Here is a 58,032-nt window from a genome sequence, read left to right as displayed (position 1 = left end):
TTATGAAAGGGGGGGGGGCGACCTGCGAGTGAAAATCTGTATTCCGTTGCTATCATGGGGATACCAATATTTACTTGTACATTTTGAAGGATATTATGCGAGGGTGCGTAGCGTCCGAGCGAGAAGATGTGTGCATCTTTATCAACGCTGCACTTCCATGCATGCAGAGCCTAAAAGTGTGTTGCAGTCTTTAGTCAGTATTTGATATGCATAATTATATTGTGTGCACTTTTGCAAATTTACCAAGGGGGAAATATGATACCCCCTAACGACTCTTGAGGGGGGACGTGCCCCCTCACCCCCTCACCCCCCCCCCCCACCCCTGGAGCGGCGCGGCTGGTTGTGTCGCAATTAATTTTATTTATTCGACTTCAAACACAGTTTTGTTTTAAACAAATTTGCCAACAATATGTTTGGGCTCCGAAGTGGCTCCCAACACTTAAGAAGTTAAGAATAACCCAGTCCCCCTGCAAACTAGGGTTGGTGTTTTTTTTTTTTTGCTCAAGAAGGGGGGGGGGGCGTTGATTTAAAAAAAAAAAAAAATTGGTGCTCCATATCCCCCCTTTGAGCAAAAAAATAAAATAAAATATGCTCACTATCCCCCCCCCAGCCCCCCCCCCCCCCAAGCCCTCCCCTCCATCCCCCATCCTCCCCCCCCCCTAGCTCTCACACTTATTCGCTGGTAAATATTTTCTGACGAAAACAAAGTTGGTAAGAACCCCTTGGCGCGGATCCAGGATTTATTAGGGGGGGAGGCCCAAATTTGAAATTATGCGAGCCAAATATTGGTACGTAATGGTGACCAACAGTGACGTAGTGCGGGGGGGGGGCGAGTTTCCCCTCCCAGGCTTTGACGTTTCATTATATTATTAGAGAAAAAAAGACGATTCATTGTACCGTTCTCGAAAATAATTCTCGTCTGAATTTAGTTTTTCCCCTACCGCGCGAAGCGCGGAAAATTTTACGATTTATTAAACTATTAAAGAAAGAAGACGATTCGTTGTACCGTTCTCGACCCTTTATCCTCGTCTGATTTCAGTTCCCCCCCCCTACCGCGCGAAGCGCGGAAGCTTTTACGTTTCATTAAATCATTAGAGAAAGAAAACGATTCGTTGTACAGTTTTCGACTCTTAATCCTTGTCTAAATTCAGTTCTTCACCCTCCCCCTCCTGCGCGAAGCGCGGAAGCTTTACGTTCCATTAAATCATTAGAGGAAGAAAACGATTTGTTGTACAATTCTCGACTCTTAATCCTCGTCTGAATTCAGGTTCCCCCCCCCCCTCCCGCGCAAAGCGCGGAAGCTTTTAATCTTCATTAAATCATTAAAGAAGAAGACGATTCATTGTATCGTTCTCGAAAATAATCCTCATCGGAACTAAGTTCCCCCTCCATCCCGCGCGAAGCGCAGAAGCTTTTTCGTTTCATTAAATCATTAAAGATTCGTATTACCGTTCTCGCCTCTGAATCCTCGTTAGAATCCGTCCCCCCCCCCCCCCCCTCCTGCGCGATGCTTTGACGTTTTATTAGAGAAAGAAAACGATGCGTTGTACCGTTCTCTATACTTGATACCTTGTCCGACCCCGCAAGCTCAGGGGTTTAAGGCAATAAATTACGGTCAGATGAGGATATTTTTGTGTATACCTTATTATGTTGTGACACTGGCATGTCACTTTTTGGCATGGGGTCCAGGGAGCTGAGCTGAGCCCCAAAAAATCACGGGTTTTAGGCATTAATTTACCGTCAGATGATCATCTAAGGGCCCGCCGTAGGGCCCTAGATGGAATCCAGGGGGCAAAACCCCGGAAGCTTAGGGATTTTAGGCATTTAATCACGGTCAGATGAGCATATTTTGATGCCTCATTATTTTGTTTACACTGGCAGTTAATTATTCTTACTTTCTTGCTCTCATTCTATTTTATTCTCTTTAATATACTTTTCAAGAAAAGTGTGTGTGTGTAGGGGGGGGGGGGGGGGGGGAGCTGAGGCTCTCGATCCCCGCCATGGCCTCGGGCCCTGACATGTAGGAATCTCAAGAATCATATTTTTTGCCTGGTTGTAATTCACCGTTGTGGAATTAGAAATAAACCACGTTTGAATTTGATTTCCCCCAAGCCCCCCCCCCCCTATCAGTACGCCAGTATATGTCCTCTTTCCTTTTTTCTTTCCCTTTCCTTCATTCTCTCTTAATTGTTTGTTTTGATTGGGGGGCCCCCCGATCTCCTTCTTCCCCCTTTTCTTTTCTTCTTCCTCTTCTTTCTTTCCTTTTTTCTCCTTTTCCCCTTTCCCTTCTTTTCCTTTTCCTTTTTTTTTTGTGGGGGGGGGGGGGGGGGGGCAAGGCCCCACTCGCCCCCCCCCCCCCCCCCGATCCGCGCCTGCCCCTTGTAACCTATATGGTTCGATAATCCTCGCAATTAATTTTGTCTCGACTTTGCTCAGAACTGATGTTGATGTATTTGTTTTAGTTTTAATTATATTCACCATGGCATACTCTCTCCAGTCTCCTCTCGATACTATCGTGAAAAAGTGTACCGGTACGTATAATTATGTAAGGGTATGTTTTGTCTAGACTAGCCGTATCTACGTAGCTTTCTCGCATTCTTTGTTGTTACTCTGACGATCACATGTACATCACATGGAGTTGGGATGCAGGATGAATGAATGAAAGACTGGTGACCAACCTCACTGCAATAGCAGCTTGTCATAGAAATCCTACGTTGGACCATGGGCCCCTGAGTGAAACTTTGGGACCGATCTAATCTGTCTTCCTCCACATGCATACCGACACAAGGCAATCGACCAATCACCAACCCGCGCCATCCACCTGAACTCTCCCGCGTTTTAGCCGGCGAAGAAGGACGGAAATTAGGATAAACAAGTCCGCAAAACTGTGTCCCTGGATAACCTTTTTTTTAACCTTACAGCAGGTTCACATACTCAACGTTGGCAAGAGGTAAATAAACGATATAATTTTGTAAATGTAATTTATGTATCTTTTAATTTAAGCAAACTAATTTGAAACAAAATATGAGATTCTTTCAATTAACAGCGAACATGCTTGCAGATTATGCAAGTTGCAGTTTCACTGTCTGCGGTGGAGACGTGGTGTACGTGTGTGAGTAGCTCAATCTTCATTGCGCGCGCTGCAAAAGCTGCAACAAATCAATGACAATAGTTTACATTCCGAATTACTCTTGCAATCATCAATTTGTCAATAATCTTATGATGGAATGTAATATTAATGACATGTTTGAAAATTCGAAGTGTGTAAAACAGTAAAAGTAACTGGCTTTCAATGATGATATGTGTTGCTGTGACCAGCAAACAAAAAAAGGCAAATGAAACGATCTTCAGTTCAGTGAAGTTCATCATATCATGAGCTAGATCTGTATGATTATGAGCATCATGAGCATGATGATGATGTTGAGAGTGAGACTTTTTGAACGTTTTTGAGGGACTAGTATTGAGTGACTTGACAATTACAAGCATGAGATTGAGAAGATGAATTTCGGCCACAACTGAACTTCAGAATAATAGAATAATATTAATAGATCTAGATTTAGATCTAGGCCTAGATTCTAGATTCTAAGTCAGTGTTTGTTTTGAAATGATCGCAATTCGCAAGTTAACTTTTAAGTTTTAAACGAAACAAATAATAGACCCTAAAGTCCTTTTTAACATTTAGATTTAGATCTAGAATCTAAAGGAATGTTACTTCACAGCAGGAAAGAAACTCAGAATGTAGGGAGGGAGAGAGAAAGACTTAAAGAAAGTCTGACCTATGAGTATGACTATGACGTATGAATCTGATTTAATAGACTCTAGGCTAGTAGTAGAATACCAATGATTTGGAGAGGTTTTCAGCCATATTGCAGATTACAGACAGTCATCTCTAAGACTCTAGTGACATTGGTCGTGGTCGTGCTTGTGAGTTGTGTCCATTTCAAATTGTTTTTAACTTTGCATGTAGAGCTATTAGGTATATATATTAAAATGCATTTAAACCTCATTAGACATTAGGTAGGCTACAGGGTGCCTGGCCTGGGTCATAGATTATGAGAATATCATTTCTTCACCTGTACTAGTTTTGTCTTTGAGAGAGACATGAGTGGCATGAGCAATCCTGTTTGTGATTGGTGGAATAGATGTCATGTGACCTGTGTCTTCCTGTCTGTCTGTCTGGCCGGCCTGGTTGGGTTTGATATCGCTCTGGTTCTGGTTTGATCATTTGTGCCATTCTGCTGAAGAGAGAGAAAGACGGACAGTAGCGAGTTTTTATCATTCTCTTCTCTAGTTTAGCTTCATTTGTGAGTAAGAATATAAATTACTAAATTGTTTCAAGAAGGCGGCTGCCACAATACAATACTCTTTGAATAGGAGCTCTTTTTGGATTTATACATGATCAGATTGTAAATGAGGAACTCTTGATTTAAGTGACAGTTGTTGCTCATATCAAGCTCTTTTCAATTTCAGAGCTCTCTTCAAGATTATCAGAGCTGTTTTGGGGTTTCTCACACTAGCTCTATTTTTTTAAAAGCTCTTTTTGGGGGTATTCAAATTTTCAGTCAGAACTTTCCTACAGTTTTCAAAGCTCTTTTCAAGATAAACTGTTATTCAGAGCACTTTTTAGTTTACCAGTTCTTCAAGTTTTTCATTGAGTTCTTCTCAAGTATCTTCACAGCTCTTCTAGTTCTTCAATTGCTCACCCACGTCCACCTGCATTTTTGCAACAATTTTGTTGATTCTCTTGACCTCTGTGGTCATCAATAAATAATTCAGGGAAAACTCATTTATTTGAGGAGATCCAGGTAAAGAAAAAGAACATCTTTTATTTTAAAATCATTAGTAAAATGAATCTTGTGAGAAATTAATGAAGGGTCTTTTTTTACAAAAATTTTAGCCAATAAGAACTACCCGGTAAGAATATTGAAATGGTACAGAAATTGAAGTATTTGAGTAGCTGTGAGCAAATTGTAAAGATAAATTTGGTTGTATACAAAGGTTTATTAGACAGGGCTTAATGCTTGCTGTGAGCTCAAGAACCAAGTATTCTTGATGTTTTACTGATGACATGTTGCTTGCCAAGTTATTATTAATACGGTTATTTTTTGATTTATTTTCTCCCTGCAGATCCAAGCAAAGATGGAGACTAGTACCAGTTTCTTTGGGACGGGCATGACGACAGCTGATCCCTCGATGGCGACGGGAGACGTTCTATGGATGTTGATCAGTGGGTTCATCATGTCGTTCATGTTGGCTTGTGGTCTAGGAGCTAATGATGTAGCTAACTCCTTTGCTACATCTGTAGGTGCTAAGGTGCTGACCCTACCATGGGCTTGTGTGTTAGCTTCTATCTTTGAGACGGCTGGGGCGGTGTTGCTTGGTGCCAAGGTGTCGGATACGATCAGGAAAGGTATCTTTGATGTCGGTCTCTATGACGGTCAGGAAGAGGTCTTGATGCTTGGACAAGTGTGTGCCCTTGGAGGTGAGTTCTACATAAAACAAATGTTAATAGAATAAATATTCTGAACCCAGGTTCTGGCCTTTTTGTAAATATTATGTTATTATATAATACTCTCTTTTTATTTAGTGTAAAATACCAAAGCTTTGTATAAATCACAGAAACAATGAGCATTTAATGCTATTTTCTGGTCCGATTTATCCTTTTAATGTGAACAATTCACATTTTATTGTTATATTGATGTACTTTTTGTTTGGATACAAAACTTCAAACATTAATTTGAAAAATGTTTTACCTTTTATACAAAATTGTTTTTTTCTTTGATTGATGTATTAATTTTTTGTTCTGGAAACTGAGGCAGGATTGAACGAAATGAATAGAGGGAGGGGAGAGGGGTCATTGTTAACATTTTGGATTATCCAAGAAACAGTTTTAAATAAAACAACCTTTGGTTATTCTCCATATTCATTAAACCCTCTTTAGATACCTCTTGTTAACATTGTGTCTTGAAACTCAACGTTGATAAAGAGAGAAAGATGAAATGAATGCTATGCACACTGTACACTTTCAAACTTGTTGACAAGCCTGAATGAATATGTTTGAATATATCATAAACATGTACTTATATTTTTGGGGCCCTTTAGCTCATTGCATGAAAAGAAAGACAAGAAGAAGAAAACAGAAAAAAAAAATGTTGAATACCTTTATATTTTTTATTGTTTGCAAAATGGCTTGAGAAAACGAGATATGCCTATTTGCCATGATTCTAATCAAATTTGATCTTTTCTGTAGTGTTTGTTTTCTTTTTATAATATCATGCGGCTCATATTTATATTTGAGTTGCGTTACTTGCGTAGCCCTGAAATATCAAGGTCACCTTCAGGTTACTTTTTTGTCAAGTTGCAAGTCAGTGATATGGGTATACAGTGAAACCTGTCTATAAAGACCACCACCCAAGGGAGACAAGAAAAGTGGTCTCTTTAGGCAGGTGGTCTTTATGTGTAGGACTGGTACCTATAATAATAAATGATTGAATGAGAAACCATTTTCACAGGAAACAGAAAATATTGTCTTTGTAGACAGGTACATGTACTGTAGTCACTGAAGCTGGTTTGACCGTATTATACACTGTATGTACAGTATAAGGCTGCGACGGGTAGTCGAATGCTCGAGTACCCGCACGGTTGACAACTACTCGGGTACAATTTCTCGTACCCGAATATTCGGCCGCAAAAAAAAACCAAAAAAAAATGTCCAGGCCCACGCTCACCCGTGCCAGGGAGAGCGGCAGCCGCTGGCATGGTACCGTCGGTAAAAATGTTTCCCAACTCGAGCACTGTCAAACTCACCTTTTAGAAACTGGGACCAAATGTCCAGATTTCTGTTTGGACTTGGGAGGAAAATGGATTATTCTGCCATCTTTGGTTTTTAAAACAGCATTGTTTACTGTTATTATTCTTATTAAATCAGCGCCTTCAACTGCAACTCAAAGTAAAATTGCATGCGTTTTTGGCGAGGGACCTGGGAAACTGCCGAGTGGTATGGTAGTGGCAAAAAAAATCAAAAAATCAAAAAAGAAAAAAAAAATTAAAAAATTAAAAAAAATTATAAAAAAGTATGGCGTCCAAATATTTGAGTATTCGCTTGTGAGCCTGGGAGTGTACTCGGGTACCTCATTACACTGTTGTGCACAGCCTTAGTACAGTATATGAACAGGAGCATTAGACAGTCCATCTCTCACTGAAACAAATACAAACAGCAATGAGATAAACAACAACAACAACAAAAGGAGAACCCTGGTAAAAGGACAATAACAAATCTGAAATTTGTTTTTAACTTTGGACGTAAAAGAGCACCCACAGACCTGCCAACCAATTTAGTCGTATTTAGTACGATTTTTAGAAGCAAATACGACAGTACGATTTTCCTTAATAAAATACGATTTTCAAAAAAAAAAAAAAATGATTTTCTTTTTTTTAATTTTTTAAAAAAAAATTAATATTTTGTGTGCGTCCGCCATTTTCAATGGCAAAATGTCCATTCTGTCCTGTAAAGTATCCTACAAGCATCTCACATCGGCAATTTGGGGATGTTTATTGGTTCATCAAACACACCAGTCGTGACGAAATAATGCATATTCAACCAATGATCAATAAAAAAATTCTTCCTGTAGGTAGAAACTGTAAGAGGCATTGATCCGCGTAAAAATCCATGTTTATTTTCAAGAATACAACTTTTGTCAGTAAAATACAACTTTTGACACTAAAGAATACAGTTTTTGAACTCCAGAGGTTGGCAGGTCTGCACCCATGAATGAAAAGTAATTTTTATTTTTGGCTTGCAGGTGCTTGTATTTGGTTGCTGCTAGCTACATGGCTGAAGATGCCAGTCTCTGGAACACACAGCATTGTGGGAGCTATGCTGGGATTTCATCTTGTTGTCTTTCAGTTGGAAGGCATTGCTTGGAAACAATTTGGATTCATTGGTAAGTATAATTGTATTCTTTATCTCCCATCTTAGCCAAGCTACATTAAACAAAGATTGAAATAAAGAGATGGAGAGGGAGAGGGAGAGGGGGAGGGGGAGTTAGAAAGAGGGGGTGGGGTGACATAGATGAAGAGATGAAGAGGAAGATTGAGAAATGAAAATGACAAAAAAAAGAGAGAGATAGATTTCATTTTGAGTATTTACTCGAGTTGAAGTAGTAGAAAGATAAAATACCGGTAGACATATATAATAAATAACATAAATAAGTAAAATATTAACAGCAATTAGAATTAGGATGTTGGTTTAATTTCATTGAAACTCATTTAACTTTCAATTTTGAGATTTGTATTCCCTTGACATGATTTCTATTTTGTAATTTATTTTCCTTTCTAGAACTGTCTTTTAACTAAATGGAATTGGATTGTGCTAGATGTAATTTAACAAGAAATGAAATTATATTTAGATTGTTTTGTGAAAGGAAGTCTTGTAGATCGAAAAAAGTGTATTTTTGAGGTCCAATGGTGTTTGGCATGCATTAATATTGTGATATGTTTGTATTATTTATAGTTGGATCTTGGTTCTTATCACCGGTCATGTCTGGTTTCGTATCCAGTATCATCTTTGTCATCTACAGGAAGATTGTTATTGACAAGGTACGTATCATTAGTAATACGATTCGTTATTTGGAAGTATTTGTTTTCTTCTTCAAATCCTACATACAGTGTAATAACCCTGAAGTACTGAGCCTTGCTATAAATCCATCCTATTAAAAGAACCAAAACAAACATAAAAACAAAACAGTAACAAAATGAAACACCACAAAAAACAGACAAGAAATCAACAAAACAAACAAACACAGAAAAAAGAGAGAGAAAAAAAGGTAAGAAAAGAATAGAATACAGGAGGTGCATGAGAGACACTTGAAGAGGTTGAAAGCTTTTGGCAAGCTGAGTGAAAAGGAAAATTGATGCAGGTTTGAAGAATTAGCCTCTGTATAATTAACTTGATTGGGATCTGAAACAAACATTTGATCATTAATTCCATGAGGAATTTGTTTTTCCAAAAAGATTTCATAAGCTGCAGCTCTTAGAATCTTAGAACAGCTTAACATTTTGTCACATTGCAGGACATGTACAGTATACCAGTACTTGAAATTGTCATGGCTATTGTTGTTTTTGCCATTTTCGTCATCACTACCTAACGTTTTGTTGAGCATTTCAAGAAAATAATAAACTTTTAATTAGCTTTACATAATTTCTTTTCTTTTCATAACATCCCTCTGTGAAGAAACAAATGAAACAATTTCCCAAATAGGTGCAAAGCATGAATAGTTTGAGATTATCTTGTCTTGAATCTGTTGAAGCATGGTTACGTTGTGTAATCTACAAGATGAAAAAGTTATTGTCGTGATTACAAGATGCTGTATTGGCGTGTGTGCAGGTTGATTGTATCACATGGCTGTCACATGCTGTAAGAGAGCTGGCGAATATACCAGCTCCTTTTGCTTTCAGTCTGTTCAACTGTGTCCGCGTATGTCTTGGTGAGCTGACTTCAAATCTGCTGTAACAAAGTGACAAAAGCCTGTTACACTGCGCATCTCTGAATCTTACAATGCACAGACAGATAATCATCTCATGGGTCCAGATCTCCTACCCTATTATTTGGTTGTCATTTTGGGAGATTTCTACTTTTTTCTTTTCTTCCTTTCTTTTTTCTGTTACTTTTATTTGTTTCATACTTTCTAAATTGAACCCCCTATCCCTGTTTAATACAATACCCTGAATCCCTTTACACCTGTAAAGTGTAGTGACTTTGTATGACTTGAGCAAGTTAGGGAGGGTTCATGTTATGGTGAAGCATATCAAATTAGGAATGCTATGACCTTTAAAACAAGATGCGTCTTTGTTTACCATTGGAAAGGCCAATCATTTAGTTTACTGCTCCAACCCATGGATCATTAAAGGTACAATGTAATGTCTCCGAACCTTTATGTTTTATAAGCAGTTCAAATATGATGGGAAACAAGTCTGTATGGGGTGACAGTGTTGTTGTGGCCTGTTTTCATCAGACAGAAGTTGTAAAATAACCCGCTATTTTTAAATAGCCCGATCTCAAATTAACCATCAATGTAATTGGCATCTTCATCAGCCTGCAGTTGCAATTAGCGGGCTATTTGGTCGAGAAAATATTCCAAGAAATATCGGTCTTGTTTTCAAAATAGCCCCCTAGTTTGTGATGAGCGTATTGGTCTGGTGAGGACGCAATTTCCCTAATTCCAAGCTCTGGGAAAATATCCTGGGTCTGAATATAGCGGGTTTAATATTTTGCACCTTTGGTCTGATGAGGACAGGCCTCTAGTTACAATGTACATGATGGCTATTGTATTGCAGATAAAAGCCTTGTTCAGATATGCTGATGCAGCAAAACCGCTGCATTTTGTTCTGTTGTGACGTAAAGTGCAATACTCATCACAATCCTGTATTCTATAACACAGAGCCCGGTATGAACCTTTGTTGCCATTCAATTACATGTAAACAAAGTGTAGCAGGTTGGGAGTGGGAGGGGGGGGGGGGGGGGTAACTGCACCATATCTAAAGCAGCCAAATTTGTAATGTTCAGCCCTGATTGTTGTACAGACAGAATACTTGTTATTCTCATTGTAAAGCAATTTGTCAGTGTTTCCTTACCCATCGTGGATCATATTTTTGTAAGACATTTTAGTTAGATTTTTCTAACACTCTTCAGAAAAATCAACAATGCAACTACTTCTGTGACCATTTTAAATGTGTTTACCTTAAACATACATGTCGCTCATACACAATGAAAGCTTGATGTGAGACTAGGCTATCAACGATACATGTGATGTAATACCTTAGTCACAAGGTCATACAGACGCTAACCAACCAGTAAAACGTACAAACTCTTTGCTAATGTCTGAATCATGATAATGCAATTTTTTTTTATTGGTTTATTATCAGTCTGTTATTACTGAGATTGGTATTACAGGCAGCATTACGCCAATGAGAACCATACATGTGTGCATTGAGAAGGGAATTTATATAATGGGTTTGTGACGTTTTGTGTAGAGGCCGGGGCTCATATTCATATGCCTTGCTTTACTAAGCCTGGCTGTCGAATAAGCTTGTACATGTATAAGCTTTGTAATTTGTTGACAACTAAATGTAGCTCAGCAAAGTTCTAAGTATATGGGTCATGGTGGAAAAGTTGAAAGATAAATCCTTAGGCAAGTCTGAATAAACAACTTTTCAAAATTTATCAGGGCTCGGTACTACTTGACTGTTACTTTCTTTTTTAACAGGGGGTCTGAAAAAAAGTAGGGTTTGTGAGCTTGTGCTCCCTTCTAAAATGTCAACTAAACGAGTTGATAGTTGAACTTCTGAAGCATATTAGGGGTCTGAATTCCACATTATTGGGTCATGGGTTACAGACCCATGTACATGTAATTGTTGAGCTTCTGCTTCAAACTTGATAACAGATTCAAACTATCTTGACCTTATATACCGGGCATGGTGGCTCAGTGGTTAGAGTGCCCGCCTCATGAACGGGAAGTCATGGGTTCAAACCCTGGCCGAGTCAAACCAAAGACTTATAACAATGGGACCTTCTGCCTTCTAGCTAGGCGCTCAGCATATTAGATTGAAGAAGGGTAGTAATAACATATTATGTTGGGCAGGGTCCGCTGGAAGTGGCTACCCATGGTAAATAAAACATTATTATTATATTATTTGTCACAAAATGGAATTCAATCACTCTCAAAGTAAGCTTTAAAGGGATCCGGTAACTTTGTCTCAGATTCTGAAACAAAATTCTGGATTTAGCTCATGATGCAATGATAGTTATAAACCTTTAGGTCAGTCAGGAACCCCATGACTTTTACAAGCAGATCGCCTGTCTGATTATCAAGATATTTATGATTGGAATTACAAATTTTGAAAACCGTTCGCCTGACGGTTTTCATAACACTAAGGTCTATTGGGGAAAACGAGTATGGTAAAACCGGTCACTCAAAGATTTTTACTTTTTTGAGGCACTTCTTGATTATTTTGAAGCGCAATTTTTTTAGGGCTTCAATATTACACCATATCACAGACACTGATAATACGTAGGGCCGTGTATCTCAGTTTTAACACTGTTAAACGATCCCTTTAAGCCTGAATACAAAACTTTAGAACTACTTTAATATGATTTTGTGTTTAAATGATTGTTTAAATTGATTTGATTACAGGAGAATCCCCTTGAGCCTGGTCTGAGAGTTCTTCCGTTCTTCTATGCTCTTGTTCTGATCCTCAACTGTATATCAATCTTCATTGATGGACCTGAAAGTAAGTTGGTCTTGGTCTTGCTCATGCTGCAATGATAATTATAAACCTTTAGGTCAGTCAGGCACCCCACAACTTTTACAAGCCGATCGCCTGTCTGATTATCAAGATATTTCTGATTGAAAAACCGAAATCAAAGTTTGCGTTTGCCAAACAGTTTTGATAACACTACAGTCTATTGGGGAAAACGAGTATGGTAAAACAGGTCACTCAAAGATTTTTTACTTTTTTGAGGCACTTCTTGATCATTTTGAAGCACAATTTTCTTTGGGCTTCAATATTCAACCATATTACAGACACTGATAACACGTAGGGCCGCGTATCTCAGATTTATCGTTGTTAAACGATTCCTTTAAAGGTCCTTTAAATGTCCCATTTGCAGGTCAAACAAAATAAAAAGGTTAAATTCCAACAGCAATTGAAAGACAATAGTTATTTAGAACTTACCTCAAAACGAAAGCATTTGAAAATGGCTTTTAGTCGGAAAATAACGACCATTAGTTGTCGAATCTACTAAAGTGATTGCGATCACCTAAGTAATAGTCTGAATTTCAGACCATTGTACCGCATGGTCGTACGTTATGTGCTGCACAAAGATTCAGTCAGTTTAATTTTGGCCATCACAAGAAGTGGGTTATTGATGTAGACAAATGCTCATGTACCCTTTACAACTCATTTTATGTACATGTATGTTATTACTAAAGGAAAACAAATGTCAGTCAGTCACTCAATAGTGTCTGACAGCAAAGTCTAGAATGTAAACGGGTTTCCTTGCATAATTTGAATACTAGGACACTGCTAATGTTAAAATTTCACAGATAGGATTACAGTTAATTGTAAAAAAGGAATTATGAACAAAGCTTGTTATGCAGTTTGTTTGGTTCCATCACAATCATGGAACATAATTATTTTGTTTTCTGTTTTTGTTTCCAGTGCTGTATCTTCATGTCATCCCAGTATGGGGGGTCATGATTCTGAGTTTTGGAGTTGGTATCATAACTGGTCTTATCGTCTTCTTCTTCTTGGTACCCAGATGGAGAAAACAACTTCAAGGTACAGTTATTAACAGCTTCATAGTATTATTTCAATCTTTTGATCCAGAATGCTCTTAATTGTACATGAATCACTGTAGTAAGATTTGAGTCCATTTCTGTTGCAGTACATTTTGCCATTCATGAATAAAAGCAATTTAATAAAAACAAAAAATGATCATTGAAGTCTGTAAATTGGCAATGCAGAGAGTGATTATTGTAATCCCTATTTAAATGTACCAATTGGCAATTTGTTGATTTTTTGAAATTCTCATTTTTAAACATTTTATGTTTTTAAACAATGATAGATGTAAATTACAGATTTTTGTTGCCAATGTTGAGGAAGAGCCAATTTAAATACCTTTAGACAGCTCTATGGGTTAGAACTTATCTAACATTCTGCAGTGTGAGTTTGGACTTAGATCTATAAATTAAAAGGTTTATTGATAAAAAGCAAACATTTTTGCCTCAAAGCTTAAATTGCAATAATTCTATGATGATCAAAGTCTGTACTATAAATGGTATTCAGACGTGACAAAAAGAGCTAATGATCAATTTATATTTTGTATCATATATGTCTCAATTTTTTTAATTTCTATGTTATTCAGGCGTGACTAAAATAATTAATGAACAAGCAATACTTTGTATCAACCCGGTATGTCTCGATAATGTTGATCATGTTTTATTTCTATGGTAAGCAGACGTGACTAAAAGAACTTTAATAAACAAATAATACACATTCTAATAGATGTAACATAAGAAATCTTTGGAACATAAAGATGCACTTATTTTAGAGGAAGGTGACATTGTGTGACACGAAAGCAAGTACATGTAGATCTCGTTGGCCTAACCCACTTATAAACATACAGGGCTCTCTTTCAGCCCCCATTGAACAGTATATATTATCTACAATAGCCTGAAATTTTCCATTAAAGGGATCCGGTAACTTTGTCTCAGATTCTGAAATAGAATTGTAGATTTAGCTCATGCTGCAATTATAATTATAAATCTTTAGGTCAGTCAGGAACCCCACAACTTTTACAAGCCTGTCTGATTATCAAGATATTTATGATTGTAATTTCAAATTTTGAAAACCGTTCGCTGAACGGTTTTCATAACACTACAGTCTATTGGAGAAAACGAGTATGGTAAAACCAGTCACTCAAAGATTTTTACTTTTTTGAGGCACTTCTTGATCATTTTGAAGCGCAATTTTTTTAGGGCTTCAATATTACACCATATTTCAGACAATGATAACATGTAGGGCCGTGTATCTCAGATTTAACATTGTTAAACGATCCCTTTAAAGCATGCTTGTGTCTTGATGCTAGTTTGGTTTTGTTTAGTAGGTAGTGATGTTTTTGCCCTGTGAAAAGAGGGATTCTGTGTCTCTTGAATCTCCTGCAGTATTGTATGTTTTCACCTAATGTATATTAATGATTATTTCTTTATGTAGTTTTATCCGAGACATCAACGTATACGCGCAGTGATGACCTACAGGAGGTCAAAATGGACACAGATGTTAAAAGTAAGTCTCACAAGGGTTTCTTTTAAAATGAATACAAAATTACACCAGAGGTGTGAGCAGTTTCACTCTGAAAAGTTTTTAACTACCTCTGAAATAGCTCCGGAAGTCTCAACAAGAGCTTAAGAACTTATGACCCCAAAAAAGGAAGAAAAAAGAAAGAAAAACCACATCAAATTTGAAAGGGAATCTCATTTTCATGCAGCAAAATAACCAACAAACCACTAGTATTTGTCAGTATTAGCATCAGTTTGTACTGTAGCTTAGACCCCAAACCAGTCTCAAGCTTTAATCTGTTTTCATTTGTTTTATGTAAAGACTTTCAAGTGTTAATCTTGTTTGTCTCTGCATGTAGACCACTTGAAAGTAGGTGTTTACTTAAAGCCTATAGATCTGCACTAGTTTGGCCAGGAGGAATTAGACCTTCCTGGCAAGTGGTTATCTCTTCAAATCAGCTCTCAATTAACATAAGAAAAAGGGGACCATGGGGGTCCAATGGGTACCGCTTAGGCATTGTTGGCTATATAGAGGGCGCAAGTAGAAAAAAGTAGTGCAGTCCCCCTTTGAAATCAACATTGGAATGATATGATTAGAGTTTGCTATCATAGAGCGAATGAGTCATGAAATAAGGATCACATTTATTTTATAGTAAGAGGTGTTTTTTTGTCACTCTTGCAATAAATGTAATGTAGATCCATGATCCAACTTCGACCTACATGTATATTTATGACAATGTCTAGGTATGAGATTATTATTACCTAAACATGCTCTACTAAACCATAGTTTTACGAGGTTAAAGACCTGTGCCGTCATCGTAACTGCTGCAAATATGACCCCTGTTGACCCCTAATTTGAAGGGGTTAGGAAGTTGTGGGTTTAATTTGCTTTTGTGCTATAATGAAAGGGTAAATATTTTTATTCCTTTATATTTGTATTCTACATTCATTCAGTTTTCTATTCATATCAAGTTCTATTTTCATCAGACATAGGATCTTTAAGTTTATCAAGGTAGCAGATGGTAATACATGTACATGTGAAGATCCCCTCAGACAATATAAGCACTTCAAGAAGCTTCAAGAAACATAAGGCGCGTCTTCATCATCTCGAGATTGCCAAATAGCCCGCTATTTCTGATTTGGGAAATAATCCCAAAGTTACAAATTGCATCGTCAATCAGCTCGAGATCGACCTTGAAACTTGAAACTCGACCTTGAGAAATTAGCTCATTTTGCTCAGCGTTTGCGGATAGTGCGAGTCTTCGGTCTGGTGAAGACGCACAGGACAAATAGCGGGATATTTTGCCAAATAGTGGATATTTTGCAAACTATCCCAAAATATCTTGAGATGACAATCCCAACCAAATATCCCGCTAATTGCAACCTTAGTCTGATGAAGACGCAAATTAGCTGGATAGTTTGCGATCGGGATAGTTCAAATAGCGGGATATTTGGCAATCTCGAGCTAGTGAAAACAGGCCTATAGATTGATCGTTAAGACTTCAAAGAGATTCTGCTTACAGATTGCTGCTTTAATTATTTGTTTGTAGACACTTATCAGTTCCAACGAACAAGCATCTTTGTGTGCATTGTAAGCTTACTGGGATTTGTTGATATAGACTTGAATGTAAATGATAATGATTAGTCTAGTCCTGTGATAACAGACTTGTATAAACACATCGTTTTTCTATTAGTAATACTCAAACAAGTTTAAAGAAAGGTGGAGAAGAAAAGAAAAAAAGAGAGCATATTGCTGTTCACCTTATAAATGCTTTAAATGGCTACTTTCAAAAAAATATTTCTGCCGATTGGGGTTTGAACATAAAATGTCATTGCAAATTATGAAGCAGATTTTTATCTTGATTAGCTAGATTACACATGAAAGATGTGTAATTTTTGTTGAGATATCTTAAAACAAACGGGTGAAGTGATTATGCTATTAAGGGTTGTTGTGTGTACATCTAATTCTTTTTTCTTTCCCCACTTGTTTGTTTACCGGTAGTTTCATGTAAAATGGACTTATTTTGCTGCAATATTTTCTTATTTACTTATTAATTCATTTATATATTTTATTTATTTATATATTTTTATTATTATTATTATTATTTTTATTATTATTATTATTATTTTTTACTGTGTATGAGGATTTATTGTGTAATGGTATGTTAGTTTGGTGACACAGGAAAGTGAAAAATCTAAGTTTGTTTGGTAAACTCTCTTTGTGATCTTTTCTTTGTTGTAGTACCCCTGTCAGATGAAGGTATGGATGTTTGTTTGGTTAACTCTTCTTGTCCTTTTCTTTGCTGTAGTACCCCTGTCAGATGAAGTTATGGATGTTTGTTTGGTTAACTCTTTGTGATCTTTTCTTTGTTGTAGTACCCCTGTCAGATGAAGGTATTGATGTTGATATAGTGGATGGGAAGATGAAGGAAGAGAATGAAGCAGCTGTTCCTGTGGAGCAAGATAGTATGATTAGTTCAGGTAAGTCTTCTCATTGAAAATAAATATTTGTATGTGAAGAGCTAGAATGGTGTTTATTCCAGGCCTGTTCATTTTCCTATTTATATCGGTTCCTGATTTTTGTTATGCCTCCGCTACAAAGTAGCCGGATCAAAGTATTGGGTCAAAGTATTTAAAAGGGCTGTGCATAACCGTGTAATAAGGTACTGGAGTACACTCCCAGGCTTACGGACGAATAATTGAATACTCAGACGCCATTAAAAAAAAAAAATTAATAGTAAAAAAAATGGCGGCCGAGTATTCGACTCGAGTAGTTGTCAACATTGCGAGTACTCGTCGCAGCCTTAGTATTAAATCCATGAAGTGTTAGGTGCTGTGGGGTCAATATGACTGTTATACTATCTCTTGATGGGTACAGCAAGGCAGCAAATTGTATTTTTTCTAATTGCATGACTAGTGATCAACCTCGGTATCATTAATTCTTGTCGTGTCTGTTTTAGGTCCTTCGTCAATGACCAGCTCGCCTGATACCAAGCACTGCACTCGCTTTGGAAAGCTCAATACTGGCAAATGGAAACGGTTGCTAAGCAAGGATTCTACTGAAGGAGAGAGTAGGCAAGAATCAGAAGCCTGGAAGAGTGTTAAAGACCATCCGGTGGTTGCTAAGCTATGCACTCCACTACAGATCTTATCCGCCATCTTTGCTGCATTCGCACATGGTGGCAACGATGTTAGGTAACTATCAAATCATTATAGTTGTGATGAAACGTCTGTCATCTAGTTAACCAAGCTGTATTTGCTTCATTTGCACATGAAATGATGTTAGGTAACAAATAATTTTTTTTTTTTTTAGGTGTTTGGTATATCCAGATAACCTATACAAACAAACCACGAGGTGAAAATGCACACAAAACACAGATGGAATATTTTTCTTAAAATTAGCTTTAAATATCAGTTTAACGAGCCATTGTCAAGGTCATTGAAATCAACGATTTCTCAGCATTACTCATAGAGTCTAATCTTCAGGTGTATACAATTTTTGTGTAAAATAAGTAAATACTGAAAGTAAACAAAAAAGAAGTCCATATTGAAGATGAATGATCTGTTTTGTCCTTTGCAAGTTGTTGCTTTGATCACGTATGATTTTATTGTGCCTTGTATCTTGCAGCAATGCCATTGGTCCCTTGGTAGCATTGTGGACTATCTATGCGAACGGTAACGTAGACCAGAAGTCTGGAACCCCTATATGGATCCTGGTCTACGGGGGTGCAGGGATTACGATTGGTCTATGGTTGCTAGGACGGAGGGTCATTGAGACTGTAGGATCTAACCTTACACCTATAACACCATCAAGGTAACCATAGCAACTGTTATATCTGTTTCCTGTAAGCTTAATTGCAAATTGTCGGGTTTGGCAGTATTCCAATCCAAATCCATTAGAGGCATATATCAGGGATGCCAATTTTCCGGCAATTTCCAGAGTTCCAGCTTTTTTATGATTTGGGTGTCAAATTCCGGCCTTTTAAATTTCTTTCCACCCTTCTCTTCAACTTGGAAGAGCACGAGATATGTGTCTGTGTGTGTGTAATTGGGTCTTTACAGATGTAGACGTTTATCAATCAGATATGATATGAATGAACCAGAAAAAAAACATGAAAAGCTTTGTGAGCTAGCGCACAGCAAGCCGAATCCAAGAGAATTCTACGCACAGCTAGCAAGCTGTGTTCAAATGTTCATCACTGCTAACGGGACTTAAGATTTTTTTTACACTTGTTGGAAATTATTGTGCATAAACCAACTGAATGTTTATTTGGATTAACCTGAACTATTGTCTGTGGGACATGTAGAAGCATTGTTTTTGATTGTGTACGACTACATATCGGCAATCAGAGTTCAGTACACATGCCAATATATTTGGAGATCAAACTTTTTTTGTGTTGTAATGCATGCATAACCTAGCGGTTATTTCTTTACTCTTCCTTCCTGAGAGTGTATGATAATCAATGTATTGACTTTGTATCGTTTTGTTTTGATTGCAGTGGATTTAGTATAGAGCTAGGAGCCGCTGCTACTGTTCTGCTAGCATCTAACATTGGTATACCTATCAGCACCACACACTGTAAGGTGGGATCGGTCGTAGCTATCGGGAAGGTGAGATCTGCAGCGACGGTTCAATGGCGTCTGTTTATAAACATCATCATAGCATGGATAGTGACTGTTCCTGCTACTGCTGCCATTAGTGCAGCGCTCATGGCAGGCCTACTAAGAGTCTTATAATGATACGTCAATCATGGACGACAGATCCAGGTCTAGACCGTGATCTGGATTGAACTACCACTGCTGGCCAGCTTACATCGAGAGTCTTATATTGATACATTACACATCAGTGGCTACACAATGGATCCAGGTCTACTTCTGGAGTAGTAGACCTTGTCTTGGATTTTAACTGGTCCTACGACTTCTGGACAGACTCTGTGCTGCGCTTCTGTCCTGCTTAGTCAAAGCTTTACAATGATACACCAAACCTCACAGAGACACAATGGATCGAGTGATGGCCTACTGAAGAAGGTCTGGACTCTATAAGTCCAGACCTCACAGTGATAGGCTTTAGTTTATGTGGTCTTTTTCAGATCCAGGATCTAGGATCACAGGTTCAATGTGGACGATGGACTTTGTGCGTCTTGCTCACCTCACCTGACAGTGTTGATAGAGGGATTGAGATTGCATCTGGTGGCTGAAGATTGATTGAATTACCTAACCCTTTTCCATCCTGACACTTGTCCTTAATAACCCCTTGTATGCCACCCAGTTTCCCATCATATAATGAGTCTTCCCTGTTGACTTGTAATGATTGTTTCACTGTTGAATTGGACATTAATATCTTCTATTTTTAAAGATAGGATTGTTGTGTAGTGCTTTATTCAATTGAATTTCAGATTACCTGTGAGTTCAAACACTTGCCTGCCTCCAAAAGGATACAATTTTAATTTTATTTGTTTCTATCCAAGCTGGATGTATTTTAACTGGTAAGATGTCATTCATACAGCACCATAATTACATCTAGCTTAAGTTAAAGCTATTTGGAAGCGTCTAGGTAGTCACTAACAGATGTTAACTTACAAGAAACCTGTCTATTATTCTCCTACGTGGTCAAGGTTTAAATGTGTTAATCTTGACTACTTCTTTTAATGTTTGGACGTGTGTCTTCAATGTTTTTTAGGTTTTATACCAGCCTGTCTGAAACTATGCTGCAACTAAAGTTTGACTTGCTGGTTTTTTTGCTGCCATTTTGAATGTATAGAAAACAAACCCAAGATTGTATATTTTGAAGTGTTTACAGGAAAGATTATGTGCTACATGTATATTAAGAGGCCTGAGAATTATTTTTGTTAATGGCTCGTCCAGGTTCTAATGAATCATTCCCTAATTGATCTCCTGAAGTCTGTATGGATAAGGTATGGCCGACTGTTACAGGTGCTGTGACACCAATCAAAGCTTTTCAATTGAATTGACAAGGCTTTTTGATAAATATTCAAACTAAAAATGCAACATATAAAATTACATGCAAATAGCATGATGCGAAATAGACAAGTACAAAATTTAGCCATTCAGTAGTGAAATTGATATGAAAGGAGTAGAATGAAAAAGGAACAGAAAAATGAAAGAAAAGAAATGAAAAAAGAATAAAAGGAAGAAGGACACATGGTTAATAGTGAAATAAGAGTTTACAACTAATATTTTTATAAGACCAGTAATAAAATTCTGTACCCAAGTAAAAATAGGAATGAAACCAATTTAGACCAGTGTACAAATTTAGACACCTTTTTAATTAACGAAATAGCCTTGTCAATAAAGCTTTGAAATTCAGTTTTTCTGTACTGGTATATCCTGATAGATTGCATTGCAATACGGATATCAAATTCATACTGGTACATGTATTTACCGTTTTGGCCTGTTCAATCTCACATTTAGGAGACCAATTTTAGAATGATATCAACTGGCAATTTTGGCTGAGAAATACACGTGTAGATAGATATGGTATAAAAAGTTGACTAAAAAATAATTTACATTTGTTTGTAAATTTGTAGATTTCATAGCTCAGTTTTGACCATAGATTTAACACCTGATAACGAAATGAACCTCAAGTTTTCATGTATATAATGGCTGACTGAAAAGTGATTGTAAATAATAGATATATTTGTATTCTAGATACAATACGATGTAAGCCCTGTTTTGGACAAGTAAGATGAGATGTGGATTTATAAGTTGTGAGCTTTTGTAAAAAGCTTTGGGCAAGTATTGAATCCAATGACCGGGGTAATAGTATATCTGTAAAGCGCTTCGAGACATTTGTATTGAAGCGCTATAAAAAGCAGAATATTATATTATTTGGTAAAATCAAGACAGGAATTTGTGCTGTTAGATACTCCACTGTCTTCAAAATATGATTTAACATGCATAGAAAAGGGGAAATTAGTCGAGGGGGGGGGGGGGGGCATACTTTTCTTTCAACCCTGCACAACCCCTTGAAGCCCCTCTGCACTACTTATACCTACTTGCGCCCTCTATATAGCAGTCAATGCCTAAGCGCTGACCATTGGTCCCCCATGCTCCTCTCTTTCTTACGTTAATTGAGAGCGGATTTTATGACATAGCCACCTGTCACAGTCAGTGACCACCCTGGGAGGTCTAATCCCTCCTGGCCAAACCAGTGCAGAGGGGCTTTAAATAAACTCCCCTGGTTGAGGATGATTTACATGGGGATTAGTTTACTAACTGGAAATAAACCAATGATACCTCACCGTACCATTCTGTGGAACGTCTGCCTGTGTTAAGTGTGATAATGTATATGGTATGATTGTGATATTCAATACAATCCTTCCAAAAGAATTGGATAACAGACTTTATTTTTACTTTGTTAGTAGTTTAGTTAGTTGCATGTGGATTGATTTTTGTGCAGTTTATTTGTACATTGTTTTTATGATAAGCATGATGCGGTAAGAAGGAACTTCATTGTTTCAAATTTCTTTGATTTTATACTTTTAGTAGATAACTATCAAACATTATAATTCTATTATGCTGCAGAGCTTTTTTCTTCTTCTTGGTATGGGATGAAAATAACTGTTTTAATTTCTTCGTTGTATTATGTTTTACATTGATTAATATATTGCCTATGAGAATCACACTATTACTGTGACCTTTGACCTTTGACCTTTACAGTGCACATTGCCATGGACATGCTACACTAAGCACATTATGTATTAAATCACATATATACCCTGCCGCTGCGCCTCATCAGATGCATTTACAAAAACATAAATACATGTATATTTTGTGATGATTTGAGACAACAGGCAATCTTTTGTACATTCCTACAGCTGTGATCAAACACGATGCGGTAAATCGCCTCAGAAGAATAAAAACGTGATGGGTAATGAAATGGCATTTATAGGGCTTGAGGAAAATGGTGCGTGAAAAGGTCCTTGGGTGTACCCACTTAAGTTTGTTTCATATGATACAAGAATGTCTAGTGCTCCTTGGCTTATATCTCATTTTATTGTGCTGATGTGTTACTATGTTCGTTCATTTGCTTTATTTTCAGGTGGTTAATGGTATTATGTGTGAATGAGGCTCGATGAGGACTGTCCCTCCATTGTATATAACATGTATGTACATGGGATTTTCAAGAATTAAGAGATTCTAGCTGATTACCAAATACTTGATCAGTCCATGAAATATTCTAATGAAATACTGATTTAGGAATGAATATAGTACTATGCATCAAGTACTATGTTTTTATCTTTATGTCTATGAGAAGTCATATGCTAAAGTCATGTGTTGTTTTAATAAGGACAGTTCTGAATCTGTTTGTTTTTTTAGTTACCAAATTATTTGAATTTGAATGAAGGTAATTGCCAGTTGTACAACATTATGGTTTACATGTTCAATCACCATAGCTCTTGATAGCCCAGACATAGCATTACATAGCATTACACCAAGCAGTATAGATAGGATGAGAAATGGATGGAAGAGAACAAATGTGTTGTTGACTCCTTCAAGTACAGGCTTATCTTCTTGGTACAGTATTACCGTGTGTATATCCATCTTGTATATAATGCAGCATGAGAGCTTTCTATAAATAAAGTTGTTTTGACGGACCATTTGATGAGTTGAGCAACCCATTCGGGTACTGTACATTCTATGGTGAATTGAACAATTTCAATAAGTTTGTAAAGAGCAGATCAAAATACTGGTCATTTTACTGTTGGTCACTGTCTTCACGCAAGCAATCAGACCAGTTAATGTACCGTCATTTGAAGAATTTTTTTTCTTCTTGAGTAATCAGTATTACTTCACTGAATGCAGCATTACTGCTTTGATTCATACCTCGTCACACAATCATCATTTAGTGTAAACTTTTTATTTTGTCTAGAGCCCATGACACACTATACGATCTAACTGGGATCCAATTTGTGAAGAAATTGCAAGATATTAGGTAAATAGATAATGTATCTTTCTGATTGGGTTCGGTTGTAGAGATATGAGCACTTACTTTGACAATAGGGACTTTTAGATTTGCGTGGACCGGTACGTGTGACGTCCATTCAAGGCAGTGCATTAAAAGGACGTCGATCGTAGCAATCCCCATTGTCTTTGTGCGAATCTAAAAGTCCCTATTATCGTCCCTATTGGGTATTGTCTTCCTTTCAGCTTAAGGAGAGACCAATTAGGCAGCAAATAGGGACTACACCCTGTAGGTACTCTGACATCACACAGATGTGCAGGTGATATTAGACCTCACCAGATATCCCACATTATCATGCAAGAATGGTTGTGCTATTCTATTTCTATCTGAAGCTAATCCTTGAATCAGAGAATTTACCTATTAATAAGGTAAAATCTAATTGCAATTGTTCAATTTCATTTGATCACGTCATTTGATGACGTCATGGGATCGCAGTTAGATTGTATAGTGTGTAGTGGACTTGTTGTACAGAGAGTTTTATATGAATTGATGATGCATGCTTCTATCACAGAAATTAAAAATCTGTTTCATACAACCGACTCTAGTTTACTCTTTATGTGACTGTCTACTTATTTATTCGATTAGGAGGAGTGAATCACATTTTCTTTGTAATTTTTTTAATTGCTACGTTGATAATATTTGACAAATTGCTTGGGTCAATGAAATTTCCCCTATTTTAATTTTATTTTTTAAGCAATATATTGCAGGATCTGATGTTTTTATCAAAGCAGATAAAAACTGAAATACTGAATTGAATATGTCAATGCTCTAATTGAAATACATGTATTATTATATCAATGTACAAAAACAAAACAAATTTAAAAACATGAAGAGAAAACAATGCAAAGAACTGGGACCAGTGAAACCACCTTGTTATAATGACAGCTAGTCACAATAGTATTCTCTAGGATTCTGTACAATTCAATTCTCAAGTCATTTTTAATATTCACATTTTAATAAAAAGAACAATGGCAGTGACAATAGCATATATGTTGAAGACAAAAATAAAAACAGAAACAAATTCAAATACGGGTGGGATTTGCGAAGGCGACAGGCCTTATCAATGGCAAACCCCATTACCCCCCAACAAATGAATAATATAAAACAGAAAAAACAAAAAACAAAACAGCATTACAAATTTCTAAAAGGCAAAAGAACTAGCTATCAAATGGGATTCAAACCATAAATGACATTATAAATTAGTTGAAATTAGGTATTGATCAGACAAATTTATATTTTCTTTTAAAATTGCAAGTGAGGGACAAGATTTTATTTTATTCCTTAGGGAATTGCATAGAATGTGTGCATCATATCGAATTGTAGATCTTGAGAATTCATACTTAAACTTTGGTAAATGAAAATCTTCTGATTGTCTAGTGTTGTAACTAAATAATGAAATAATAATAGTGAACATTTATAATGCGCCATGTCTGTCAAAAATGATACTCCTGGCGCAGTTGTGTGGAAGTTGTATAATTGTGCATGGGCAAGAATTCAAGAAAGAAAGTAAAATACACATAAGTTACAGTTTAACATACTTCAGGACATAATTACATAACTACTAAGGAATCTGTTTTTATGAAGAAATTATTATTAAATGAGGGTAGTAACTTATGAATAAAAGGAAAGGCAACATTGTGATGCTGGAACTAGTGAAGGATGCCGCTTCGCAGCGAGAAATGGAGTGTTTTAACGAGTCTGAAATCGTAGACTATGACTAGTAAAACAATAGGAGCATCTAAAGAACAACAAAGCGTGAACTGTAGCGTTTGTGCACGTGGCACACCATAGCTTATATCAAGTCTTTGAAGATATATTGTGGAATTTCTGGCTCATTGTTTAATCCTTAATTGATGTTATTTGCTATAAAAAAATATATATATTTTTATACTTTAAAATATCTTCATAGCGAAATTTATACATAACTATTTATATTTGATGCAAAATAATAACTAAATATTTAGTATTAATCAACCTGGTTGTACCCAAGACTATTTTCTTTTGCTGTATACTACATGTTTGTTGTTGACATGACAAGCAGTGCTTGTACGTGTACTGTATCGTGTGAGCTGAGTCTAATCTAGAATCTAGTGAGGCTGTTACAAATGAGAAGAGCGAAGGAGCACCAAAATTACATCTATTAAGACCAGCGATACACAAGTAAGTTGTAAAAATAATCAATTTGGGCTTTGCAATAACACTTTGCAGCCGGAATAGCAGTCGAGCGAGTACGTGAACGCAGAGGCGAGAGCTAGCGAGTAGCGTACGATCCACGTCCAGCCGCCGTGCTTCCTGGCTTGGCCTTGTGGCGCTGGCCGTGTTCTGGGCCGTGTACGTATACGTGTCACTGCTTTCGTTAGATTACTTTTACTTCTACGTCGGTACTTGACAGGATCCATCAGTCAGGATATAACGTCAAGGTTAACAGTATAAGACATTTGAGCAGGGCAATTTTTAAATGTTATTGCCCTCAACAAAACTAGATCTAGATCTAGGCAAAAAAATATTATTGACCGCTCAGAAAAGTCAATAGGATTTTGTGTGTAATTTGCTGGTCAATACGGTTATACAGTAAACCAATGAACAAATATTATTGCCCGATCTGAAAAGTCAATGGGATTGTTTGTGTAATTTGCAGGTCAATACGGTTATACAGTAAACCAATGAACACATATTATTGCCCGATCGGTTTGGGCGATATAGACCTATATGTCGTATTGCCCAGAAGGCAGTCAATATTACTTGGGCCTAGATCTAAATATTGTAGTGATTCAGCCTGAGCCACTACGGCTCTGGCGGCTTATGCGCGTAAGTCCCGCATTAGGCGACACCCGCGGTAGTTTCCGCGGGCGTGCTTATCACTGGGAACGTTAGATTGAACCTGAGACTGCACGCGACAAACACTGTTGATTGCTCGTCTCTTCTGTCTCTTCGGTCTACTACTACTAGCGACGGTGGAGCTCCACTCAACGAGCAACACTTCAAGCGCTTCTTGAGACAGACTTCAAGCAGTATAGTATACAGCCTATGGTAGGATAAATCCTTATTATAGTCTTTCATGTAATTATAGTTAAGATTTAGGCCCAGTAAGTTATATTCCGCTCCGTCACTACAATGGCGTAATCGCTCTTTTTCGGACCTGTAGGGGCTAGTTTTTTTTTTATCGCGCACGTTTTTGAGCCGCCATCTTGTCGGCGTTCACTCGTGTGTTGAAGGGATTTTCTATTTTTGTACTTTCATTCGTAGGGCCTTGTAAGCTTGTTTATTCCCTATTGGTAGTTGATTAGTGCTGTAGATTAGTATATTAGGGACTCGTAGAGTATTTTCAGTGCTGTATTCCGATTTTTGGGTACTCATTTCGGTGTTTTGGGGATAATTTTTTGTGGTTGCACACATGTCCGAGCCGCCATCTTGGATACGTTGACTCGTGTGTTGAAGGGATTTTTTATTTTTGGAACTTTTTTCGTAGGGCCTTATCAGCTCATATTTTTTCATTTCTTGTCTACTTAGGGTTGTAGGATAGTTTGTTAGGGACTCGTTGGTATTTTTACGGCCGTATTTCGATTTTGACATCGGTTTCGGTCAGTTTTTGTACTTACATTTGCTCGTTTTTTTCTTCTACTCACTAGACTAGTTGTACAGCCGTTTTTTGTCGTGCTCGTAGTTTTGATCCTCTCGCCAGAGTTTTATACTGTGGAGATAATTCCACGGTGTTCTTTTTCGGTGAGGTATAGGGTCGGTTAAGTAGAACTTAGTAAGTAAGGGTAGGCTCTATTTAGACTAGTTTCAACCCTCTTGCCGAAATATTATTACCGTGGAGATAATTCCACGGTGGTTTTTCGGTGAGGTATACTATGGGTATAGGGTTTAAGTAGGAGTAGAATTAGTGAGTAGGAGTATAATTAAATTAGTTTCAACCCTCTCGCCGAAGTATTATTACCGTGGAGATAATTCCGCGGTGTTTTTTCGGTGAGGTATACTATGGGTATAGGGTTGTTTAAGTAGGAATTTTTTAGTAAGAAACTAAGTAAGATTATGAAAGAAATGTAGTGGAAGTTGCCCCCACCCCCATACAAGCCTCCTACCACAAGAGGGCGCCATTGGCTTTCTCACACGGGGACGACAAGCTCGTACAAGCTTCTGGCACAAGAGGGCGACATTGGCCTTCACGAAGTGGGGACAAGAGATTGAGAACTGACACAGACTGACTGGTACACGTTGAGATATACTCCGAGTAACTAGACCGGTAAGTGAACGTTCTTTGTCTCATTTGTAGCATTTAAGAATTGTAACTACGTAGCCTATGATCCATAGACCAGGGCTACTTCATTGGCGCTGCGAGCAAATTGCTTTCTTGCATTTGCGGTGATTTTTAAGACTTGTAATTTTTGCACAGCGAGCACGGCTGCCCTAAAGCATAGGTAAAACATATGCGGTCCGATGCGCTGGGCTAAGCTGCTCGCTGTGAATTTGATATAAATCAGTAGACTAGATTTTAGGGTGAATTTCGAATTTTCGTCTTGGGCAGGGCGGATTACTCCGTTTTGCTTATTTCGTAATTTTTGGTGTATAATTCTTTGTTATTTCGTGTGGGTGTTTCGAGCCAGGCTGTACTATTGGCCCGGTTTGGGACACTTTTGCTGTAATTTTTTTTTGGTCGGTCGTCTGCTCTCGCAAACTCCAAGTGTAGTTCCGTCACGGCTGTATGCGTGACTGGACTTTTTCACTGGGGGTTTGAGGGCAGTGCGATTCGAGTGTGCGTGTTTGAATTTTCTGTAGCGAGTGTTTGAACTTTGTTTGTGATGTGGGGTGTCTGATTAGGCATCGTTTTGTGTTGAGCGGTTGTTTTGTACGTCAATTCGAGCCAGGCTGTAATATTTAGCCCGGTTTGAAACATTTTTTGAGTACGTGTTACTTTGTTTGAGCGCGCAGGTTTTGGAGACTGCCGTTCGCGCCAAAAGCGTTTACCACGCACTGCAGTGTATTGGATTCGGCGGAGGGATATTTTTTAGTCCTTCTCCTCACGATCGACGCCATTTTGTTTTTGGTTGTTGGCTGTTCGCCGACGGGACCTGGATCTCTTAAATCTAGGACCTGGACCTGATTTTAGGGTTGATAGCAGTAGGCTGTCTATAGTATTTTAGGTGCGTGAGTGTTTGGTTTTTGTGCGTGTTGTGTGTGGACCCACCCACTCAGTGTAGTGCGGGAGTCCTTTCAAAAGGAAAGAAAAAAAAAAAAAAAAAAAAAAAAAAAAAAAAAAAAAAAAAAAATTTGATTAAATAAAAGAAAGATCGGGTGTGATTATCCGTGTTGAAGTGAATTGAGTAAGCTGCACCTAGAAGAATTCTAGTTAATTCTAGTTAATTCTAGTAAATTTTAGTTAAGAATTTAGGAAACTTATTTTTTCCGTCGGATAATTTCCCCGACGTGAATTGGTGGTAATTTAGTGGACTATTTTAAGGTTTTTTGATTAGCCTATAGTGTCGCTATGAGTATGACGGATGGGGAGGCTAAGCTCCCCATTAATGCGTGTTCTTTTGAAGAACTCGCAGTCATGCCGGGGCTAGCTCCTGCGCAGGCCGGGATCATTTTGGGTCTCCGGACTGAACATGGGAATATAACCCCGGAATTATTTGAAGCGTCCCCAGGGCTAGTAGAGTCCAGGGGGCTTCTAAGTGGGTTCGACTTTACTCCTCGGGAGAATACCCGGGGGGCAGGGGGGGCTCCCAGTCAGGATAGGGTTAGCCAGAGTGTTTTTTCTACTCCGTCGGGGCAGCGGGCCCCGAACACTAGCACCCCCTGCGGAGCTCAGGCCCAGGCAGGGGGACAGCAATACCCATATGATGTGTATCCGCCTCCATTTTCTAACCAAGGGGATGTATCTGGAAGGCCCCGGGGCGTAGCCCCGACTGGATTTTCCACCCCCGGGGGAATGAACCAGTCGCTGGACCCCCATGTGTCCTCGTATAGAGCTAGGGGAACCCTAGGGGAGGACAGACCCTCGAGTTATCAACCCTTGGGGAGGGCAGACCAGGCCCCCAGGGGAGGGTCAGGAGGGCGTTCCTGGTTGGGGGGTGTGCCCGCAACGGAGCAGGGGTGCACAAACCCTGAGGGGCGACCTAATCGAAGGGGGGTAGATGTGGGGCGGGACCCGCAAGCCCCGCCCTACCCTGGATTCAATGCCAGGGATATCCGGGAGGAATTCCAACCCCTAGTAGGCCGGGAGGGTAGTCCCATCCCAGGGAATCAGATACATCGGGCTTACGCCCCCAGGGGGGATAGGCAAGAGGGGAACACGGGTAGGGCATCCTACCAGCGACTTCCCAGGACTGTTTCATTTGATGGGCGCGGAAACTGGAGAGCTTTTCTGCATAAATTCACGGCGTTTGCGGACCAGCAGCGATGGGATTTTCCCCAGAGGGTGAATCAGCTAAGCTGGTGCCTAGAGGGGAAAGCGGGAGATTATTTGAGCCTGACTCTGGAACAAGAGCCGCTCCTGGATTATTTCACGCTGGTCCAAAGAATGGCGCAGCGCTTCGACCAAGGCGGATTGCCGGAATCTGCTCAACTCGAGTTTGCGTCTGCCAAGCAGGGGCCAGAGGAGTCCCTGCCTGAATGGTCCGATCGGGTGCTCGGGTTAGCTCTCCGAGCATTCACCGGGGTCCAGGGGCCCTATTCACAACAGCAGGCGGTCCTCCGCCTGTGCCAAGGGTGCTTAAATCGGGAGGCGGGATGTCACGCGCTGACTCAGCATCCCGCTACCGTTGAGGAAGCGGTAAGGCATATTCAGTGGCACCAACATGTGTACCGGGCCATGTACGGGCGGGTGCGTCCAGGTAAGTCGGTTGCCTTTGAGGATGCGGGGGAAATTGAAGTCCGCCAAGTGGACTTATCCCCCCAACCTCCTAGCCGATCTGAAGACGGGCAACTCGCTGCAGTAGAACGCCGAATGGTGGAGCGCCAAGGCCGAATAGAGGCCCGGGTAGCTAGTATGGAGCCCAGGGTAGCTAACATGGAGCCCCGGGTAGCTAACATGGAGCCCCGGGTAGCTAACATAGAGCGGGATGTCCGGAAGCTCCTAGAGACCCTACAGTCAAGGCCGGCGGCTTCCCGGGAGAGAGCCAAGTCCCCGGGGGGTGACCGGTGTTATGCTTGCGGGGGACAGGGGCACTACCGGAACCAATGTCCCACAGTTCGGGGGGACAGAGGGAACGCGCGGGTTTCTTGTGTTAACTGCCGAGAAGCGGGAAACTCCAGCGGGTCGGAGGAGGAGGCCAGTCCCCGACCCGACCCGAACGAGGCCAGCCACTAACCGGGTCACCGGTTAGTCGGGCGGTTATTCCTCAGGAAGCGTTAAATCAGGTGGGAGAGCCTGGTTCCGGTGGGTCGGGATTGATGGAAGCCACCACGGAGCTGGGCGAGGCACTCTCCCAGTGCATAGGAGAGGTTACATTTTGCGAACCTTCGAATCCTCCACAGATGATCGGGTCGCTGGACCCGATGCCGGAGGCCACCCCGGATCTGGAGCCGGATGTCACCTCGGATTCGGAGCCGGATACCGCCCTGGATCCGGAGCCGGATACCGCCCTGGATCCGGAGCCGGATGCCGCCCCGGATCCGGAATCGGAGGAGGAAGGGGCGGAGGTAGTGGTTTGCCGACTGCATTCCAGTTCCTCTCTTAATATCCCTATAGTGATAGGGGGTTTCCCCCTTAGGGCAATAGTGGATACGGCGGCTGAGGTGACTATCATCTCGGATCGGGTGCTTCAGCATCTGAAAACGCAGCCCAAAAGACTGCGGAAGGCCGTATTACATGCTCCAGGTAGGGATATAAGCATGAGGGGGTCAGTAGTGGGGCCGGTGAGCATTCTGTTGGGGGGACAAGAGTTCCCCAAGCAGTTGTATGTTGCACCCATTTCAGACGACATGTTGCTGGGAAGGGATTTTCTCCATAAACATAGGGCGGTGATTCACATGCATCATCCCAGGTTACTGCTAGGGGAAGTGGAAATTCCCATGCAGCATGGGGATAACCCCAGGCGGATGGGTGTAGCAAGGGTGTATGCCCGCAAGAGGGTAATCCTTCCTCCCAATGCCGTTAAGAGGGTGACTGGGGTTATCGACCAACGGATAGGGGATTTTGTGTTTGGACCACTGCTAAACCCTGTTCCTTATATGGGGCGGGGAAGAGTGCGGAGGTAAGAGAGTTGGTAGCCCGGACACGGGGTAACCGTCTCCAGGCTCTCCTAGAGCAGACTCGGGTTAACGCCCAAGCGCTCTATGGCCCGTTAGGTCGGGTGTGCACGGGAACTTCTGTTCCTGTAGCGCTAAGTTTTCATGGTGCGTGTGAGGGTGGGAACTATTTAGTTCCTATCTCCTTGTTTTTGCTACATTAACAAAAACATATACCGTAGGTCGGGTGTGCACGGGAACTTCTGTTCCTGTAGCACTAGGGGTCCGTTAAATTTTCAGGGTATACTTGAGGTGGGGCTTATTTAGTCCCTATCACCTTGTTTTTGCTACATTAGCAAGAACATATACCGTATGTTAGTAAGTTTTTTGGATTTTTAGTATTTTTTCCTAAATGCCCGTTGGCAAAGGTTTTGGTTGTTCCAAGGGGGACTTTTTTTTTTTTCCCAAATGGCCCGCTCCGTGCTATAGCGGAACTGACGCCTCCTTGCTGCGCCGGAGTGACCTAGGTGGGTTTCTGGTTCTCCAGTCACACTCCGAAAAACCTGAGTAATATACCCCTCGGGTAGGTAAGATGGCGTCATAGCCTGGGAGGACAAGCGGATGGCTCCCCGCTATGGGGGCGTGGATTGTTTCGGGTAGGGAATCTCCCCCTGGCAATTGTAGTGTTAAGTATTAAGTATGTTGGTTTTTTAATGAATAAAACAAAAATATTTTCATGTTGTATTACCCCGTGTTTTGCTCGTTTGGGGTCAAGTTTGGCATGTTTAATACATGTTTTTAGATTAGGATGTTGTACGGCCGCAAGGGAGGGTAAAGCATAATTATTATTTTTTTTTTTTTTTTTCCCTCTATCCGGTTGTGGGTAAGATATTTCACTGGGTTTACTTCAATTGGTCCTGGGTTTTTTAAAACGGGGGGGAGTGTAGTGGAAGTTGCCCCCACCCCCATACAAGCCTCCTACCACAAGAGGGCGCCATTGGCTTTCTCACACGGGGACGACAAGCTCGTACAAGCTTCTGGCACAAGAGGGCGACATTGGCCTTCACGAAGTGGGACAAGAGATTGAGAACTGACACAGACTGACTGGTACACGTTGAGATATACTCCGAGTAACTAGACCGGTAAGTGAACGTTCTTTGTCTCATTTGTAGCATTTAAGAATTGTAACTACGTAGCCTATGATCCATAGACCAGGGCTACTTCAGAAACTAAGTAAGATTTTGGAAAGAAACTACGTAAGTTCTTACTTTTTTAAGTAGGCAATCGGTCTTTCCTGTAAGAAACTAAGTAAGAAACTAAGTAAGTAAGCAAGTATTTTCCTTTAAGAAACTAAGTAGTCTAAGCAAGAAGTATTTTCCTTGAAGGAACTACGTACGTTAGTAAGTAAGCAAGAAGGAAGGATTGGGTAGGTACCTAAGTGGGATTTTTGACTGTCAGTCTTGTTTTGGATATCTGTGGATTTTGGGTTAAATCGTGGGTGGTATTTAATTTCATCTTCATTTCATCATTACTAGTATTGTACGGCCATCTCGCCGAGCATTATACCGTGGAGATAGTTCCGCGGTGTTTTTCGGTGAGGTATATTGCCGGTTTAAGTGTAGTCCTTTAGTGTTACTTAGTAGGGTTTAGTTTTGGCCCGCTCGCTGACGCTGTTCACCGTGGAGATAATTCCGCGGTGTTTTTCGGTGAGGTTTAGGGTTTCAGTATTTACCTGTCAGGCACTTAGTAAGCTATTAGGAAACTGAGTAGGGTATTATTAAGTAAGCAAGAAGGAAAGATTGTATGTGTATTTAATTTTATCATTTGGCTATTTAATCGTTGCTGATTTAAAGCCGGTTATGGCCTCAGAGAAGGTTAAAGTGAATTATGGGACTGAGGAGGCTTTACTGGCCGTTGTCGATAAAACAAAGTCTGGCAAAATTATTAGTTGGAGGGAGCAATGTGGTAACTTAACAGAGGAGTTATTTTTGCAGTGTCCCCGTCTCCATGAAGCCAAGGAGCTTTTACGTTTATTTGATTTTGAGCCTTATCAGGCTAGGATAGTTAAACCTACAGATGGAGGCCCAGCTGGGCCTGTAGCTAGTTCTACGGCTGAGCAACAGCAGGGGAGGAGCTCGCCGCAACCGGCCAGCTCCCCAGCCGAGCCCACAGCCGAGTATCGGCTTAGGGCCGTTGACTGTCCGCCGTCCAGGGAATCCCCGCCCGACAGGTCTTATCCTCCTAGGGAATCCCCGTCCAGAGAACCCCCACGTAGGGATTATTGTTATCCCCCTTCTAGGGAATCCCCTTCTAATAATTATGGTCCGCCTTCCAGGGAACCCCCACGTAGGGATTATGTTTATCCCTCTTCCAGGGAATCCCGATCCGACAATCAGTATCCTCCCAGGGAATCCCCACCAGGGGGTCAGGGAGAGTACCGGTCGCAGGGGCGCCGGGATTGGCCCCCCCGTCTGCCGAGGTCACTTAATTACGATGGGCGAACAAGTTGGCATTCCTTTCTCAGGAAGTTCACCAGTTATGCTGTATCGTGTCAGTGGAGCCCAAGCGAGTGTTTGGACGCACTGGGCTGGTGTTTGGAGGGGTCGGCCTCAGAGTGTTTTTCGAACCTTAGGGATATGGGCACTAATTCTTATTACCATATGTTAACAGCGATGGGGCGTCGGTTTGGGGCTACCCGATTTCCGGAGGAGGCCATAGCCGAATTTCGAACGGCTCGCCAACTCCCGGAGGAGTCTCTTCTTGGGTGGTCCGATCGGCTCCAAGCTTTGTCCTTTGAAGCTTTTGGGTGGGACCAACGGGGTGACAGCACTCAAATGGTATTGCAGTTATGCCAGGGTTGTACGGATAAGGCGGCGGGTTTAACAGCTCTCAATACGCGCCCGAAGTCCGTCGAGGAGGCCCTGGAAGCCATCAGGTGGGCGCAACATACCCAACGTGTTGTTTATGGGAGCGAGGCTCGCCGTACGTATTCGGCTTCTCGGCAGCAGGTGCAGCAGACTTGCATGTACGATCAGGAGGTGGACAGGTATGATACGGTAATTTATCATCATAGGCAACCCCATCCCCTAAATCGTTCCCCAACAGTTTCCAAAGGTCAAGATGTTCCCCGTCCGGCTCCCGTGGAGGACCGGGGGAAGGTCACAACGCCTTTTGAAGTTCAGGCCAGGAATGACATTGGCTATTTAAAAGAGGAAGTCGCCAGTCTTAAGACGCATGCGTACAATACCGATTGTATGCTAGAAGAAATACTGAAGACTGTTAAGTCTTTGGAGTTTTCTATGCTTTCCAATGCCCGCCCTCTATCTCCCGTGGCTACTGGTGTTCCGGAAAACCTGGAGGGATCGGAGAGCGAGGCCGATCTCCGATCTGGAAACCGAGAGGCCTACAATCGGTAAATACTGGGGTAGTTAATGTAGTTAGTGACCCGCCGGACTCTTCGGTCGGTCCCTTGGACAAGGTAGTTAATGTTAGTGACCCGCCTGACTCTTCGGTCGGTCCCTTGGACAAGGTAGTTAATGTTAGTGACCCGCCTGACTCTTCGGTCGGTCCCTTTGTCAAGGTGAATAATGTTAGTGACCCGCCTGACTCTTCGGTCGGTCCCTTTGTCCAGGTAGTTAATGTTAATGTTATTGTCGCTAGGACGGCCGTGGTGCCTCCTTCTAGTGGGAAGCGGGTAGGATGTAAGGTTGTTGGGAGTCCAGGGCTCCAGAGTAAGGACCTTTCCCTTTTCCAGCCCACCCGCAGGCTCCCATTTTGGATTCCTCGGATCGTGTTTGATCGGGGGAAATAACATGTTGAGTATATATATTATGGTTCGTTATCAAAGCCATTCACAACGGCTCGTCCGCGAGGACATGGTGCCGGTTCCTGTTCCTGGGAAATAACATGTTTGTCTTAAATATATATATTTTAGTTCACTTTTGTTTACACTGTTTAATTTCATTGTAAATCGTCCATTCTGAGTTCCTGAACTTTAAGTGTTGATGTTTTTAAACTGAATGGATAACAATTAAATAAAACTGAAAAGTTTCTGCTTCGGTTAGCAGAGTTATCTATGCTGAATTAGCTGCTCCGCTTTAAGAGCTGACTAGGAAGCATTCTTTCCACAGGGAGACAGAGCACCCATGTGTGTTCGAGGCCATAAAACGGCCGGCTTTTGATATCTCCCAAGTGACACTACGTGGTTAAGTCAGAATATGATCATGTTTTGGGGGAGTAATTCCTCTGGAGTAATTCCTCTGGATCAACAAGAGCCTTTTGGATTTGCTTGATGGTGTTGTGGGCCTGGGTGCCCTGAATGATATCAGGAACTTGCCGGTAGTGGCTATTGTGCCCCCGGGTGCCGAGTGGCCCAGAAAATGTAATCTTATTTTGTTGTTTTCACCTTCTATATCATTTTCCATCTGATTTCAGTGATCTGCTCTTATCATTCTAATACTTCTTATATGCACCGTTTGGACTGCCTGTAGGGAGCCGTTTGGCTCTCATGTGGGATTGCCCAGTTTCTGGACATTGTACCATCCAAACTGCACTTGGGGAATGGGGAGCCATTGGGCTCTTCCCCTTTTCTGCACACTTATTGCCATTCATCGTTTATGTTGATCACTCACACTTTCATGCTCGGTCACCTTGGGAATTTAATGTAATGCCCCGGTTAATCCCTTATGCCTGTGCCGGGACGTTTTGCAATTTGTCATTATGTAATATGTATAACCGGCACGGTAAGGGTTAACTGGTATATTTCTGTTTCTCTATGCCTGTAATGCCCCCGTTAATCCCTTACGCCCGTGCCAGGACTGCTATTCTTTGTCATTTACACGTGACACCGGCACGGTAAGGGTTAACTGGTATATTTCTGTTTCTTTCTGTTCTTGATCCCTGGGACATTTCCGGGACTTGAATCCTATTTAGTACTTAAATATACCAAATTGTGGAATACAGTGCATTTTACATTATACAGTGCATTTTACTATGCTCTATTTTTACATCTGAGATTGTTCGGTCTCTATACACATGTTTTTTTACATAACATTCCCCGTACCAAATTTCGGAATACAGTATATATTAAGGTATGACAAAGGCGCCCGCCCTCTGGAAAGGCCAAGACTTCACCGGTGCTGGCAAGGAGGGTCCTTGACCCATCCACCAGCGGGAACGGCGTGACCCCGCACTGCGGTACGGGAGTAGTTTTAAGTTAGTTTTAGTTTAGTTTAAGTTAGAAGTAGGCTTTAAACTCATTAAGTGGGGAATAATGTAGTGATTCAGCCTGAGCCACTACGGCTCTGGCGGCTTATGCGCGTAAGTCCCGCATTAGGCGACACCCGCGGTAGTTTCCGCGGGCGTGCTTATCACTGGGAACGTTAGATTGAACCTGAGACTGCACGCGACAAACACTGTTGATTGCTCGTCTCTTCTGTCTCTTCGGTCTACTACTACTAGCGACGGTGGAGCTCCACTCAACGAGCAACACTTCAAGCGCTTCTTGAGACAGACTTCAAGCAGTATAGTATACAGCCTATGGTAGGATAAATCCTTATTATAGTCTTTCATGTAATTATAGTTAAGATTTAGGCCCAGTAAGTTATATTCCGCTCCGTCACTACAATATCTTTTAAAGACGTATAATTTGGGGTTCTCGCACTCCAGGAAAGCATAGAGAGTCATATTAACTCCAGGAAGCTCCCATGCCGAAGGCATCGGAGCTTCAGTAGATCAACCATGGGGTTATTAAAACGGCCGATTAGGTCTAGGTGATTGTCTTTGAATCTGCAAAGGGAGTAGACTATTTTGACTTAATAGGTTGCTCTACTCCTCTGAGCATCGGGAGACTACTTGAAATTATAATTTGAACTTTGAAGAAGTCTTCGATGGGAATAAGGGGGTTATTCTGAGTCCTACCCCAATGATTCTGTCATGTTGCAGTGTCAATTCAAAATGACGAAAAGAAGGTACGCATGTGCGGAAGCGGCGCAGCAAATATGAATATTCATGCTATATACTAGAGCGCCGGTTGCTCAAAATTGCTGAATATGCACGACTCGAACAAACAGAGCAGTGAATGTAAATACCCATGACCCTTCTCAATTCAACCTCGTGCATATTCAGCAATTTAGATGTTTGGTCCAGGATTGGAGTCAAGAATTTGTAAGAAATTGATGCGGATTAACTGTCACCGAATCATGTGTCCTACAACCACTGCAACCAAATAATAAAATGTTCAAATACCATGTTTTGTTTTTTTTCTCCTTCAGATTGAAGATGGGTTTTGATGATGCTATGAAAGCTGTAGGAGAGTTTGGTTACACTCAGAAAATACAACAAGTAAGTTGACCACTTATCATTCTGGAATGGAATGCCATTTTGCAAAATAGCCTCAAGAAAAACCAAGTAAAAATGCTGAAATATATTCATGGTATTGGTATGATAGTTGATACTATCTTCTTTCATTTGATAGGCTGCCCGCAAAATGTGATCATGGATGAGTAAAGCACTGGCCATTTTTAAAGGAAAAAAACACCATGCCAAAATTTCCATTGCCCAAGTTTAGGATGATTGATGTTCAGGAGTTAGTGTAATTATGAGTACCTGTAAGGGCATTTATTAATGGGAGTGCTAGTCAGGACAATTCTGGTTTTAACCAATCTTTGCGTTGAACAATGCATTATTCAAAACTTTGGCAGGGCAAATTTAGAATGTAAAAATACTGGTGTTGAGCTCCCTGTGGCAATTTATTGATGAAGGTGTCTAATAAAAGAATACATGATAGGCAGCTATTAGTTAGATTGAATGATTGGGACTGGTTCAAAATACATATCAGGTTATTATCAGGTTACTGGACAATAGAAAGCGTGTATTTCCCATACCACCATTTGTGGTTAATTTGTAATGACTATGACCAATGAATAAGAGTAGGGGAAGTGTATGAAGTGACATCTTTAGTCATGCATTGTGAAAGTAGATTTTCTTGTTCAGTCATGAATGCGATTTACATTCCACCTGTTCCTCTGAGGAGGGCTTGCATGCCTCCGTTCAACAGTGATCCCTACCTGGCCTATCTACAAGTAGGGAACCATTTCTTTCCTCTTCTCCTTGCTTCTCAACTCCTTCACTTTCTCTATTATTTCTAAGATAATTGAATAATTATGTTAACTTTGTATATGCTGTGATTTTTTTATGGCCAAAGAAATAATAATAGTAATAATAATTAATTTCCTGACACTCCTGGCGACGGATAGTCAACTTGTCCGAAACGTCGAGCCACTCCTGCCACCCATCCTCTCCAAGCGCTATAGTTCTCCTTAGAATTATAAGCTAAGAAAGATAACCAACAGTTTTTTCAAGACTACACCAACAGTCCTTTTCAGGACTACACCAACAGTCCTTTTCAGGACTACACCCTCAAGAAAGATTCCAGAGAGTCCTTTCTCAGGACTCCTCAATCCTCCCTCTCTCACATGGTGCATCCGCAAGCCTACTGTATAATAATTAATCTGTTTCTGTTATTGTTTTGTCAGGTGATCTTGAACTCGATCCAGCTGTTTGGTGCGATGCACATGTTATCCCTAGTGTTTGTAGGACGAGAGCCGACCACGGTGATGTGTGGAGATGAGCTGTCAGTCTATGATGATGTATGTCACATGAAACCACCCTGTGACGATTACAAGTATGGTGATGAGTTTACTTCAATCGCTACAGAGGTAAACGCACATAGATGAGTGCGAATCCACATTATTCAATCTGGTGATGTCACATACGTTACTAAATACAGTCAAACCTGCTTTAGTGACTACCTGTCTACAAAGACCACATTTTTTGTTTCCCTTGAAGATGGTTTCTCATTGAAACATGTACTAAAGGAACCTGTCTACAAAGACCACCTGTCTAAAACATGCTTATTTTTTGTTTGCCTTGGGCGGTCCCTGTAGAAAGGTTTGACTGTATCGTGAGCACCTGAGAGTAAATGATGAAAGTATCATTTAACTGGATATGTCATGTCAGGAAAGTTCCAGTAGAGCAATCAATTTAACATAGTCTTCAGTTATACCAAAATCTCAGTTGGGCTTGGCAACATAGGAGACAACATACCGTAGACCTGCTCATGATTATTCAAGTGTCGATCATAAATTGATTTCTGAAGGTAGGGATTTCTACACTTAGCCATCAGTATAGCACCTGGCATTTTGTGGCTTTGTGGCTTTGTGGCTAACCGTAAAATGCAAATTGCTATACTGCGGGGTAAATGTCAAAAATCCATACACTTGTACACATCTACATGTATGTATGAATCATACAGCACCTACATGTACTGTATCTATACTCTTTTCTTTGAGCACTTATAAATCAAGACATGCCTGTGTTGTCTCCTTTTCATCAATGTTTTTCTATGAATGATTTTGCCCAATGCTTGTTTTTTGATAGTGATCCTTTATTTAAAATGGAAACAGTTTGCACCATTCCTGTGATAAACAGTGTTAAAACTGCTTTCTCTCTTTTTTGGGGGGTAAAATTCACTTCAATTCAATTTAAGTAAGTTCAGTTCAGTTCCATTAACAGCAAGCTTTATTTCTACAATGTTTTGTTCTAATTCCTCCTTATCTTCCTCTTCAGACTATAATACTTTGAGTCAGAGAATGAAATTTAACTGAAGTCATTCTTGTCTTTCTTCATTCACAGTGGGACCTTGTTTGTGAGAAGAGCCACAAGGTTGGGTTAGCTCAAAGCATCTTCATGGCCGGAGTACTGTTTGGGAACGTCCATTTTGGGTCATTCTCTGACCACTATGGCCGCTTAAGAATGACCTTGATAGGTCTAGCATTGTTGAGTGTCCTAGGGACACTCAGTGCCATGGTCTGGACATTTGAACAATTTCTGGTTTTCAGGTATGTCTTCATCCTCTTTATAAATATTTTTTCTTCTCTCTCTTTCTCTCTCTCTCCCTCTTCCCCTGTCTAACCCTTGTCTTTCTCTCTCCATTTCTACCTTTCTCTCTCCCTCTCTCTTTTACTTTCTCTCTCATTGATATGTAAATTATTCCTTTCCTCATCCCTATGGCCCGAATTCACAAAGGAGGTTTGTCGACAAACCTCCTTTTGTTTCGCCAAACCTCCTTTTGTTCTTTACAAACAAAGTTTGTAAAAAACGCATAAAAATGTGTCATATGACGTACGAAAACCAAGGTTATTCGACAAACCTCCTTTGTGAATTCGGGCCAATGTGTCTCCGAATAGTAGACTTAATTGACTGTGCATTGTAAGTGATCTGTATTATTGTAAATATATTACAAATTTGTTTGTTATTGGTCAATAAATAGCTTTTCATCAATCATACTTAGAAATGCCAGCTGTATTTGATATGCCTTAACAAAATTGTGGTGCGTAACATACTTGTGTTAATTGTCAGTATAAAATGTTAAAGCACTTACTATTATTGCCCAGACATATGATTGGTGCCTTAAAGTGAAAGAAAACGGCATTATTGAACATGTATATATACAATGTTATTACATTTTCATTTCCTTCTGCTTCTCATCTTGTAGATTCTTAGTAGGTTACGGTGCAGGAGGAGTGATTCTATCTGTATTTGTTCTACAAACAGAGAATCTCAGCTCACATCATAGAGCACTCTCAGCTACTTGTTGTCCATCTACATTTGCTCTTGGTGTTATGGTATGTCTAGGGAGAGTTTCACAAAGACTAAGATCCACTTTAAGTTGGTCTTAACTATGGCATGCCATTGTTTGCTCTCGCCATTATGATCTTTAGATAATATTTGTTCTTTGATAATTAATTATCACAAATTTGTAACCATGATTGGTATATCCCTTGAGACACCAATGCCAGTAAAAGCGTGAGATAGAAAAGTGGCATGAATGGCCTGCCATAGTAAAATTTGATCTTAGTCTTTGTGAAACACCCCCCCCCCCCCCCCCCCCCCTCCGATCTTTATCTCTCCCTGCAGTTTTAGTTGGAAGTGTACCAGTCACCTAAAATGTTGGGGGTTAAGGGTGGTGTAATGTGACATTCTCCATAAAAAGTTTTGTAATGTTAATTGTAAGCAACAAAGGGCTGATCATATTCTCAGTTATGTGTGTGCTACAAGATACAGTAATGTGAAGCGGCAGCACTCTATGCTTATGTTATAACGATTTGTTTTGTTGCTAGTTTTTTTTCCTTTGAATAATTTACTGCATTATGTGTAAATAGGGCTCTATTGTGTTTGATTGTTGATTAATACAAGTAAAACTTTTCTTTTATCAGCTGTATGCACTGATGGCCTATTTTGTCCGAGACTGGAGGAACTTGCTTCTTCTCTCCTCTCTGCCTGTTGGAGCATACCTCCTTATCTACTTGTAAGTATAAGCAATGATGCTCATCATTTTTTAAGTCTTCTTCATTCTACTCAAGTATGCAAGCTTAAATTAAAGGTAATACAAAGTTTTGGGAAATTTTGAGAATTGGCTGGAAAGTGATTCTTTACAATTTTGCTATATTTTGATGACCCTGTGGATGAATTATAAGCACTAGAAAATTTAGCCCCTAAAACACTTCTGCTTTCAAGAAAAATTGAATATAAGGTGCCCCCGGTAAATTTTGATAAATTTAAAATAGTGCTTACGGCCATACAATGGTAGCTGTGACCATGAAAATCTCAGAATATGTAGTTGTGATATGTAATTTCCAAACGGGAATAGCCAATTGGTCGATTTTGGTCAAGAAACATTGTTTTATGGCTTGATTAATATCTTGACCTTGAGAGAGAGCGCTATACAACATAAAGAGTTTATTATTTACAATTTCATAACTTGAGACTCAATTTCAACCGCGACAACGCTCACTGAATATTGTAGGATCGCATATGCAGAGCTGCCAAGTCTCCCGGATCCTGCGGGAGACTCCCGGATTTTGACCCAATATCCCGTTTTCCCGACCCCATGCAAAAATCTCCCGGATTTCCAGATTTTAAGTTGTATTATTTTCATAAACGACTGTTTCACAAGACTAGCATGTTGAGTTCGTACGTACGTATACAAACACACGGCAATTCTGTAATATGAATTTTCCTGTTATCCAGTCGTCGAATATAAATTTACCGTGATATCGTACTTTATTTAACAGCGTAATAAATGAGAGTTACGCCGAACGACTGGCGGGCTAATCTAACAAACCATTGGGAACATGTGATAATGTGAGTGGTGTTTGTGTGATAGCAATTCGCCTGCTTGCTCTGCCGGGCGGCTTCCTCGCCGGCCCCCGTAGCGTCCCGGTACGTTGGTGCCGGTTTCCGATCGGTCGCGTCAGAGCAGCCAGAAGTTGCACTGATACAACAAGCAGACTTTGTCTGCTGCGATCGGCCCAAAAAACTGCACATTTCAACATCAGTTTTTGGATTGATTTGGGGACTTTTGCGATGTGATTTTTAAGTGGATTATCATTTGATACCAACATGGCAGTGTTACTGCAGAGTGGATTTTGAAGCCGACTTTTTTTTTCTGATCTCCTTTGCCGTTGGGAACGCATCGATATAACTTGCATCTTCCGAAGGCGTAAGTCAACTTTGTCCAAAATAAGGCTGTATTTTGCTCTCTGTTTGAGTATTAAAATATCATCCAGGACAATGTCGAAGTCGAAATATTATCAGAAATATAAAGATGACTACCACTTGGAATGGCCTTGTGTTGGGAAATCTACGAAAGGCGAATACTACGCATTTTGTACAGTTTGCGGCGCAGATATCTCCATCAAGAGTGGGGGAAGAAATGATGTATTTCGCCACATCACATCTGACAAACACAAGCAAACCGCGAAAGCAAGGGGCAATACAAAAGGAATACAGAGCTTTTTCAGGTTAGTATGAACAGTTCTTAGATTTGTAAAATCGAGAAATAGTCTACCCCTCTATACCATAGACGTGTCATTTTCATCTGTGCAATACTTTGTTGAAAAGTACCCTTGCATTTTGAACAGACAATCAGAGAATGGAGACCTGGACAAGCTTGAGCTGGAATTTGCACAATACCAGGTTGAAGACTTTTCAGGGGAACCAGAGATCCTGAACAAAAACTTGAGAATAGACAAGAAATGGTCTGCAATTTCAAAGATGGAGGATGGCAATGGCTCAAAGAAATACACACTTCTGAGCAAAGTGATGAAATCTTTGCTTGTGATACCACATTCCAATGCTTCATGTGAAAGAGTTTTTAGCATTGTTAGGAAGAACAAAACTGATTTCAGGGGATCAATGAATTTGAAAACACTTCAAGCACTCCTAACAGAGAAAATTGCCAACACAGATGTCCCATGCTACCAAAGGAGTATAGCAAGGACCTCCTTAGCAAACTCAAGCAAGCAACCTACCAGTCACTTCAAGGAAAACCCTCAAGCACACCCCAGTCCTTGCCTTCCACAAGTACATCCCCCATTTCACAATAGAGGTAACAGGAGTTCATAGTCTGAAATATGATGTGAAGTTCATATGTTATCAATTGTATGCAAATAAAATGTGCCATATCAAAGCCTTCCATTTTGAGAAATCATTGAAAAAATGTGTTCTAAAAGGGTTTCAAAGAGGCTTAAAACCAAGAGCTTTTGGGGCCTGCCCCCTGCCCCCCCCCCCCCCCCACCAGGGGCACTAAAAGGCCATTCTTGGTTCCCGCCAACAATGAAGTCGTTCGATGCTGCTCTCTCAGAAATCTCCCTGATTACCCAAATCAAATGTTGGCAGCTCTGCATATGCTTTCAATATGTTCATTTGAACCAAATTCATGACCCCATACCAAAACTTTGTATTACCTTTAAGGTTGATTGATAAAGGAGTACTACATGTACCAAAGAAGGCATGGAGGCGAGTTGGTTCAGTCAGTAGTGTATGTGTCTGTCAAAGCTAAGATCACAGGCTTGAATGCAGCCCATGAGGATGACTGAAACCCATGTTGTATGTCATTACAAAAAGCTCTCATTAAAACTATACCCCACCACTATAACACAGGAACCAATGTAAATCAGGTGGGGTATCACTACCCCACTTTTGTTTCTCTCGTTAAATCTCGGACAGAGCCTTGCAGCTCTGCGTGAGAGATGGCAGCTGTACTCTTCATCATCTTACGTAATAGTGTAAACAAACTCTTACTGGGGCTCTGCCTGAAAGGAAATGAGAAGTAGGAAATATATATTTTACTTGTTTTAAGATATTTTCATGTTGAAAAGTCACTTATAATTTAGATGAAGAAAATAATGAAAGTTTGAACGAAGCAAAATGACCCAGAATTGGCGATATAACAACAATTTAAATTGTGAAAATTAGCACCCTTTCCTCCTTCCTCTCCCTCTCTATCACCCCTGTCAAGGTCTCGGCAGGGGGATTACATTGTATAGCGCTAGTGTTTACTTTAGGCTTAGCTCTAGGAGAAGTGAAAGTCAAATGGGGGTTTCAATTTTAAATGACAAGTTTTTGTCATGTTATCCTACCCCTGCTGTTTCATTAACAATGGCTTGGTCACAGTGTAAATCATGCAGTCCATTTGATAAGACATGATACCAGGAGGCAAGAACTGAAGATGTTAAATGATAATGTTTGCTTTCCCCTCCCTGGGACAGTAGATATCAAATAGTTAGTAACGATAACAGTCCGTACATGTATATGCTCACACATTCAGTTGACCGACCCACTTCTATGCAGACAGAAAGAGTTTGTTCAGACGCTTGTATCATTTTGGCGATTATCCCGTTATAACTGGCTGGCAATAAGCCTAACTTACCGTTACCTTAGACAGCCAATCATTATATCGTTATATTCGTGCCTTGTTCCTTTTAGTTTCTGTTTATATTGATCAATTTCGGCTTTCTGTTTCATTCTTGCGTTTTACTCTGATGAGTGCAAGTCGAAAAGCTTTAGTATGGCTCTTTTCAACGCTATTCTTCAATTTTTTAGTACCAATCATCTTTTCATATGCTCAGGTGTTAAGTCTATAGGGCCTATGTCTCTGAAACCAGAAAGTTTTTGTATGAGAGAAACTTTCATGAATGGTTCAGATTTGTGAAGTTTAGTGCAGCAAAATAAAGAATGGAGTAGAAATACTAAATTTAATATTATGTATTATTATGTATTATGTAATATTATGTGAAGAGTTCATATTGCAATTGTGTGTAATGTTGAACAGTAGTAGATTGAAAATAACTGATTCAGGAATATTCAGGTATGGAAGGCATGAATAATAAATTGTTTATTTGTATTTATTTATTTTTTCTAGTGTGATTCCTGAATCGCCTCGTTGGCTGATATCTAAAGGTCGTATCAGTGAGGCTGAAGACATCTTACATGAGATAGGAAGAAAGAATGGGATGAAAGTTACCCGCTCTATGATCAACTTGTCTGAAACTAAGACTACTCCTAAGACTGATAAATATGGTTTATTGGATTGCTTCAAGACACCTGTACTCAGAATGAGAATGATGATTCTTATCTGCTCTTGGTAAGTCAGAGATCTTTTCATTATTTTTGATAGGCATCAATGAGAGGAGAATGCAATCATCTTGAATTTAGAGTTGTCCTCTTTTAAAAGACAAACAGAGGGTGAGCTATGAAGCAGTTGCTTTATACTCCTCTTGTAACATATCAAACAAATGTCATCTAGAAAAGCATTAATCTACCATTGCCACTCCCCACCCTGGGGAAGTAAATGTCATAGGAAGATATGCTTTGATGGGTGCCTTTATTTCGTAGCACGTTTGAAATATTAACTATTTTTGGGGGGTATAATTAGACCTGAGTCATCACGGGTTTTGCCGAATATTTAATTAAATTGAAATATAAGTTTGGGAATTACATATTTTTAGTTCTTTATGTCAAAATGTCAGTGTGAATTTTAATTTTGAAAAACCCGAAACTCGATTATTCAAACCTGGGTTTTGGCGCGACGGCTGGGGACCGGGCGGGGAACCGTTTTGACTCGGGCCTACGTATAATTATCATGATTGTTATTGTTACTTATTACAGTTACATTGTAAAGCGCATAGAAACGTGGTACTAAAGAGAAGGTTGAGTTATGGGGAGAGGTGAAAAATAACTTGTGAGCGTTTTCATTGTTATTATGCAAGTTTGAAAGAACGTCACATATAAACAAATCTTCCCTGTAAAAGATGGTTCTGAAAAAGTCTTAATATTCTGCAATCGCATGTTTTAAGCGCTATACAAAGTGATTATTATTATTATTATTTATTATATGCATTTCTACTGATTGATCCTGTGATTGTTTTGTGTAGGTTTACTGCTAGTATGGTGTACTATGGCCTGACAATGAATGCCGGTAATCTAGGTAGTAATGTATACATCAGCTTTGCTCTCTCTGGTTTGGTGGAGTTACCTGCGTATCTCTTCGGCTTCTTAGTACTTAATAGGTAAGTCCTGTAGCCCAGAACAATTTCACTCTATCGTATATATATCAGAACTTATTCATAAACACAGTCCAGTTCATACATTGGCTGTACACCTTGCAAGAGCTACCGGTACTTACCTACCTTTGCATGCAGCCTTCATGAAAGTGAAGGCGGTCATTGTCGCTTCGCGGCAGACGGCTACTACTACTACTACACCTTGTAAACATGAATACATTTTGGAAACAGATCCTTCAGGGCATCAGCTTCTGCTCTGTGCTATCGAATGTTATAATGTAAAGGGCATAGGGAATTAAATTGTATTTTTCATGCGTTATACAGATTTTAACATTTTTATTTCTATTACCCTTGTCACATTGACAAGACTGCTAATAGATCAGTAAAAGACCAAACAGATGGTGTATACTTGCAAAATAAAGAAGCAATTGCCCGACTTTGATAGTATTAGAGTTTCGATTATAAATTACTTCAAAAACGAAAAGTATATTGCAAATTCGAATTGTAGAAATAATAAATTCACACGAAAATGGTTTCAATTCAGGAATTTGTTTACTTAAAATGATATTTTTTCTGTATTTGTTTTTTTTTCCATGAGTGTTAGAAATGAATTATTGATTTGTTAGTTTTCTGTTACTCAACAGCTCAACAATACTTGTATCTTGAAAAGCCAATTTTATTTTATTTATGTTATTATGTAAATTACCTTGAATATATATTTTTGTATGTGTTTCAAATGAAAATCAATAAAATCCCTGTGGAGGGAAAAATATGGAGAAAAAAAAAGGCCAAACAAATTATATTTCATATAAATTGATTATTACTCAGTTTGGAGTCAATTTACTAGTTTGTCTGGACACTGTTCTCCATTTGATTAGCAACACAAATCTACATATATGCATGGTGCTTCATAAACAAATTAAAATTTATACAATTTTTTTCAATTCCAGTAAATTATTTCCTGACTTTTCCATGATTTTGTTGTGAGAGGTGCTCATTGCACTGTAGAGTCTGAGGAGTGTGTCCCCTTGACCAGTCCTGAAGAGCTATATCTCTCTACAGTACATGTTAATGAAATGCAATGCCTACCTGCTTCTTGCAATTGACAATGGATGATTCAATTCAGACTTTTGATTATTTTTTTTTGTACTACAGGACTGGTCGAAGGAAAGCGATGGCAGCTTCTATGTTTGTAGGGGGTGTGTCCTGTTTGAGTTTGTTATTAATATCGAAGGAAGGTAAGAAAGTGTGTTCAATCTGACTTAATCTCTCTCTGTACCTATGTGAAACATTACGTCCCAGATGCTAGCCTGGTGGGAGTATGCCACAACTCTCCTCTTTTTTTTCCTCCTCACTCACATGCCTGTAATAGTCAAAATTATATTCTGTATGCGATATCCAATCAAAAAATTGATTACCCAAAGTGACTTTTTCAACATAAACTGTAGCTGAAAATCAATATTCTGCTTTCTGATTTTGTCATTTCTATGAACCTGTGATATTGCTCTGTGCAGATACATTGGAAAAATAGGATTCTAGCCTACAATCCTGTACAGCTTCTAGATTGCATTTCTTTCAAACATTTACACTATTAAAATTCATATGAAGTCATAGACAGTACATGATAATATCTCACCTGTATATCTTATGATTTAAGGAGAACAATATGAACTAATTTTTGACTAGTTTCCTACTTTTTCTGAGCTGTATTTCTTATTTTTTATTCCAATTTTTGGTTTGTTATGTTTATTATTTGTTGTACAGATGAAACCAGGGTGAAGATCAGAACAGCTCTGGCTCTGATTGGTAAAATGGGTATATCATCTGCTTTCAATATCGTCTACATTTACTCATCAGAACTATTACCAACAGTATTAAGGTTAGCACATAGTTTATACTTTAACTTCTTGAAACATATCTACTTATTATCAACATAATTCAGGTTAACAAATTCAACAGAGTTATGGGTTGCTCGGTTGCCCGTCTGTCCCGTTCTTGTGATCGCGTTATCTCAGGAACAGATAAATGGATTCTTGCCAAACTTAGGTCATGTATGTATCTTGCTGAGCCAATGAGTTGAGTAATTTTGGGATCATGAAGTCAAAGGTCACAACTCACAGGGCTCATTATGTATGCATAAATAGCTTTTGATCGCATTATTATTAGAATCGATGGACAGATTACCATAAAACTCAAGACATGTATGTATCTTGCAAAGCCAATGAACTGATTAAATTTTAGGGTCATGAGGTCAAAGATAGAAGGGTCATACATGTATATGAAAAATAGCTTGTAATCACGATATTCTGAGAACCTGTTAATGGATTACAATTGAACTTGAATTTGTAAAAATTGCTTCTGTTTTGGTTTGTGAAATCACTTCAAGGCCTCATTTTTTACTGCGCGCAGTCGAAGTTCCGTCTAGTAGGAGATGATTCCAGCAAGTTTCTGTGTATTTGTTTTGTTTTACTTGTTCAATTAATCAATCTACTGCAGGATAAACAATCCAGAATGAATTATATCCACGTTCTCTCAACATACGATGCCCATACCAGAGCTCAAGATTAGCTTTAACATTGTTAGATCAGGGAGATGGAAATTAAAAATCTTGTGAATCTTGTGTAATGAATGTAGAGGTGTTATGGTTTAGTGGATCAGTCACTGGACTGTGGATCAAGAGGGTCGTGGGTTCACGTCCCTGCCACTTCCTGATGCCCTTTGGTATTTGCCATACCATACGTGTACCTATGTGTGAAGATTGTTTTTAGTAGTAGTATCATTATTAATATTGATTATTAAGAACGAAATAAGTCCATTTTTATATTTTAGTCACAAAACATCATTCCTGATCTCACTGATGTGCTTTCCAGCATCTATTTCTTCCCCTGAATCATTTTGATTTGAAATCAAAATGTGTTTTAACAAGACAGTATAAATGTCAGTCATTCCTATTTAATAGAAATGATTCAATGTTTGGGTCTTCAAACAGATCTAATGAATTTTAATTCTTTTATTTTTCTGAAATTTTTAGTGAACTTTAGTGAACTGAATACTCAATATTACTATTTTCATCATAAGAGATGTTGGATTGGAAGGTTTGTGTGTATGAATAAAGTGATACCAAAATGCTTATTTTTGTTAATTTTTCCACAGGAACAGCGGGATGGGAATATGTTCAATGGCAGCTAGGATAGGAGGTGTGGTAGCCCCTCAGATCATTCCTATGGTGAGTCTCTCTAGATGTTAACCCTATTTAGCCCGGGCTATTTTGAAACTGCATAGCCCAGGGGGGGGGGGGGGGGGCTTCTAAGGCCCCCCCCCTATGATTTCGGCCGTGAAACGCCCAATTGCCGCGAAAATAAATAGTCCAATGGCTTCTATTGGTAAATCAATAATGATAAATCAAAATCGATGAAAGCTGTGTGTTTCTCTCCGCTTTCCTCTCCTGAAAGTTGTATGATCAGTCAGAACCTTATATGGAAGGTGTCTAATTTAGTCAGTTTCCATTTGCAGTTTGTCATAAGACGCTGACAACGGACTTGGTGGAAATACCATTAATGGGTGTACAAGTCTAGACACAGCAAACCTGTAGTCCCATCAAGAAATACCTGTAGTCTCTCGGAGAGTCTTTGGATGAGGGAAATGAAGATAATGATATTTCCATTTTGGGACGATTGGTGGAAAATGCAGAGCACGACAAAAGTGAGTCCTGTTGGTCATAAAACTGAAAGCTAATCCTGATGATTGACAACAGCTATTGAGTAACCACCCAAATGGTGTCAAATTTCCCATGAGAAGCCCTTACTATGCATCTTTAAAGTTTTACTTTCACCCCTACCCCTTTCTCCTTGTAATTGGATGGTATATTGTGCAGCATAATTTTTAACAAAAACTTTTTTCTAATTTTGTTCTTTGCCTTGGTATTCCACACCCATCCCTCCTCAGTTGTCACAGTTGAATATTGTGCAGGTTTTCAACTAGTTTTTTAAAACATTTCCTTTCTCATTTTATTATTTGCCAGGGTGATAGAACAACATTTTTGATATTTGGAGGAACAGCGTTAGCCTGCGCCATCTTCGATCTTGGATTGCCAGAGACACTCAATAAACCTCTACCTGAAAGCATTGATGATGTAGAGCGTGACGCAGCAATCACAGATAAACAGGAGAAATATTCTAGTAAAGGCTACTAACCTCTAGACTATGAAGCATTATCATGACAAAGAGAGTAAAACAACACGCTGTTGGCCAAATAGTATTGTCTAGCAAGTGCAATAAAGAGACCCTACTTCGACATATTTACGACGCGTGTGCTCCCCAAGAAAGCTGCCATTTTTAAGAAATTTCCCTTCAAAACTTCTGGGTTGTGACGTATCGCAAGGAGAACTGATGTAGAGCGCAGCGCGCCCGTTATATGCAATACAAGTCAAACATGGTGTACTGCCAAGTGTTTGGTTGTAATTGTTCCTCGAAAACTCTTAAGGTGGAGAAATTTCCGGACAAAACATACAAGTACGACAGGAAAAACGACAGAAGAAGGATTTTGCCTCCCTTTTGTTAAATGTATGATGCTTTTATATATTTGTTTAGATAATGTATTAAATGGCCTACAAACTGAAATGAACATGTAGTTTGAGGTTAATTTCCATTTAAGGGAGGAAGAGGTAGGTCAGCATGAAACACACACCACTCAGTATTTCCATAATCATAAATAACTGCAATACTGTAACTGTAAATACTAATATATTACATACATATATATATATATATAAATATCCACATACCGGTATAGATCAGACATAACGGGAAAGTGGAATTATTGATGGAAAATTGATCTTAAAGACACTGTTGGTAGTATAAAAAAAAAGAAATAGATTAATTATTTATGAACAGACATCATATCAGCCATATATTACAATACTATCAATAGCATATATATATATATATATATATATATATATATATATATATGTACATTTGCTATTTTAGTGTCTGTCAGAGAAGTAACAGCTCTCTGAAACTCAAAATCTAAAGCTTTTATAATCAGAAGTTGACCTAAACACTAGCTATCTCTTTGAGGACATCATCTCATCTAGAGCAGGCATATTCACAATGACTTTGGATTAATTGATCATGGCTCATCGCCTCACCTATATAGGCAAGCCATTCAGGTCTACATGTTATGTCGTCACTGTCACTGCAGCAAGTTTGACCCCTGTTGACCCATCATTTGGAGCAGTGTGGTAAATGAGGTTTTGATTTGCTCTTGTGCAATACTGAAATGGAACATGATGTTTCTTTATATTCTACATTCATTCAGCTTTCCAATAATAACAACTTGTATTTTCATAGGGTGTTTAAAGTTTAAGAGTGGTCAAGCAGATTAGGACGCAGTTCAGTTTGAGTTAAGCAAGCATTGTGGGGTCTACTGAAAACACATCTTTTTAATTAACTGTACTGTAAATCTAAGCATATCAGGAACTCTTGTAGCGCAGTAGAATATATACCTAATGTTGGATAGTTTCTGCGCTCTATAAATGTACTATTATTATTATTATTATTACTGGACTGTGCAGTCAAGAGAGATGAAGAAGATAATAGACATCATGCGTAACAATCATCAGAACATGTATTGCTCTGGATGTAATGTGTTCCATGACACTATACTCATTCAAATTATGAGCTTCAAATATTACTTCTACAAAGATATATTGCAATTAAAATACATTCTAAAGGAACAGTAAAAGGTCTTATTGAGTAGACTCGTTAGCGCACACATACGCACTCACATAGAATAGTGATCGCACAGAATCCTAGTCCGACTTTGGTTTCGTGCTGTATCTGAGCCTTATACTTATCGTTTAATTTGTTCATACTTTATGCATAGAATGTCATAAGTGTTTTTAGGTTGATGTTATACATCATAGGTGACAGGTGAATGGTACACTATAAAAGTAAAGAGCTATCATTTAATGATACATGTATATAAAATGGTATATTAGAAGCTCTTGAATTGTTTCAACGTGGATTAGGTTTTCCCAATACTCATTGAAACTGTATTCACGTAATGTTGTTTGAAAATGAGGGTACCGGTATGTAGAATATCTAGTAGATTTATTTATTAATAATCCTTTACGCAGAGAGAGAATAATTTGTAACACACTTGTTATAACATTCCTGCTCAGTCTTTACAAAAAAAGTGTCATCCTTTTGAAAAGTTGAAATCACTGTTTTTCCATTTTGATATTGTAAATAATCTAAATGTATGTATATCCTGTTCAGTATAAAATCAGTGTCGCTAATTATTGAAAGACGAAAAGCTGATAAGAATCTGTCCTTTTGAAATGTATAGTTAGAATGAGATCACTGGACCATTTAATTCAATTTATTTATATTTCCAACGAAACAATTACAAATCAATTATAAACGTCTACAACAAACTAGGAATACATATTGGAAACAGAGGGGTCCATTGAAAAGCAATACTTGTCCTTTGTAAGAGCAGCTATATATAGTGCAATGTACTTGGGGCTATATGGTATGCAGTATGTACTAAGTAGTCTTGTAATTCCAACCCTTTGTGTCTGGCTAGTTTATGTGCTTGCAAGCTAGATACGTGCTAGAGCTTTTCTTTGTGAAAGGGGTCATGTGATGTAAATTGTTAACATTATATCTGGGAAACATGATGGGTCTTCTTTATAAAATTATGTACAGAAATAACCTCTCCTTCTTTTTTTGGTATATTTTTTTAAGATATTAATATGATATAATATGATATTAAAGGTAATACAAAGTTTTGGGAAATTTTGAAAAATGGGTGGATAGTGATTCTTTACAATTTTGATATATTTGGATGCCCCTGTGGATGTATTAAAAACATCAGAAATTTTAGCCCCTAAAACACTTCTGCTTTCGAGAAAAATTGAATATAAAGATTTACCGGTGCTCCCGGTAAATGTTCATAAATTTCAAATAGCTCCTACGGCCGTACAATGGTAGCTGCAACCATGAAATCTCAGAGTATGTAGATGTGGTATATAATTTATGAACGTGAATAGCTAATCGGTCGACTTTAGTCAATAAACATTGTTTTATAGCTTGATTAATATCTCGACCTTGAGAGGGAGCTATTCAACATAAAGTGTTTATTTTTTGTAATTTCATAACTTTAGAGTCGATTTCGACCGCGACAACGATCACTGAATATTGTAGGATCGTATGTGCTTCCATTTGAACCAAATTCATGACCCCATACCAAAACTTTGTATTACCTTTAAGTCAAAATAAATATCAATAGGAATTTGCATACAGTTTTAGAAACTTGGAGAACCAATCCCGACTAGCACTCGTGCTAGCTTTTGGATCTCCCTTTAACAACATTTTAAGTTTTTAAGTTTAAAAATATCCTTTATTTGAATCACTTATATGCTATTGGAACTCTGTGAATTTCAATTCCAGCCACAAATCTCTATGTGTTATTAAGTTATAGCTAATTCACAGGTTTTAATATGACATGGTATATGATTAATTTAATTTGTACACATAGTTCAACTATGGATATTTTCTTTTTCTTTGTGACTCATGTACATGGATATTTTTGTTATTTTGTTACCCACTTGAATACATTTGTAACATTGTGTTATGTTGTTTTGTTGTTAATAAATTCAAATTCAATTCAATTCAATTCAATTTAAAAAAGAAACAATATGTCAACAAGGTTTCAATTGGAATTATAACTTTCTAGGGTTGCTAGGATTACATAATAGTGATTGAAACCTAGATATGAAGCCAATATGTAGTTCAGTAGCCGTATCAAGACTTGAGCAACATCCCCCTTTCCATAAGGGAAATTACCTGTCTTGCTACCTTCAAAAGATCCCTCATAACTTACCTTTCCCCAGTGATCTATTTCATCTACTTCCTGTGAGACTGTCAATTTGTTTCCTCTTTTCATATATTTGTATTCGGAAGTGCTATGGTACTTACCAGTATTGTTTTTAGCGCTCCTAAACGTGCTATATATACAGTATATAATATGCTGGTTGTATTAAAATGTGATAGATTTATTCTGAAAACTCTTCTTTATAATTTACTCTACTGTAATGGCTGAATGTAGACAAAGTAGCATCTGTATCATTGTCTTTGCACGATGACCCCCCCCCCCCCCGCCCCTCTCTCCCTCTCTTCCAAAGACCTCTCTATTTAGAGCACAATTCTCTCTTTATCTGTATTGCTGCCACAAACCACATGCTAGTAGCTTTGAACCATCATATTTTTCATATGTAATACATAAAACATTCATAAGTATATTGGAATATTGAAATATTCAAATGAAGGTGCTTGTATGTTTATTGGTGTAAATTTACAATATTATATGTAGGGGTATAAAAACTATATATTTGTTTTGAGATATTATTACTGGTATTGGACTTGGTTTATCATGTTATGCATTTTTTGAAGTATTGGACGCTTCACCATTTTGGGTAAAGATATATTTTTTGATAAGACGTATGATTTATATAATCATCATCATCGTCACGTTCGTTATCACCATCATCACCGTCATCGTCATCATTATTATTATTATTATTAGTAGTAGTAGTAGTAGTAGTAGTAGTAGTAGTAGTAGTATAGTTATTATAATTTTCTATTTGTAAACACAGACACATATTATGAGATGATATTCTAGCATTTGATGATATACCATTATTCAATATCTGCCAGTCAGTGGTAAAATATGCCTTTTTTATATTTTGACATTTTGTATAAATTTTGAATAAATTTACCATGATAGGTGAGGAAAAACTTACCGGTAATCAAAGAAGTCTTAAACGGAATTATCAAATCTTTTTGTTGGTGTTTTGGTTTCTTAGTATATGTCCATGTTTTAATACAGAATTGGATTTTTGTCATTGTTACCAAGCATTTAATTGTTTAAGAACAAATGTTTCATATTTGATATTTCTTCTTCAAATGATAATACAGTGGATTTAAATAACATTCTTCTTTATTAAAGATAAATAGCATGGGGGTTCTCCTAAATAGGAGATGGTTAATGTTAGACATTTGATGTGTAGAAGCAAATTACCCATTTAATCCATCCAGTGAGGTGAGACAAAAAGTGACATTACCAATTATCAATTTGACATTCCTGTATGTACAGTGATATGTTTTATTAGAATCATACCTTTCTTAGTGTAGAATTGTTTCGCTCAAACTGTCATCAATATGTTTCTCTGATTTCCTGTATTCATTCAGAACATCCTACGATTGAGATTGGATTTATTTCACCTGAAAATTAGTTACCAGGTAAATTTGTAGTTTTTAGGTATTTTATAGAAATCTATTTTCCTATTGAGAATCTATGTATGATAATATTGATATTCTAACACTGAAAATAATTTAAATATTTGGTGAAGTGACTTATAATAATCCCATTGCTTGAATTAATTGATAAATTGATATGATTATTACAAGATATTAAATTTTCATGTGTAAACACATATGATAAATTTGTAATTTATTTGTTATTATTCATTTGTTTGCGTGACCGAATCCGGATTATTGTTCAGAGGGAAAGTTTCTCATGGGGTTGATGTCTATGAAATACAGAAATCTACTTTATCAATCAAAGTGTATTATGCACAACATGAAATTAATTTTCATTTTTATAAATAACATGAGTAGTTTATGCATCATTCGGCAGACTTGCTCATCCGACTACTTTGGGGTATTTTTATGTGTGTAACTCCCCCCCCCCCCCCCCCCCCCCCCTTTGGATTTTTTTTTTTTTTTTTTTAATTATTAAAAAAAAAAAAAAAAAAATTATTATTCCAACAGCTAGAAAGGTGACCTTACCCCCCCCCCCCCCCCCCAACGGAGCCAAATGTCAAATTTTTCAAATTTCGAGACCAAAAAAAAACAGAAAAAGTTTCCTCTTACCCCCCCCCCCCCCCCCCCCCCCCCCCCCCCCTGAAACCAAATATTATCACTAACCCTACCCTAATCATAATTTACCGAAATAAAGCCCGGAAGGAACTGTTGGCCCAGGAGAAAATGTCTGGTCATCCAATAATCGACTCGTTCAATCAGATAAAGCTCAACACTTTCAGCCCATGCGAAACCTATGAACATTCTACAACAGACTGAGACTCATCGATCTCTTTGTGCTAAAACAGTGATGTCGCCCTCACTTGGCAGATTTCATCAAAGTTTGACAACGGGCAGCTGCAGGTCCTTGCTCGTACTGTATGTAATGCCTTACAAAGGCACACGCTGTTCAAACAATATTTACAATATGCCTTTATTGCTGGAGGACTACCAAGTAACACTAGAGAATGTAAACATTATAAAGGTTTGATGTGATTAAAATATTTCAAGTATAAATGAGCTGTGGACGAATTGAGCGGGCTTGTTTCATTTAATATACCGCTCTTTATCTGCCATATAATTTAAAATCGTTTTCCGAGTTCAGCATCAATACAAAGATAAATGTTATGCTGCCCATATAGTTGGATTTTTTTCTTCTTATCTTGAAATGATTGTTGAAATACGATTTATTCTTCATAGTTAATCCATTAAGATCTGAAAGATATACTGTACAGTATAAATTTTGTGATAAATCATAATGT

The 58,032-nt window shown here is 38.9% G+C and overlaps 4 protein-coding genes across 4 annotated transcripts; 3 read left to right on the top strand and 1 right to left on the bottom strand.

Annotated features, from left to right (window-relative positions):
- Window positions 1-2,763: 2,763 nt before the first annotated feature.
- LOC582615 (sodium-dependent phosphate transporter 2) lies at window positions 2,764-20,955 on the top strand. Its single transcript, XM_782559.5, has 11 exons — window positions 2,764-2,950; window positions 5,128-5,482; window positions 7,803-7,943; window positions 8,513-8,598; window positions 12,192-12,288; window positions 13,219-13,338; window positions 14,773-14,844; window positions 17,214-17,318; window positions 17,798-18,032; window positions 18,466-18,651; window positions 19,337-20,955. Exons 2-11 carry the CDS (start codon window positions 5,140-5,142, stop codon window positions 19,572-19,574), a joined length of 1,623 nt encoding a protein of 540 aa, XP_787652.2. The 5' UTR covers window positions 2,764-2,950; window positions 5,128-5,139; the 3' UTR covers window positions 19,575-20,955.
- A 4,870-nt stretch (window positions 20,956-25,825) lies between these two features.
- LOC115918406 (solute carrier family 22 member 15-like) lies at window positions 25,826-52,345 on the top strand. Its single transcript, XM_030977272.1, has 12 exons — window positions 25,826-25,983; window positions 38,268-38,337; window positions 39,531-39,713; window positions 40,690-40,895; window positions 41,552-41,681; window positions 42,273-42,364; window positions 46,262-46,483; window positions 47,274-47,408; window positions 48,558-48,640; window positions 49,167-49,281; window positions 50,556-50,628; window positions 51,424-52,345. Exons 2-12 carry the CDS (start codon window positions 38,275-38,277, stop codon window positions 51,592-51,594), a joined length of 1,473 nt encoding a protein of 490 aa, XP_030833132.1. The 5' UTR covers window positions 25,826-25,983; window positions 38,268-38,274; the 3' UTR covers window positions 51,595-52,345.
- On the bottom strand, window positions 31,182-31,574 carry LOC115920687 (GPI-anchored CFEM domain protein A-like). Its single transcript, XM_030977115.1, has one exon. The coding sequence runs from the start codon at window positions 31,572-31,574 to the stop codon at window positions 31,182-31,184; it is 393 nt and encodes a 130-aa protein (XP_030832975.1).
- Window positions 33,265-35,590, top strand: LOC105442705. The gene is made up of 2 exons (XM_011675076.2): window positions 33,265-35,419; window positions 35,474-35,590. Exon 1 carries the CDS (start codon window positions 33,855-33,857, stop codon window positions 35,409-35,411), a length of 1,557 nt encoding a protein of 518 aa, XP_011673378.2. The 5' UTR covers window positions 33,265-33,854; the 3' UTR covers window positions 35,412-35,419; window positions 35,474-35,590.
- Window positions 52,346-58,032: the final 5,687 nt, after the last annotated feature.

The sequence above is a fragment of the Strongylocentrotus purpuratus genome, unplaced genomic scaffold (assembly GCF_000002235.5).
Source record: "Strongylocentrotus purpuratus isolate Spur 01 unplaced genomic scaffold, Spur_5.0 spur5_scaffold_1, whole genome shotgun sequence".
In the NCBI taxonomy this organism is placed as follows: domain Eukaryota; kingdom Metazoa; phylum Echinodermata; class Echinoidea; order Camarodonta; family Strongylocentrotidae; genus Strongylocentrotus; species Strongylocentrotus purpuratus.
Note: the sequence above shows the minus strand (reverse complement) of the source record. Positions and strands in the feature narration are given on the sequence as shown.

Coding starts and splice junctions, on each gene's coding strand:
- LOC105442705 (XM_011675076.2), top strand. CDS start 33,855: ATGGCCTCAGAGAAGGTTAAAGTGAATTATGGGACTGAGGAGGCTTTA.
- LOC582615 (XM_782559.5), top strand. CDS start 5,140: ATGGAGACTAGTACCAGTTTCTTTGGGACGGGCATGACGACAGCTGAT. Junction 14,845..17,213: donor AATGGACACAGATGTTAAAA/GTAAGTCTCACA, acceptor TCTTTGTTGTAG/TACCCCTGTCAGATGAAGGT. Junction 18,033..18,465: donor CATGGTGGCAACGATGTTAG/GTAACTATCAAA, acceptor TGTATCTTGCAG/CAATGCCATTGGTCCCTTGG.
- LOC115920687 (XM_030977115.1), bottom strand. CDS start 31,574: ATGATAGTCACCTCAGCCGCCGTATCCACTATTGCCCTAAGGGGGAAA.
- LOC115918406 (XM_030977272.1), top strand. CDS start 38,275: ATGGGTTTTGATGATGCTATGAAAGCTGTAGGAGAGTTTGGTTACACT. Junction 39,714..40,689: donor TTACTTCAATCGCTACAGAG/GTAAACGCACAT, acceptor CTTCATTCACAG/TGGGACCTTGTTTGTGAGAA. Junction 40,896..41,551: donor GAACAATTTCTGGTTTTCAG/GTATGTCTTCAT, acceptor CTCATCTTGTAG/ATTCTTAGTAGGTTACGGTG.